The sequence below is a fragment of the Benincasa hispida genome, chromosome 3, assembly GCF_027475165.1.
Source record: "Benincasa hispida cultivar pf3 chromosome 3, pf3_genome.v1.1, whole genome shotgun sequence".
In the NCBI taxonomy this organism is placed as follows: domain Eukaryota; kingdom Viridiplantae; phylum Streptophyta; class Magnoliopsida; order Cucurbitales; family Cucurbitaceae; genus Benincasa; species Benincasa hispida.
The window spans coordinates 23,059,827-23,131,915 of record NC_143480.1 but is presented as its reverse complement, the minus strand read 5'-3'; the positions used below and the strand labels follow the sequence as shown (position 1 = coordinate 23,131,915).

General features: G+C 35.1%; 3 protein-coding genes across 3 annotated transcripts; 1 reads left to right on the top strand and 2 right to left on the bottom strand.

Moving 5' to 3' along the window:
• Positions 1–230: 230 nt before the first annotated feature.
• Positions 231–674, bottom strand: LOC150037139 (uncharacterized). Its single transcript, XM_090311891.1, has one exon. The coding sequence runs from the start codon at positions 672–674 to the stop codon at positions 231–233; it is 444 nt and encodes a 147-aa protein (XP_090168017.1).
• Positions 675–39,866: 39,192 nt separating this feature from the next.
• LOC150037138 (large ribosomal subunit protein uL24z) lies at positions 39,867–40,560 on the bottom strand. The gene has a single exon (XM_090311749.1). The coding sequence runs from the start codon at positions 40,486–40,488 to the stop codon at positions 40,048–40,050; it is 441 nt and encodes a 146-aa protein (XP_090167875.1). The 5' UTR covers positions 40,489–40,560; the 3' UTR covers positions 39,867–40,047.
• Positions 40,561–52,514: 11,954 nt separating this feature from the next.
• On the top strand, positions 52,515–54,494 carry LOC120074454 (transcription factor DIVARICATA-like). The gene is made up of 2 exons (XM_039027580.2): positions 52,515–53,034; positions 53,922–54,494. The coding sequence occupies exons 1-2, from the start codon at positions 52,652–52,654 to the stop codon at positions 54,256–54,258; spliced, it is 720 nt and encodes a 239-aa protein (XP_038883508.1). The 5' UTR covers positions 52,515–52,651; the 3' UTR covers positions 54,259–54,494.
• Positions 54,495–72,089: the final 17,595 nt, after the last annotated feature.

Genomic DNA, 72,089 nt, shown 5'->3' with positions numbered 1-72,089 from the left:
TTGGGAATGTCACTATCCTTTATTCTCAACTAGTGGTATCCTGAACGAAGATCAATCTTAGAGAAAACTGTAGCTCCTTATAATTGATCGAACAAGTAATCAATCCTGAGAAGAGGGTACTTGTTCTTGATGGTTACTTTGTTCAACTCTCTATAGTCAATATATAGGCATAGTGACCCATCCTTGTTCCTCATAAATAACACTGGTATACCCCAAGGTGATACACTTGGTTATATGAAACCCTTATCAAGCAATTCCTGCAACTGAATCTTGAGCTCCTTCAGCTCCACTGGAGCCATTCTATATGGAGCCATTAAGATAGGGGTAGTGTCCGACTCCAACTCGATTGTAAAATCTATCTCCTGATATGGTGGCAACCCTGGGAGATCCTCTGGAAAAACATTTGGATAATCTCTTATCACTGGCTCTGAAGTCAAGGAGACTTCAGCTTCTCTGATGTCAACCACACTGGCCAAGATACTCCAGATACCTTGGTTGGGCAATTTGTTGGCTTTCATAGTTGAAATTATATTGAGGAAGACCATGGTCCCAACCCCATTAAACTTAAAACTAGCTCTCGTAGGAGGTTTAAAAATCACCTCCTTGGAGTAGTCTATACTGACATGGTTAGCAGCCAACCAATCCATGCCCAATATCGCATCAAAATCACGCATGTCCAAGACTATTAAAGTCATATCTAGCATACGATTCTCTAATTCAATCTGACATGTTGTTATCTTTTCTTTCGCTAACATAATTTCTCTAGACGGAGTAGAAACTGATAAAACATAGTGCAAAGGTTCTAACCCTAACATTGCATGCTTTACAAATACTAATGATATGAATGAATGAGATTGTCCAAAATCAAACAACACCAATGCATAGTGTCCTAAGATTGGAAGTGTATCTGTCACTACAATGTCTAACTTCTCTGCCTCCTTCCGAGTAGTAGAATAAACACAACCTTGTTATTGCTGGTGTTTGTTTGAATCCTCATGTCCATGACCTACAGATTGGGAACAACCTATCCAAAATCAAAACAACATCAAGATTTTAATAGTTCTTCAAAGGTACGTCTTGAAACCCATTAAATTCTGTTTGAGCATGCTTTCATTTATGCCAAAATTAATCAATTAGAGTGCTTATCGATCCTTGTCGTTTTCGCTGCTTATCGATCATGGTCATGGACATGCCCTCTCACAAAATCGAGTCCCTCTCGGGCCAGTGAGAGGGCATGGCCACTTGTTCAAAACCTAGAATCATCACTTAAGGGAACAACCTCTCTACTATTCTTAAAAGTGGGTAGGAGTGAATTCAGTCTTGCACCCTATGTCCCCAGCTATCTATCCAGTCTTACCCCTGAAATAAGAGGTTATTGAACCGACGCTGTTGAGCCAATCCTCACCTATGCAAATCTAAGGATAATTCCAAATAAACAGTAGTTTATAGTTAGTTCAGGATTAAGGTCAAGTTACCTAGGTCATCACTTTGAAATAGTCAGTCTTAAATAGTAAACAACTTTATAAAGTAAGATTGACTGATTTCGTGGTTCGATTTATAAAGTAAGATTGACTGATTTCGTGGTCCGATCTTGTACAAACCCTTTTGCACAAGGACACCCCCACTCCTCATGTCCCAACCGAACGAATTAGGATCACTTCGTTTGTAGCACTTTATAACTCTTTGTAACAACTATAGAGCAGGCCGCATCCAATAGTGTTACTAGAATAAGGTACCCAACCTTATTCATATACTATAGATCATTTTAACTATTTACTCGAACCTGGTCCACCTTTATGTCTATACATAAAGTTCAAGTACTCATCTAATAGTCAAGGGGCTTTTAGGTTTATTGAATTTCTAATAAGCAAAATATCTATTCAATAACACTTTATTGGATTTTCAGAACAAGTTCTATTGTTTACAAACCATGAGTTTTAGGATATAAAACCCAACATATTTTACATGATATGTTATGATCTGCACTGTGGGATCATTAATGAAATTTATGTATGGTGATACATGATTAGACCAGCATGGATGATCTACTCTCTTGCCTTGTTGCATGTTTTATTTCAGGGAACCGACAGGTCCAGTTTCATGTTTTGATGGTGCTCTTTTAGGCCACTAGATATGCGTGAGCCAATGGGTTCATTTACTGAAGGATCCCAATGAAGGGTCCTTAAGTGGAAGAGAAGGATCATCCCAATATTCCCAATTTTATAGAATACAAAATTTTATAGAGATGAAAAGGATCTATGCACTTAATTCAGAAATATAGCATGCTTAATAAAAAAAAATACAAAAAAATACAAAAAAAAAAAATTATGGTTTTAGAAACCTTTACTTTTTTAAGAACGTTTCTTCTTCTCTGTGAAAAATTCGTACGAAATCCAAATGAGCCAGATGGACACTACCACTTGGAAACCTTAGTATGCTCAAGCAGAGAACCCAGGAGGAGTGGGCTCTGACTATTTTGGATTTTTATGAGGGAAAGGAAAAAGATTGAGAGAAGAGAGGAGGAGCAGCAGAAGAATTTTTTTCTTCTAAGAACACAGAACCCTTCTATGTTGCAGGAAGAAGATGAAAAAAAACACCCAACCCCACCCCCTCTGTCAACCACCCACGTAATACGTGGGTGGAGAGAAAATTGGGGAAGGAAGTTAATTCCCTCCCAATAAATCAAATATAAAATAACTAATTTTTTTAAAAAATCAATTATTTAATATATATATATATATAATAACTAATTTATTGTACATATATACATAACTACATGTTATATCATATATAATATATAACCTATAGTTTTTATATTGTATCAAATACGATATAGCCTATAGTTTCAATTTGCTCTCACTAATGGCTTTTAATATAATCACATTTACATTAAATTTAATTATATGAATTCAATTCATATAATTACTATTTGAATCATATTCAAATATTTATTTCTTCTCATAAATACTTAATATTATAATGTATACCTTATAGTAATTATATCACATATAATTAAAATTTAATTCATTATATCATATATAATTAATTCTCTCAATTAATTTGAACAATCCAAATTAATCCAAAAACTAATTCTAATTTAATCCCGTTGAGCTATCGAGAGGACCTCATGGACCTGTAGCTTGAACCTCCAACGGTACGTGAATAATTAATTAAATTCTTTAATTAAATTATTCACCATCTGTTAACTGTCAGACACTCCATTAAAGATCGACAACTGCACTCTTCACACGATAGATATATTTATGTGTCTATTGGATATAACTAATCAATAGTACAATGACTCTTCACAAATTGCTCATAGGTACAGCTAGGCCAAAATTACCGTTTTCCCCCTGTAATTACATCTAACTTCTTATGTACAACTGATCCCTCTAAAGAACATTAAATCATAGTTCAATTATGATCAAACCCTCTCTCGGGCCAGGATAGGGTGTGGCGCCACATTGTTCAAGCCCCGAAATCTACTCTTAAGGGAGCAATTTATCTACTTGCCCCGACATTGGGGAAGGAGTGAATTCATTCTTGTGTAATTGTGTTCCCAACTCCCCAATTAGACGAATCCCTAAAATGGTAGGCTTGTAGAGTCGGCGATCTGGCCACTCTCACCCATACAAATCAAAGGACTGCCCTCATAGGCAGGAATTCACAACTCATTCAGGATTCAGGTTATGTTACCTATGGTCATCCTTGTAAGATGTAAGTCTTTATTATGAATGACATTATATAATGAGACTAAATATTTTGTGGTTCGGTCTTATACAAACTCCTTTGTATAGAATATCCCCGCTCTCATGTCTCCACATGAATTATCAGAATCAGATCATTTGTAGCACTTAGGCCATACTCGTAGTGTCACCAGGATAAGATATCTAGCCTTATCCATCTACTACAGACCATTTAGGTTATCACTTAAACATGATCCACTTGTATGTCTCTACATACTCGTTTAAGCTATTAAATAACCCTGGATGTTAGTTTATTGGTTTGTGGTTATTGCAACTAATTTTGAAATAAAACATCATATATTTTATTATATAAATAAATGTTTGTATATTACAATTATAAACTATAAGACCCTACGAGATTTAGGGCATCAAACCCAACAATCTTCACTTGACCTAAAGCTAGTGGGGCATACAATGTAAAAGTTAAACTATAATACAAAGTACACAAAGCAATAAACTAGGGCACAAACTGCCCAGTAAAATCTCCTACTTGCCCTAGTCTAAACGTGGCCTGTCCCATAGACCCATACTCTACAAGTGATCCTCAAACACCTTAGCCGTGAGGGCCTTTGTAAAAGGATCAACAACATTGTGTACCGAAGCTATCTGCATGACAATCATGTCTCCTTGATGACTAATCTCTCAGATGAGATGATACTTCCACTCTATGTGTTTATCGCGCTTGTGAATCCTAGGCTCTTGGGAATTAGCCACAACACGACTATTATCACAATAAAGTGTGATAGGCTTCAACATGTTTGGAACGAGTTCCAGATCTGTTAAGAATTTTCTAAGCCAAACAGCTTCCTTAGCAGCTTTACAAGCCGCCACATGTTCGACCTCCATAGTGGAGTCAACAATACGCCATTGCTTGTACTCCTCTATTAAGAGTGAACACTGATCCTGATGTGAATTTCCTAGAATCCTTATCAGACTGAAAATCAGAGCTCGTGTATCTAGTAAGGATCAGATCCTTAAAACCAAACACAAGCATGTAGTCCCTCGTTCTCTGTAGATACTTTTAACGGCGGTGAAGTGATCAAATCTTGGATTAGACTGGTATCTACTGACTATACCCACTACATAGCAAATGTTAGATCTAGTATATAACATCATATACATCAAGCTGCCAACAGTCGACACATAGGGGATCTGTCTCATCTTCTCGACCTTTTGAGGTTTCCTAGGACACTCTTCCTTAGACAATATCACTCTATGCTTGAAAAGCAGTAAACCTCTCTTGAAGTTCTACATGGAATACTTGACAAGCATTTTGTCAATGTACAGTGCTTGAGACAGAGCTCGCTTTTGTTCTTTCGATCTCGAAAAATCTGAATTCTCAGAACAAACTGAGCATTTCCCAAATATTTCATTTGGAATTGAGTCACTAGCTAATTCTTAACTTCAGTCAGTAAATCTACATCATTCCCAATAAGTAGGATATCATCTACATATAACACTATGAAAGCTACCGAATTGTTGATGATCCTCTTGTATACATAAGGCTCATTAACATTTTCATCAAAGTGATAAGATTTGATCGCAGTATCAAACCTTATGTTCCAAGATTGAGAAGCTTGCTTTAGTCCAAAAATGGACCAATTAAGCCTGCAAACCTTTTGCTCTTGACCTTGGGTTATGAAACCCTCAGGCTGCTCCGGTCTCCTCAAGATGTTCATTCAGAAAGGCAGACTTGACATCCATTTGCCAAATCTCATAGTCATAATATGACGCAATGGATAGGAGGATTATGATAGACTTCAGCATGGCAACAGGTGAGAAGGTTTCATCATAGTCGACTCCCTCAACCTGGGTATAACCCTTTGCCACTAGTCTAGTCGTGAAGGTTTGTACCTTCCCATCAGCACCCCATTTTCTCTTGTAGATCCATTTGAACCCTATAGATTTTACCCCATCAGGTTGATCTACAAGATCTCATACTGAATTGAAGTACATCGACTCCATTTCGAGATCCATAGCTTTGATCCATTCATCTTTGTCAACATCTTTCATTGCCTTATTGTAAGACAATAGATCCTCAACATCTTCGGCAGCTACCATAGCAAGGATTTCAGTTAAACCCATGTAATAGATATGTGGGTTCGCAACCCCCTATTGCATTGAGGTTCCTTCAACATTTGAGGTGGATTTTACCTATTAGATGATCCAACTTCAACAACTCTTATTAGAGTGTTGGGTTCTTCAACGATTCTTGTTGAAGGTTTAGTAGTTTCTTTGGAAAGTTCATTCAACACAATTTTACTGCGGGGCTTGTGCTCTTTTATGTGGTCTTCTTCAAGAAAAGTAGTGTTTGCTGATACAAAAACTTTGTTTTCTTTTGGATCGAATACCCACCTCTCGTTCCTTTGGGGTAGCCTACAAATAGGCACAATTTTGAACGAGATTCTAGTTTCTTAGGATTATCCACAAGCACATATGCTGGGCAACCTTAGATTCTGAAATGACGTAAACTAGCTTTACGACCATTCCATAACTCCAAAGGTGTTCTGGTAACACTCTTAGATGGAACACAGTTTAAAATATATGTTGTAGTCTCTACTGCATAGCCCCAAAACAAGTCAGGTAAGAAAGCATAACTCATCATAAATCGAACCATATCCAACATGGTTTGATTTCTCCGTCCTTTCTGATACACCATTCTGTTGAGGTGTACCAGGTGCTGAGAGTTAGAATATAATTCCATATTTATCAAATAGTTTTGGAATGTTAGATTCATAAACTCTCCACCTCGATGAGATCGAAATGTCTTTATTGTTTTACTTAATGCATTTTCAACTTCAATCTTGAATTCTTTAAAATTTTCAAAAGATTCAAACTTATGTTGTATTAAATAAACATACCCATATCTTGAATAATCATCAGTAAAAGTGATGAAATATTCATAACCTCTCATAGCTTTTACATTCATCGGACCATAGAGGTTTGAATGTACCAGCACGAGAGATTCTTTGGCCCTGTGACCTTTTCCAGTAAAGGGTCTTTTAGTCATTTTGCCTTCAAGACATGACTCACACAAGGTAAAGAATTTTCTTCTAACTCGCTTAGAAGTTCATTCTTCATCAATCTCTCAATCCTATTGAGATTAATGTGTCCTAACCTCATATGCCAAAGTTGGGCATTTTTTTAGGAGAAATTTTAAGCGTTTTATGTTGAGTTACTGCAGTTTTAACCATTTCAGTGTTATGGAGTGCCTTAGTAAGCATATAAAGGTTGTTTTCCAGTTTCGCAGAACAAATATCAACTCCATTTTTGGAAATAAACACTTCATTTACATTAAAGTTGATAATAAGACTGTTCAAGCAATCACTTTACAAAAATTAGGTTCCTTTTTAATCTAGGAGGTGCCAAAGTTGGGCCTTTTGAGGTCTTAAAGAGAATTGGCCTTGTACCTTATCGGTTAGCATTGCCACTATCTCTCTCTGCAGTTCATAATGTTTTTCATTTCTCTATATTAAGAAAGTATGTACCAAATCAATCTCATGTAGTAGATTATGAGCCTTTGCAGTTGAAAGAGAACTTAAGTTATGAGGAGAAGCCTGTTCGAATTCTCGCTAGGGAGGTGAAGACTTTACACGACAGGGGGATAGCACTAGTAAAAATTTTGTGGTAGTATCACCCGTTCGAGGAGGCTACATGGGAAAAAGAGGACGAGATGAGAGCCTAGTACCCAAAGCTTTTTCATGAATAAACTTTCAAGGGCGAAAGTTTCTTAAGGAAGAAAGAATGTAACATCCTGAGTTTTTGGAAAATAATTAAGATAATTATTTCTAATTATTAAGTTTTGGTTTCCCTTTAATTTTAGGAGTTTGAGATTAAATTGAGATAAATGTAAAGCCTCATAAGTATATTTGAATTTAATTGATTAGAGGATTGAATTAATTATCTTGAAAATATTGGAATTTACTTCCTTTGATTTTAGAGATAATTGATTTATTTGGTTTTAATTGATATTTTAATTTGTTAATTAAGAAGGTAGCAGAGAAGAGTTTGGAATTATGAAAAGGTTTTAAATTGAAATTGGAATTTAAAATCCTTAAAGGATTTGGATTCTAGAATTGGATTTTAATAAGGAAAAGGGAAGGGTTTTGTGAGTGCCTAGGGTTTGAGAAAAAGAAAAAAAAAATTATATAAAACATATCTTGGTGAGCGTGTTTTGAAAAAAATAAAAAAAAAAAGGGTAATTTTCATCTTCCTTCCCACCTGAGTGAATCGATCGGTTCCTCTCTCCCCTGTTTGTTTGTTTCCGCTGCCGTCCCATCCTCGCAGCCAGAAGTCGCTATCATCTCTGTTGATTGTGCACCTTCCTCTACAAGCCGCTCACGTCGTCCATTTATTAGACGTCTCTATACATTCCCGTTCACGAGTCGTCAGGTCGACACCTAGTCGTCCGTCGTCATCCCATCTTTATACGCGGTGGGTTCATTGCTCGCATCTTCGTCTGCCCAGCTGCCTGTCGCAACTGCTAGAAGGGTGTTTTGGGTGAGTTTTGTTTGGTTGTGGGTTTTAGTAATAGGTCTTTGTTATTCAGCAGATTTTGTGTTGATTTAGTTTTGCCCAATGTGTTTGACCTTTAAATTCAAGCCTTGAAGGAATTTTAACTATGAAAGCGTGTGTAAACCCCTGAACTTGTTTTACTAGTTAATTAAGTTTAAAATTTCTTAATTATGTGTTAATGATGTGTATTAAATTAATGCAAGAGTAAGCTAAGTATATTTAATGAGTGATGCATTTGTAATGTTTAAGAGAGGGAAAATCTTCTAATATTAGGAATATATGCTCTCGGGTTGTAAGAGCAGTCGACACATAGAGAGTTTGAGAGTTTAAACAATGACAAGCTAGAAAAGAGTAGGAAAATATGTAAAGTGTGGAATGTTGAGCTCTTGGGTGAAGTAGAAAGAAGTAAATGTTGGGGTTGATGCCCTAAAGTCTCGTATACTGTAGTTTGTAAACAGTATGTAAGAACATTGTGTTGTTAATATATGATATTTACTTCAGTTCTTATTTTTTGCTCGGTTAATTGTTTTATTTTTTTTACCATAAACCAATAAACATAAAATCCCTGGTTATCTGTATGTGACTCAAGCATGTCTGTGGTGACATACAAGTGGATCATGTCTTAAGTGATAACCAAAATGGTTTGTAGTAAATGGATAAAGGAGGGAAACCTTATCCTGGTAACGCTACGGACACGGCCCGCTTTGTGGAATAGTCACAAGTGTTGTGACTTGTCACAGATAGTCTGATCCTGATCATTCGTGTTGGGGACATGCGAACGGGAGCGTCCTATACAAAGAGTTTGTATAAGACCTGACCACGAAGTGTTAATGTCTCGTTATATAACACCGTTTATGACAGAGACTTCACTTCACTAAGATGACCATAGGTAACATGACCTCAATCCTGAGTGAGTTGGGAACTCTTGCCATTGAGGGCAGTCGTTTGATTTGTATGGGTGCGAGTGGCCAGGTCGCTGATTTAAACCTACCATTTTGGGATTCGTCTGATTTGGGAGCTGAGAACTCAGCTACATAAGATGAAATTCACTCCTTCCCCGAGGCAGGGATAAGTAGATAGATGGCTCCCTTAAGGGCCGATTCCGGGGCTTGAACGATGTGGCGCCACATACCTTCTCTTGGCTCGAGAGGTGTTCATTCATAGTTGGACTATGTTATATTGTTCATTAGAGGAATCAATGGTACTTAAGGAGTGAGATGTAACTACAGGGGCAAAATGGTAAATTGGCCCAGCTGTACTTACGAGCATCTGTGAAGGGTCATCGTACTCATGATTGGTTATATCCGATGGACACATAAATATATCTGTGGTAAGAAGAATTTAGTTGTTGGTCTTTAGTGGAATCACTGACAGTTAACAAATTGTGAATCTCGTGGCTAAAGAGTTTAGTCAGTTATTCACGTACCGTTGGAGCTTCGAGCCATAGGTCCATTAGGTCACCTAGGTAGCTTGGATAAAGTCGAGAACCAGTGTTTGAGTTAATTTGAAATGTTCAAATTGACAAGAGGAAGTTCAATTATATATGATATAATTAGACTGGTTAATTATATATGATATAATTGGCTAAATGTATAAGATACATTAATTTGGAGGAAATTAGATATAAATATGATTTATATCTAGTAGAGGAGAAAATACCATAATAGATATGTGATATCAAACTATAGGATATAAATATAATATGAGTATATTTATTATTTAATTAATTGATTAATTATATGATAATTAACCAATTATTCCACATTCATACATGGGTAGTGGGTTGCGTTGGTTATAGTAACCGGCGGGTTAAAAATGAAAATCGTTTTCATTTTTCAAATCGTGCATTCATTATTTTCGTTCGCCCAAAAGAATTCGTGAAAACGATCGCGATAGCCTATACGATAGAAGCTCTTCCGTTTAAACGATCGTCTATCTCACGATTTCTCAAAACGATCGTATATGTTTTTCCTAAACGATCGTTCAACTTTTCATACACGATCGTGTAGCTCTTCTATACGATAAGCACTTCCGCTATACGATAGCACAGTTTTATCTCCCACTTGCTTATTGTCTACACGACGCGTTATCCTCCGTCCTCTACCAAACTCACCAAAGCCCACTCTTTGGGTTTTCACTACGAGGATACACGGGTTTCATTAGTGGTGGTGTCATCCCCGTTGCAGTATTCGTGTTCATACTGATCGTGCTGTTGTAGTCGACATACCCGTCGGGTATTGGTAGATTTGTTGGAGGTTTCCGCTGCATTGGGTTCAGAAATTCGAAGAGAGTCTTCATCTGGTATGAACCCTTTTCTTGTTATTTTTTGTGTTCTGAGCATGCTGATAATTAGAATAATGTGCATAACTATATGTGTTGAATGTATATCTTTTGTATTTCGGTCACTGTAAAATCGGGCGATATGAACACGCTAATGGAACTCTCGGTATGAGATCATTCAATTGGTATCAGAGCCAGGTTTCTGATACTCCGATTTCATCTGTTGCAACGAAATAACATATACATTCATGGTGGGTACATTTTTACGTTGTTTTAATTGTTAAATCTGCTGTGGATGTGCCCGATTAATGGATGTTTTCGGGATAAATCGCCTCGGTTTGTTTAATTCCTTTTACATTTGTGGTTGTTTGTAAAGGTCCCTGCATTTTTGGGCATAAATAACCGTTATCGAGTCTGTATTTAAAGTTTCTTTGAAGTTTTAAGTCGTTCGTCGAAGTTTTGGACAAGCGTTGCAGTTCTTCGAGGAAGGAGGCGATCTACGGTTGATCGCATCGTGCAGAAGAAGTTCTACACGATCGTTGTCCATCGCATCGTAAAGATGAAGGAGTATGCGATCATGGTTGAACACATCGGTTAAATGATCGGGTATGCGATCAAGAGTTGATCGTATCGGGTTGACGATCTGGCACGCGATCATTGAGTATCGTTTAATGCGCATGCGTGTTAGACGATCGTTTAGGTCAGCAAGCTTCATCGCTTAGTAACTAACTAAACGATCGCTTAGTAACTGACTAAACAATCGATTAGCATCGCAAGGTAAATTGTTTACCAAGTTGCACGCATCGGTTAGACGATGAGACGCTCGCGTATTGTTTAAAGCGTGCTAGATGATCGTTTAGGTTAGCAAGCTTCATCGCTTAGTAACTGACTAAATGATCGCTTAGTAACTCAAGGTAAATCGTTTACCTGTCGTCGCGCTACATGATCGCATGGACGATTAGGCTTCGCAGTCTCGTCATCGTCTACGCGATCGTTATCTTATGTTCCTATCGTTTAGTGTGTGCTGAACGATTGTCTATCTGCTGGAGTTTGCTACACGATGAAGACCTTTTGGCAGTTCAAGACCCAGTTCGCTTGTGAACCGGTTTGCTTGATGAAAAATGTAATAGATAGGGTTTTTCATTCTGGTTTTTTTTTTTTTTTTTTGTGTAAAGGCTCATCCCGGTCCATTAATCCTTTGTTTATATTACATGCGATGTATGTTTTATATGTCATATGTATGTACATATAGTAAATCCTACCTTAGGTTATGCAATGATCATGCATCATCTCTTTATTGTAATTGTTAAAATTTAGAGAAGCATGGATTTAATTATGTAAGAACATGCTCATGCATCATATAATATAAGAGATATTTGTGCATGCATAAAAAGCATTGACATGCATCATCTTTATATTATAAATGTTATAGTATAAGGGTGAATGATAGCATGTTTGCTTGGTTATTACGCATTATATAAAAGTTATATATAGTAATGACCGGACATTGCCTGAAGCATGACACATAGGTTACTTTATAAATATTATAAACGCCTCGTTGTGCGCAATGTTTTTTTAGTTGTTTCTTTTTAAGAGTTAAAGAGAAATTAGAATTAAAAGAAATAAGAAAGACATGCATGCTCACTTAGCTTTAATTCATGGTTTTAAAATGTTTAAAACTTGGATCACATAGACCTAAGATCACGGTTCTAATATGATTAGCAACCCTAAGGCTTTAATCTTTTAATTAGTTTAATATGATTAAATTGGTTAATAAAAGGTTAATGTGTAACAAATCTATCTATAAGGGACCTTTTGTCTAAGGCGGGTTCTGTCTAGGCTGGGGTATTTAAGTTGACGGAAATGTAACACCCCTACCTGGGAACTTACCTGGAAAGGTGAATTAGATAGATTTGATGCATGCATGCAAGTTAAGGACAGTCCAGTAAAGTATTTAAATGTGACTACTTGAACTTGTTTATATTTCATAAAGAAACGTTGTTTATGAGCAGAGTTTAAAAAGACCACTTAGACTAAAATTAGTAGCCGGATTGTCTAGGTTAATGAATCCCTAGGTAGAACATTCAGTGGAAGGTACTTGGGGTATAAGATGCTTCACTTAAACCAAATACTTTTCTCCTAACTAGTCCACACCGTGAGATCTATCCTCGGCCTCGCGGCACCTTTGACGTGTCCCCCCAACGGATGGTGTTTGGGTACGTCAATATCAAGGTGGATGGAGAGAATGTTCATAGTTAGTGGGAGAGGGAAGTGCGACAGCATATCCCTCGGTCTCCCTTGTTAGGTTGAATAAAGTTACTGCGCATCGCCTCGAGGCACCGTGGGAGTGTCCCCCTAAAGGAAGGCAGTTTTACGCGTTTCTTAATTTGATCTCTTGTAAGAGGATAAGGTAACTTAGTCTCTTGTCCTAATCTATCTTTTCCCTACAGTAAGTATATTAGGGCAGGACTCTGGCACTGAAAACGAGGGGTTACGCTTACGCGGAATAGTTAAAGGTTAACGATTCTGGACCGAAAAATGGTGGCTGTTAGGTTCAGTTCCAAGAGTTAGTTCTGCCTAATGGTTGAGAATGTCTCATCCCAGTGAAGGGGCAACTGATCACCTCATCGGTGGCGTTTGTCCTGACTCACTGGGCATCATTGCAAATAGAAGTCTATAACTTAGGGTAGTTGAAACTGTTTTGCAAAACTAATTGGTTTAAAAGTGGTTTAGCAAAATCTAATAAAGTTTTGTTCGTATTTTCAGCAACCTTTTCAAATGGCAACAGCCACCTTATCGTTGTTAAGCACCAAAAACTAACTGGTGACAAGTTTTCAACATGGAAACATATCATCACGACGATCCTAATCATCGAGGATCTCATGTTCGCTCTCATGGAAGCTTGTCCTCATATTCCAGCTCCAAATGTCGCTAGAAATGTTCGGAGGCATACAAGCGATGGACAAGGGTGAATGAGAAGGCCTGAGCCTACATCTTGGCAAGTCTTTCTGACGTCTAGGCCAAGAAGCATGAGCCTATGATCTCAGCCCGTGAGATCATGGAGTCCCTGTGGGGATGTTTGGACAACCATCTGAACAGCTTATGCATGAGGCTCTTAAATACATATTCAATTCCAAAATGCAAGAAGACACCTTTGTTCGTGAAAATGTGCTAAACATGATGGTCCACTTCAATGTAGTGGAGTTGAATGAGTCTACCATCGATGAGGGCAGCCAGGTTAGCATAATCCTGCATTCTTTGCCGGAGAGCTTCCAGCACTTTGTTAGCAATGTGATTCTTAACAAAGTGAAGTATAACCTTACAACTCTCATCAACGAGTTGCAAACATACTAATCTTTATTGAAAAGTAAGGAGAGGCAGAAGGGTGAGGCAAATGTTGCTTCATCCTTCAGGACGTTCCATAGAGGTTTGACCTCAGGAACGAAGTCTGCACCTTCTACTTCTAACTCTGCAAAGGGGAAGAAGAAGAAGGGTGGTAAGGGAAAAGGGAAGGCACCTGCTAACCCACTGCCTGTCGCCCCGAAAGCCCCGAAGAGGCGTCCACAAGTTGCTAAAGGAAAGTATTTCCATTGCAACCAAGATGGACATTGAAAGAGGAACTGTCCTCGATATCTGAAGGAGAAGAAATCAACCAAGACTAAGGCCAAGACCAATAAAGGTAAATATGATTTACTTGTGTTTGAAACTTGTTTAGTGGAGAATGATGATTCTGTCTGGATAATTGATTCAGACTCCACTAACCATATTTTTTCTTCTTTTTAGGGGATTAGATCTTGGCGACAGCTGGAGGCTGGTGAGATGATGCTGCGAGTAGGCACCGGGCACATCATCTCAACTGTGGTCGTGGGAGGACTCCAATTAGCTTTACAAAATAGGTTTCTTATTTTAAATGATGTATATATATTGTTCCTGAACTAATAAGGAACCTTATTTCTCTAAAGTGTTTATTGCAATGTAAATACACAGTTTCTTTTGATTTGAATAAAGTGTTTATTCATAAAGATGGTGTTTTTATTTGCACAACAAATCAGGAATCGAATTTATATGTACTAAGGTCGTTAGCCATTAATTCTCTCCATAATATTGAAATGTTCAGAACTGCCATAACTCAATCAAAACGTCGATGAATTTCTCCAAAAGAAAATACCCAATTTTGGCATCTACGTTTAGGGCACATCAATCTCAATAGGATCGAGAGATTGGTGAATAATGAACTTCTAAGTGAGTTAGAAGAAAATTCTTTACCTGTGTGCGAATCTTGCCTTGAGGGTAAGATGACTAAACGAAGTTTTACTGGAAAAGGTTCTAGAGCCAAGGAGCCTCTTGAGTTAGTACATTCTAACCTTTGTGGTCCTATGAATGTGCGAGCCCGAGGTGGCTTTGAGTATTTTATCAGTTTTTCTGATGATTACTCCAGGTACGGGTATGTTTATCATATGCAACGGAAGTCTAAATCCTTTGAAAAGTTCAAAGAGTTCAAGGCTGAAGTTGAAAAAACATTAGATAGACGGATTAAAACACTTCGATTGTATCGGGGTGGAGAGTTTTTGGACTCCGGATTCTAGGACTATTTGATAGAACATGGAATCGTTTCCCAACTTTCAATGTCGGGTACACCTCAGCAAAATGGTGTAGTGGAGAGGAGAAATAGGACCTTGTTAGACATGGTTCGCTCGATGATGAGTTACGCTTCCTTACTGGACTCATTTATGGGTTTCGCAGTGGAGACTGCGATGTACATACTCAACTGTGTTCCCTTCAAGAGTGTTGCAAGAACACCTCTAGAGTTGTGGAACGGACGTAAAGCTAGTTTACGTCACTTCTGCATTTGGGGTTGCCTTGCACATGTGCTTGAGGCTAATCCCAAGAAGTTGGAATCACAGTCGAGGTTATGTCTCTTTGTAGGCTACCCCAAAGGTACACGAGGCGGTTATTTTTATGATCTGACAGAAAATACGGTGTTTGTTTCAACAAACACTACTTTCCTAGAGGAGGATCATATAAGGGAGCACAGTCCACGAAGCAAAGTCGTGTTGCATGAGCTTTCCAATGAAACTACTGAAACTTCAACAAGAGTTGTTGAAGAGCCTGCTACATCAACAAAAGTTGTTGATGGGAGTTCATCCAGTGGGTCGGTTCCACCTCAAGAGTTGAGGGAACCTCGACGTAGTGGGAGGGTTGCGAACCCATCCGTTTGCTATCTGGGTTTTATGGAAATCCTTGTTATGGTAGCAGATGGTGACGTTGAGGATCTGTTGTCTTATAAGAAGGCAATGGAGGATGTTGACTGGGATGAATGGGTCAAGGCCATGGATCTCGAGATGGAGTCGATGTACTTCAACTCAGTATGGGATCTTGTAGATCCACTTGATGGGGTTCACCCTATAGGTTGTAAATGGATCTACAAGCGCAAATGGGGTGCGGAAAGGTACAGACTTTCAAGGTCTCGACTAGAAAAGGGTTATACCCAGGTAGAGGGAGTCGACTATAAGGAGACTTTCTCGCCTGTTGCCATGTTAAAGTCAATCCGCATCTTTCTGTCCATTGCAGCTTATTATAATTATGAGATCTGGCAAATGAACGTCAAAACGGCCTTTCTGAAAGGCAATCTTGAGGAGACCATTTATATGGTGCAGCCTGAGGGATTTATAGCCCAAGGTCAAGAGAAAAAGGTTTGCAAAATGAATCGGTCCATTTATGGACTGAAACAGGCGTCTTGATCTTGGAACATACGGTTTGATGTTGCGATCAAGTCATATGGCTTTGACCAAAATGTTGATGAACCTTGTGTATACAAAAAGATCATCAACGCTTCAGTGGCTTCTTAGTGTTGTATGTAGACGATATCCTATTCATTTGGAATGATGTAGATCTGCTGACTGCAGGTTAGAATGAAGGATCTCATACCGAAAGTTCTATGAGTGGGCTTAGATCGCTCCAATTTCACAGTGACTGAAACACAAATGACATACATTCCATACACACAGTTATGCCTATTAAACTCATTATCGGCATGCTCTGAATACAATAAAACAAAAAGAAAGGGTTCATATCAGATGAAGACTGTATTCGTATGTCTGAACCCTCAGTAGTGGAAAACCTCCAACCGATCTACCAGCACTCGGTGAGTCTATCGACTGCAACAGCATGATCAGAGTGTACACGAACAATGCCGCAGGGACAACACCACCACAAGAGAAACCCAGGTATCCTCGACGTCAAAAACCCAAAGAGTGGGCTCTGGTGAGTTTGGTAGAGGACGGAGGAGAAGGCATCGTGTAGACGATAAGCAAGTGGGAGATGAACTCTTCTGTCGTATAGCGGAAATTCTTACGTATAGTAGAGCTACACGATCGTTTAGGAAAAATTGAACGATCGTTTAGAAAAGATGTATACGATTGTTTAGAGAACGCGTGAAGTAGACGATCGTTTAGACGAACGAGCTTCTATCGTATAGGCTCTCGCGATCGTTTTCACGGATTCTTTTTGGGCGTAGGCTCCGAAAGCACGAATAAATAATAAAATGAAAACTATTTTCATTGCTTAAACCCACCGGTTACCATAACCTTCGCAGCCTCACTTCCAACGTTCGAACATGGATCAATCGGTTAATTATCAAATAATTAATGAATTAATTTAATTAATAAATATAATCATATTATATTTATATCCTATAGTTTGATATCATATATCCACTATAGTATTTTCTCCTCTACTTGATATAAATCATATTTATATCTAATTTTCTTCAAAATAATGTATCTCATACGTTTAGCCAATTATATCATATATAATTAACCAGTCCAATTATATCATATATAATTGAACTTCCTCTTGTCAATTTGAACATTTTAAATTAACCCAAACACGGTTCTCGACTTTATCCAAGCTACCCAGGTGACCTAATGGACTTGTGACTCGAAGCTCCAACGGTACGTGAATAGCTGACTAAACTCTTTAGCCACGAGATTCACATTCCATTAACTGTCAGTGATTCCACTAAAGACCAACAGCTGAAATATTCTTACCACATATATATTTTTGTGTCCATCGGATATAACCAATCATGAGTACAATGACCCTTCACAGATGCTCGTAAGTACAGCTGGGCCAATTTATCGTTTTGCCCCTGTAGTTACATCTCTCTCCTTAAGTACCATTGATTTCTCTAATGAACGATACAACATAGTCCAACTATGTGTGAACACCTCTCGGGCCAAGAGAAGGTGTGTGGCACCATACATTCAAGCCCTGGAATCAGTCCATAAGGAAGACATCTATCTACTTACCCCTACCTCGGGGAAGGAGTGAATTTCATCTTTTGTAGCTGAGTTTCCAGCTCCCAAATCAGATGAATCCCCAAAATAGTAGGTAATCGGCGACTTGGCCATTCGCACCCATACAAATCAAAGGACCGCTCTCAATGGCAAGAGTTTCCAACTTACTCAGGATTGAGGTCATGTTACCTATGGTCATCCTAGTGGAGTGAAGTCTCTGTCATGAACGGTGTTATATAACGAGACATTAACACTTCATGATTAGGTCTTATACAAACACTTTGTATAGGACGCCTTCGCTCGCATGTCCCCAACACGAATGATCAGGATCAGATCATTTGTGACCATTCCACAAAGTGGGTCGCGTTCGTAGCGTTACCAGGTCCCTCCTATATTCATATACTACAAACCATTTTGGTTATCACTCAAGACATAATCCACTAGTATGTCAGCATATACATGCTTGAGTCACATACAAATAACCAGGGATTTTAAGTTTATTGGTTTGTGGTAAAGTAAATAAAACAACTAACCGAGCAAAACAACAAGATGTGAAGTAAATATCATATATTAACAATCACAGGTGTTTGTATCTACTGTTTAAAACTACTGTTTACAACCCCAACAAAGAACTGGCTAGCAACCCAATTCCAAATGAAAGATTTAGGGGAGGCTCAGTTTGTTCTAGGTATCCAGATCTTTCGAGATTGTAAGAACAAAGTGCTAGCTATGTCTCAGACATCATACATTGACAAGATGTTGCTCAAGTACTCAATGCAGGACTCCAAGAGAGGCCTACTGCCGTTTTGGCATGGAGTCACTTTTTCTAAGGAAATGTTCCTAAGACGCCTCAAGAGGTTTAGGAGATGAGACGGGTCCCATATGCATCTTCCGTTGGTAGTTTGATGCACGAGATGCTCTGTACTCGTCCAGATATCTGCTACACTGTGGGCATAGTCAATAGGTATCAGTCTAACCCAGGCCAGGGTCGCTGGACCGCAGTGAATAACATCCTCAAGTATCTTCGGAGAACGAAGGACTACATGCTCGTGTATGGTTTGAGAGATTAGGTCCTTACAGGATACACGGATTCTGACTTTCAGACTGATAAGGACTCTCGCAAATCCACATCAGGGTCAGTCTTTACTCTTAACGGAGGAGTTGTAGTATGGGAAGCACTAAGCAGAGGTGCATCGCCGACTCCTCTATGGAGACGGAGTACATAGCGGATTGCGAAGCTGCTAAAGAGGCTGTCTGGCTTAAGAAGTTCTTGACAGACCTGGAAGTTGTTCCAGATATGTCTAGGCCCATTACTCTTTATTGTGATAATAGTGGGGTAGTGGCGAACTTCAAGGAGCCAAGGAGTCACCGACATGGTAAACACATAAAGCGAAAGTATCATCTGATTTGCAGGATAGTGCATCGAGGGGACGTGATCGTCACGCAGATCGCTTCGGAGCATATTATTGACTCGTTTACAAAGGCTCTCATGGCTACAATGTTTGAGGGTCACCTATAGAGCATGGGTTTACAGGATCACCCACGGTTAGACTAGGGCAAGTGGGAGATTTTCTTGTACTGGGCTTTTATGCCCTAGTTTATTGTTTGTACTAAGTTTTTATACTCCCCACTTAGCTTTAGGACAAGTGGGAGATTGTTGGGTTGATGCCCTAAAGTCTCGTGTCCTATAGTTTTTAAACAGTATGTACGAACACTTGTGTTGTTAATATATGATATTTACTTCACATCTTGTTTTTTGCTCGGTTAATTATTTTATTTGCTTTACCACAAACCAATAAGCATAAAATCCTTGGTTATCTATATGTGACACAAGCATGTATGTGGTGACATACAAGTGGGTCATGTCTTGAGTAATAACCAAAATGGTCTGTAGTAAATGGATAAAGGAAGGAAACCTTATCCTGGTAACACTACGAACACGACACACTTTGTAGAATGGTCACAAGTGTTGTGACTTGTCACGGATGATCTGATCCTGATTATTCGTGTTAGGGACATGCAAGTGGGGGCGTCCTATACAAAGAGTTTGTATAAGACTTGGCCACGAAATGTTAATGTCTCGTTATATAACATCGTTCATGACAGAGTCTTCATTTCACTAGGATGACCATCAGTAACATGACCTCAATCCTGAGTGAGTTGGGAACACTTGCCGTTGAGGGCGGTCCTTTGATTTGTATGGGTGCAAATGGCCAGGTCACCGATTCAAACCTACCATTTTAGGGATTTGTCTGATTTGGGAGCTAGGAACTCAGCAACACAAGATGGAATTCACTCCTTCCCCGAGGCAGGGGTAAGTATATAGATGGTTCCCTTAAGGGCTGATTCCGAGGCTTGAACGATGTGGCGCCACACACCTTCTCTTGGCCCGAGAGGTGTTCATACATAGTTGGACTATGTTGTATTGTTCATTAGAGGAATCAGTGGTACTTAAGGAGTGAGATGTAACTACAGGAGAAAAACTGTAAATTGGCCCAATTGTACTTACGAGCACCTGTGAAGGGTCATCGTACTCATGATTAGTTATATCCGATGGACATAGAAATATATCTGTGGTAAGAAGAGTTCAGTTGTTGGTCTTTAGTGGAATCACTGATAGTTAACAGATGGTGAATCTCGTGGCTAAAGAGTTTAGTCAGCTATTCATGTACCGTTGGAGCTTCGAGCTACAGGTCCATTAGGTCACCTAAGTAACTTGGATAAAGTCAAGAACCAATGTTTGGGTTAATTTGAAATGTTCAAATTGCCAAGAGGAAGTTCAATTATATATGATATAATTGGCTAAATATATAAGATACATTAATTTGGATTAAATTAGATATAAATATGATTTATATCTAGTAGAGGAGAAAATACTATAGTAGATATGTGATATCAAACTATAGGATATAAATATAATATGAGTATATTTATTATTTAATTAATTGATTAATTATATGATAATTAACCAATTATTCCACGTTCGTACATGGGTAGTGGGTTGCGTTGGTTATGGTAACCGGCGGGTTAAAAATGAAAATCGTTTTCATTTTTCAAATCGTGCATTCATTATTTTCGTTCGCCCAAAAGAATTCGTGAAAACGATCGCGATAGCCTATACGATAGAAGCTCTTCCGTTTAAACGATCGTCTATCTCACGATTTCTCAAAACGATCGTATACGTTTTTCCTAAACGATCGTTTAGCTTTTCATACACGATCGTGTAGCTCTTCTATACGATAAGCACTTCCGCTATTCGATAACACAGTTTTATCTCCCACTTGCTTATTGTCTACACGACGCGTTGTCCTCCGTCCTCTACCAAACTCACCAAAACCCACACTTTGGATTTTCACTCCGAGGATACCCGGGTTTCATTAGTGGTGGTTTCGTCCCTGCTGCAGTGTTCGTGTTTGTACTGATCGTGCTATTGCAGTTGACATACCCGCCGGGTATTGGTAGATCTGTTGGAGGGTTTCTGCTGCATTGGGTTCAAAAGTTCGAAGAGAGTCTTCATCTGATATGAACCCTTTCCTTGTTATTTTTGTGTTCTGAGCATGCCGATAATTAGAATAATGTGCATAACTGTATGTGTTGAATGTATATCTTTTGTATTTTGGTCACTGTGAAATCGGGGTGATCTGAACACGCTTATGGAACTCTCGGTATGAGATCCTTCAGTTAACACTTAGAGAAAGTAGAGGATTCCATGCATTAGAGCTATGATGTGCTATGCTACAAATTTTGTTGGACTATGTGGCCAGAAGTCCAAAAAAGGGGACATTGTGGCTAAGTACAGTTAAGTAGGTATGGGGGACAAGTGAAGAAAATATATGAATAGATTCACCAACATTTAGAGAAATCTACTACTAATTACAAATCTAAAGTTGATGAGCATAGAAGACGTGCTTACTTCAAAATAGGAAAATTTGTCATGGTACATTTAAAGAAAAGTAGACTGCCTAAAGGATAACATTCCAAACTCACCAACAAGAAAATGGGCCTCTTTCCTAAAGTAGAGAAATTGGGTCCCAACGCATACTGCATAGATCTTCCACCAACAATGAAAATCAACTCAACTTTTAATGTTTCAGACATATATCATTACCATCCTCTAGATGAATTTGTACTCGGGCGGGTAGAACTAATGTAGGAATTGTTGAATAGTTTTATTTGAATTTTAGTTGATGTAAATATTAAATCAGTTATAATTTAGAGGCAGTAACCATCTATAAAAAACCAACTGTAAAAAAAATGTGTTATTGCCTTCTTTATGATGAAGTAAACTAACATGTAACAAAGAAAATCAGAATCAATAAACACTCTAATTACATTTAATTTGAGTTTAAAACATGGTTTAGAAAAACTATTTCACAAAAGGGTTTACAAAACACAATATCTTTGGTGAACCTTCTTCAAAATCAGTTGAGCTCCACGTAAAAATGCTTCAATCTTCAAATAGACCACCATGCAGATCTTATCTACTATTCTCTTGCAAAGATTGTGTGGTGGAAACATAAAATTGAGCTGGTTTTGATAGAACTAAAGAAGGTTTGTTGAGGGTTTTGAATTCTGCAGAATTTGTGTAGAAATTCTAAATGTTTCAGCCTAACACTCCAATATATAAAGCTTTCAACATGCAATCTCAAAGCTTGCATAAATGTCATCTCCTTTTTTATGAATTGAGTGGAATTGGATGAATAAGGTGCTTGCACCTTTAGTAGAGATTTCCAACTTTTGGAAAATTTCCTTTTGTTTTTCAAATTATATTTTTCAAAATTGATTTCTAAAATTAATTTAATAAATAAACTAATTTATTTGTTTATTGGTTTCATAAAAAATAATTCAATTAATTAATTTTAGATAAAACTAATTAATTAAACTTTTTAATTAATTTGTTAATTTAATATATAATATTAAATTAATAAAACATAAATTTCACTATAATGAATTTAATTTCATATAACTAAAATTTAAATCATAATTTAAATATTAATCGATTCTCCAATTTTGTTTAATTTTGATAAAATTAAACATTTTAATTGTATCTAAAACAATTAATAGAAACTCTAATTAAATTTGAACATTTCAAATTCTAAACCCCAATTTCAAATCTTATCAAGATTACTTAATTTACTAATCCAAATTACGAGCTAGTAAAGGGACCTTATGGACCCACAGATCATGAGCTCCAACGATTTGCAATTAATTGGTTAAACTCTTTAAATTGAATTACTCGCTATTTGTTAACTACCAAGACATTCCACTATAGCTCAATAGTTGCACTCTCCTCACTGTAGATATATTTATGTTCATTTTAACCACAATCGATAAGTCAATCCTTCACAGGTCGTTTGTATTTACACTTGGGTCAAAGATTACCGTTTTACCCCTGTAAATACATCTTGCTCCTTAAGCTCCCACTGATCTTCTATTGAACAATTGATTTATAGTCCAACTTATAAACCATAACCCTCTCTTTCATGAGAAGGCGGAGCTCCGTTGTCCAAGATAAAACATCAGTGCTTAAGAGAACAACCTATCTGCTAACTCTAAATCGGGTAGGAGCGAATTCCATATTGCAAAGCTACGTCTCCAGCTATTTATCCGGTCTTTTTCCGAAAATGGGAGGCTTATTGAGCAGTGTTGTTAGACTACTCTCACCAATGCAGATCAAAGGATAATCCCAAATAAACAGAAGTTCATAGTTAGCTTAGGATTAAGATCGAGTTACCCTAGGTCATTGAGTTTGAAATAGTCAGTTTTAACAGTAAACGGTTGTTATAAAGAAAAGTGACTATTTCAAGGTCCGGTCTTATGCAAACTCATTGCACAAGATGCCCTCACTCACATGTCTCCACATGAATGATTTTTGGATCACATCATTTGTATCAATATACAAAATGGGCCGCATCCGATAGTGTCACCAGGGTGAGGTATCCAATTTCATCCATATACTTATAGACCATGTTTGTGTTGAGAATGGTGTCCTAAATCTCCTGGTAGTCTCATAGTTTGTGAACTCTGTATACATATTGTTAATTAATAAAATAAGTGTTATTTTATAAGCATCTACTCAATCCAATAAACTAAGATCTGTAGTTGTTTTATGTAACTTAAGCATGTATGTGGAGACATACAAGTGGATCATTCTTTGTAGATGTTACAAGTGTTGTAAAATCCTAAAAATAATATGATCCTAATCATTCATGTGGAGACATGCGAGCGGAGGTATCCTATACAAAGAGTTTGTATAAGACCAGACCACGAAATGATTAGTCTCTTTATATAATGTCGTTGATAATAGAGACTTACATTTCACTAGGATGACCATGGTTGACATGACCTGAATCCTGAGTAAGTTGGAAACTTCTGCCTATGAGGGCGGTACTTTGATTTATATGGGTTAGAGTGGTCAGATTGCCAACTCAACAAGACTACCATTTTGGGGATTCGTCTGATTGGGGAGCTGGGAACTCAGCTACATAAGACGATATTCACTTCTTCCCTGAAGTAGAGGTAAGTAGATAAATTGCTCCCTTAAGGGCTGATTTCAGGTCTTGAACATAGTGGCCACACCCTCTCTTGGGAAGAGAGGATTCAGTCATAGTGGGACTATGACTTATTGTTCATTAGAGGAATCAGTAGTTCTTAAAGAGTTAGATGTAACTACAGGGGCAAAATGGTAAATTGGCCCAACTGTACTTACGAGCGATTTGTGAAAGGTCATCACACTATTGATTGGTTATATGGACACAGAAATATATATGTAATGCAAAGAGTGCAATTTTCGGTCTTTAGTGGAGTGTCTGACAGTTAACGGATGGTAGATATCGTGATTAAAGAGTTTAGTCAGTTATTCACATACCGTTGGAGCTTCAAGCTACAGATTCATAAGGTCCTCTTGGTGGCTCAATGGGTTCAAGTTGAAAATCAGATTTTGGGTTAGTTTAAAGTGTTCAAATTAACAAGAGGAAATTTGATTATATATGATATAATTAAATTGATTCAATTATATGTGATATAATTGATATAATATATTTGATACATTATTTAATTGGAGGAATTAATATAAATATGATTTATATTAAATACCATAAAATAGAAAAAGAACTATGGTTTATATGTTGCATATGATGTAATATTAAAACTATAGGTTATAAATATAATATGATAAGTTAGTTATTATATTTACTTATAATATATTAATTATGTGATAATTAATAATTCTTTTCCTTAATAACCGACTGGAGTGGGAGGTTATTTGCGGTTTTATGGTAACTGTGAGATAAAGGAAATTTTTTTTTTCAAAATGATTGAATGCTCATTTAGTTGTATCGTTTCACAAAGAAACACTATCGAGTAAAAATGTTTTACTAAACGATAGTATTAGAGAGCATAACCAATCAACTTTCGAGTTTACTATACAATAGTTACTCGTTGCTCCCGATCGAGTAGCAAGTCTATACGATAAGCTCTTTCTTCTACAAGATCGAGTATCAAGTCTATACGATAGACTTCCTTCTTCTGTCGCATACTTGATCGTCTACTCGATTGTTTACCTCCTCCATTCTTCTATTCAAAGTCATACAAAGCCTAACACTCCTAGATTTTCACAATGAGAATACCAAGGTACCCTTGTGGTGGTGTCGAGTTGTGTTTGAGGGTCGAGGATCGAGTTGCTCTCGATTGTGATCGAGGTGTTTCCAGTTCGTGTTATTTGCCGTGTTGATCATTGCGTTCGAGTTCATGTTTGGATGCGTCAAAGTTTGATCGATGGAAATACGTGAAGAAGGAGTTCTTCAAAGGTATTATACTCGATCCCTTGTGTTTCATTAAGAAACATGCTGTAATTTACTCATTATGCATAATCTCTTCTGTTAGACTGTAAATGTATGAATTCTTTCTCAATGGGATTTGGAACGATCCGCTTCTGCTCACTGGTTCTCTATTTTAGAGTTCCTTCAGTTTGGCTACATACTAAAACTTGATCCTCTTTTATGTCGTCACATAAAAATAAAGTATTCATGTTATAGCCATGAATTTTTTTATTGGATTTTTATAAAAGAATGCAATACCAATAATAACTTATTGAATAAAATACTCAACAATATTTGTATTGATAAATAGAAGGTGTTAACAATATTTACGAACTGCAAATTTAGAACATTCCCAACAATCTCCCACTTGGACTAATACTCGAGTGAGACAAACATATAATGTTTACAATGTCGTGAAATAAAGAGAGAACTTGCCCTAAATTATGATGCCCATAGTCCTAGTCCAACCAGGTGGCCCTCGAACACGGTAGCCGAGAGGGCCTTCGTAAAAGGATCAACAAGCTTGTCTTTTGAGGCTATCTACATGACTATCACGTTTCCTCAGTGTACGATCTCTCTGATGAGATGGTACTTTCTTTCGATGTGTTTTCCACGTTTGTGACTCCTTGGTTCCTTGGAATTAGCAACTGCACCGCTGTTGTCACAATACCGAGTAATGGGCAGGTTGATATTTGGTACCACTTCCAAATATGTCAAGAACTTGCGCAGCCACACTACTTCTTTAGCAACTTTGCATGCAGCTATGTATTTTGCTTCCATCGTAGAGTCAGCTATACAACTTTGTTTAATGCTTCTTCATGCTATAGCTCTTCCGTTAAGAGTGAAAACTGATCCTGAAGTAGATTTCCTAGAATCTACACTAGTTTGAAAATCAGTATCAGTGTATCCTATAAGGATCAAATTCTTAGGTCCATACACAAGCGTATCGTTCCTCGTTCTCCTAAGATACTTGAGGTTGTTTTGACAACTGTCCAATAACTGTGTCCTGGTTAGATTGGAACCTGCTGACGATTCAAACTGCAAAGCATATGTCAGGATGTGTATACAACTTAGCATACATCAGACTCTCTGCCGATGCGTATGGAATTCTTTTCATCTCCTCAATTTTTAGAAGTGTCTTAGGACACTGTTCCTTTGACATATGAATGCCATGTCTAAAAGGTAAAATACCCTTTTTGGAATTTTTCATATTATATCTTGACAACATTTTGTCAATATAAGATGCATGAGATAGTGTTAGGGTTCTATTATTTCGGTTTCGAAAAATTTGAATCCCAAGAATATACTGAGCATTTTCCAAATCTTTCATTTGGAACTGTGATACTAACCTTCTCTTTATGTCAGTAAGGAAACTTGTCTCATTCCCAATGAGCAAGATATCATCAACATAAAGTACCAAGAATGCTACAGTTTTGTTGACTATTTTCTTATATACACAAGGTTCGTCAACATTTTGTTCAAAGCTATAAGATTTGATCGCAGTGTCAAATCTTATATTCCAAGATTTAGAAGCTTGCTTCAATCCATAAATGAATTTCTTAAGCTTACAAACATTTTTTTTACCCTGTTTAATGAACCCTTCTGGTTGAGACATAAAAAATACTTTCAACAAGATGGCCATTCAAGAAAGTTCTCTTGACATCCATTTGCCATATTTCATAGTCATAATATGAGGCAACGGATAAGAGTATTCTTATTGATTTTATCATGGCAACAGACGAGAAGGTTTCTTCATAGTCAACCCCCTCTGTTTGGGTAAAACCTTTTGCCACGGGTCTGGCTTTATAAGTCTGCACCTTGCCAATTTGGTCTCTTTTCCTCTTGTAGATCCATTTACAATCTATAGGTTTAACCTAATGTGGTTGATCTACAAGTTTCTAGACAGAATTGAAATACATTGACTTCATTTCTACGTCCATGGCTTTTATCCATTGTTCCCTATCAAAATCTTTCATTGCCTGTTTAAAGGTCAATGGATCTTCTAGACCATCATCAAGTATGATGTCTTGATTTTCTATTGAACCCATATAGCGTTCAGGTTGATTAACAACCCTCCCACTACGTCGAGGTATTCTCAACTCTTGAGAAGAATGTGATGGGGCAACAACTGTTGTTGATGGACCAGCTTGATCAACAACTTTTGTTGTTTTGTCTGTAGTATCTTTGGTCATTTCTTTCAATATTAGTTTACTGCGAAGTTGATGATTTTTAATATGATCTTCTTCCAAGAATGTAGCATTTATCGAAACCGATATTTTATCTTCTTGAGGATCATAGAATAACCCACCTTTTGTTTCTTTAGGATATCCAACAAATAAGCATAACTTTGAACGTCGTTCCAGTTTCTTAGGGTTTTGTACCAACACGTGTGCTGGACATCCCCAAACTCGGAAGTAATGTAAACTATCTTTACGTCATTTCCACAACTCGTATAGTGGTTTAGAAACACCTTTTAAAGGAACCATGTTCAGAATGTATACCGCAATCTGTACTGCATAACCCCCAAAAGGATTGAGGTAACTGAGCAAAACTCATCATTGATCGAACCATGTCTAACAAGGTTTGGTTTCTTCTTTTTGCAACACCGTTTTGTTGTGGTGTTCTAGGTGTTATGAGTTGGGATTGAATTCCATGATCTACTAAATAATTCTAGAATTGTAAATAAATATATTCACCACCTCGATCTGATCGAAGTGTTTTAATTCTTTTACCTAATAAGTTTTCTGTTTCGATCTTGAATTTCCTGAACTTTTCGAGGGTTTCAGACTTGTGACTTATTAAGTAAATATAGACATATCTAGAATAGTTATCAATAAAACTCACAAAATATTCATATCCACCTCATGCTCTTACATTCACCGGATCATAAAGGTCTGAATGTATAATTTTAAGGGGTCCTTTGGCACGAAGACCTTTTCCAAAAAAAGATCTTTTAGTCATTTTTTCCTCAAGACATGACTTATAAAGAGGTAAAGAATTGTCTTCTAACTGGCTTAGATGACCATTTTAAACTAATTGCTCAATTCTGTTGAGATTTATGTGACCAACTATGAGATGCCAAAGATAGGCATTAGGAGAAATTTTTCGTTTTTTATTTTGAGTTTCTGTCGTTTTAAACATCTCTATATTTAAAATGGCTTTTGCTTCAGTTGGTTTTGATACATACACGCTATTTTCAAGTCTAGCAGAACAAATATTAATACCTCTTAAAAAATGAACACTTCATTAACTTCAAATGATATTTTATACGTATTTTCTAGTAGGCATGATATAGAGATCAAGTTTCTTTTCATCTTTGCCACATAATATACATTTTTTTAACAAGATAAAAGATTCTCCAAAAAACAACTTGACATCTCCCACTGCTTCAGCTGAAATGACTTCTCCTATTCTACCTTGAAAGTCATTTCGTACTTTGAGAGTTGATTCCAAGAACTAGTTTCTTGTAGAAAAGTGCAAACATGGTTAGCGGCTCCTGAATCTAATATCCAGGTCAAGTGAGAATTTTCCACTAAACATGTTTCATTTACAAGTAAATCTGATTTACCTTGATTTTCCTTTTCTGCTTTTTTCTCAGCCAAATACTTCGGGCAGTTTCGTTTCCAGTGGCCGTCTTCTCCACAATGGAAACATTTTCCTTTGGAAGCTTTGTTTTTCTTTGCAGTAGGTTTGTATGTTCTCTTTTCCCTTTTTCTTCATTTGTACACTTTTGTCTTTAAATGATGAAGGGACAGACTTCTTTTTGTCAAAGGGTTTCGCTTCCGATGATGAACCCTTCAGAAATTTCTTTTGTCGTGACACAACATTTGCTTCACTATCTTTCAATTTCATCATTGATTGGTAAGTCTATAGTTCGTTTAGTAAAGTGGTAAAATTGTAATTAATTTTATTCACTATGATATTAGTACAGAAGGTTAGGTAGTTCTTCGAAAGAGACTCTAATATCATACTAGCTTGACTAGTTTCGTCTATGGTAGCCCTGTGAGCTTCTGCAAAATTCAAATGAACCATCATATCTAGGACATGTTCCCTGACATTGGTTCCATATTTCATATGTGAGTTATAAACATAATTTATAGCCTCGTGTCACATAGAAGATGATGGTTGTCCGAACATTTCCTGTAACGACGCCATAATTTCATGGGTTGTGGGCATGGCTTCATGTTTCTTAGTGAGCACATTGGATATGCTCGCTAAGATATAGGCCCTTGCCTTTTCATTTTGCCCTTACCCATATTTCTTTATTTATTTGCAACGATACTATAGTGATTTAGAATAAGTGCTACCCGAAGCAGTCAAATACTCTTTCACTAAAGCAAGACATTCTTGACTAAATACTAGCTCCAGAATAACTCATATTCCGGTAGTCATTTAGCTACCGTTTTTGTTCAAGAACTTACTAACACTTAGTAATTCTGTAAGTGACCCGCCATTTTCAGATCTTATAAAACGATATGAACGTGCCCTCGAATTGGAAGACAATGTGCAAGACGAAATTATAATACCCTATTCATTTCTTAAGCTTGGGTTTTTCTTAATTATATATTATAACCTTCCGAAGGGATCACCACTGTTAACAACTAGCAAGTGCCACATAAAAATGATATCAGGCGCAACATAAGAATCTCACGATTCAAGGAAACCATAGGATATGTTGACACATTTCCTTCACCCACTTACTATGAACTACTTCCCTCATTCACCTTGTTATTGACCCATGTAAATACTTTCCAAATGGAGCAATCGAGGTAAAATCGACACAAAGCCGAGCATGAATCTCATGGTGTGACCTATTGAGGACGTGAGAGCTAAAAACGATACATTGTATGTATTATTAATCTCCCGCTGAAGTGTTCTAAATGTTTGGGTATTCTTTAAATTAGGTTTATTATGACTAATTTTAAACAACCTAAGTCTATGTGATTGTTATCCAAGTATAACGTTTATATTTGGATTTTAACCTACGATGTCTAGGTGTTAAAACTAGTTTTAAACCTCACACCGCTCATACAAGCTCATAAATACCTATTAACAATGCTCATCATTTCGGTCATAATCCCCAAGTCGGAGGTATTATGTAAACCGTCAACTTAAATACCCCCAGCCTTAGATAAGATTATGAACCAATTGAGTTTGTAACCAAATTTTATAAGATAGCAATCTATTTTAACTATTAAAACAAGTTGTTAACCTAAGTGAGCATGTTGTTTATCTTTGTTATGGATTTTAATGTCTAATTCAATTTTATAATAACTTACAAAAATTAGACATGCTGAACATCCATAACTTACATAAAAGATATTCAACATTTACATAACCTTTATATTAAAACATTTTGAAACCCTATACATGCATACTATATATTATAACACTTTATAACATACTTTCAATGTATGTAACATGCTTCCTATGGTGGGATTTTAATTCTACATGATATACTTTATGCACATACAAGATTTATTTAATTATAACATATATCACATGCATAAATAATTAAACACAAACTGATATGGTTTTAGTTTTGGCATTTTCAAGCAACTAAAGGCCTAACTATTACAAAATTTCAGCAAAAATCAGCTTAAAAGACCTTCTGAAGCGTTCGAACTTTCTTGAATCGAACTTCCAATGTTAAAAAAGGGTTGAACCGGGTAAAACCCATCGAGTACCATCAAGCAATGAATACCATTGAGCATACCATCAAGCATTGAGTATGCTAATGTGCATCGAGTATGACATCAAGCATCAACAAACATCGAGTATTTAACAAAATATCATCGAATGAACGCCATCGACCATCGAGTAAGGCATCATGCAGCGAGTATTTCATGAAATCCCATCGAGTATGAGCATCAGCATCGAGTATTTCATAAAATATCATCGAGTAAACGCATCGAGTACCATCAAGTATGGCATCGTGCATCAAGTATTTCATGAAATACCATCAAGTATGCCATCGAGTATTCCATCAAGCACCGAGTATGTGGCAATGGTTTGAATTTCCAGTTCCTGCTGCTCGACCTTCTTCACTTCTTTCTCCAATTACAACCTAATTGCAACTCTAATGACTCCAAACGAATTGTAAACACTTAAATACATATTAAGGCCCATCAAACAAGAGCCAATTACAAGAGTTACAACATAATTGAAAAGAATTAAATGCCCAAACTCAGAAAAACCATATCATTTCACCATTTTCATACAGTTTATGAAAAACACCCATCAAACTCAAATTAACGATAATTGGGTGTGTAAATCATGCTCTGATACCAATTGATAGAGTCAACTAACATGCAGCGGAGAAAATCAGAATCAATAAGCACTCTAATTACACTTAATTTGTGTTCAAAACATGCTTTAGAAAAACTATTTCACAAGAGGGTTTGCTGAACACAATACTTTTGGTGAACCTTCTTCAAAACCAGCTGAACTCCATGAAAAGATACTTCAATCTTTAAGTAGACCACCACAAAGATCTTATCTACTATTCTCTTGCAAGGATTGTATGGTGGAAACACTAAATTAAGTTGGTTTTTATAGAACTAAAGAGGATTTGCTGAGGGTTTCGAATTCTAAAAAATTTTTGTAGAAATTTTGAATGCTTGGCTCATCATTCAGCCTAACACCCCAATTTATAAAGCTTTCAACATGCAATCTCAAAGCTTGCATGAAGCCCTGCTCTTTCTTCATGAATTGAGTGGAATTGGATGAATAAGGTGCTTGCATCTTTAGTGTAGATTTCCAACTTTTGAAAATTTCCCTTTTGTTTTTCAAATTGTATTTTTCAAAATTTATTTCTAAAATAAATTTAATAAATAAACTAATTTATTTGTTATTAGTTTTATAAAAAATAATTCAATTAATTAATTTTAGATGAAACTAATTAATTAAACTTTTAATTAATTTGTTAATTTAATATCTAACATTAAATTAATAAAACACCAATTTCACTATAATGAATTTAATTTCATATAAATAATATTTAAATAATAATTTAAGTATTAATCGATTCTCCAATTTTGTTTAATTTGGGTAAAATTAAACATTTCAATTGTATCGAATACAATTAATAGAGACCCTAATTGAATTTCAACATGATAGACATCCTAATCAAAGAAGGAAGAGTAGAAGGCTTGAAGGAGCGTCAGCGGTTGAGTCTGTTGTGGAGGTTAAGGACCACAACTGAGATAACTTTCAATTTTGTTCGGAAGTTGATCATTTAAAGGAATGAAGAAACAGAAAGGGAGGCACGGAAGTTTTACGTATCTAGAGTTGGGAAGGTGAGCTCTCGAGAGTAGGAGTTTGGGTGTACCATCATATAGTCTCCATCGTCGTGTGTCGATTATCGTTTACTTCTTCTAAGCGATCGAGTAGCAGAGCCCAGCGATCGTGTAGTAATTGGTAAGCGATCGTGTTGTCATCTGTAAGGGATCGTGTAATAGTTTGTAAGCGATCGTGTAGGAGTTTGTAAGCGATCGCGGAGTATTTTGTAAGCGATCATCTAGTATTACTTAGTGATCGTGTAGAACTTGTAAACGATCGTTTAGCATTGGGTAAGCGATCGAGTAGTAATTGTAAGCAATCGTTTAGTCCTGTTTGACTCTTATCGTTTAATGAAGAACTCATTCATCGTTTAACTATTGTGTCGACGAGTTATGTTAATCGAAGTCCTTTAAAGGATTAGTTTCCTAACAGAACATTTCATATTCTAAACCCTAATTTCAAATCTTATCAAGATTACTCGATTTACTAATCCAAATTACGAGCTAGTAGAGGGACCTTGTGAACTTACAGATTATGAGCTCCAACGATTTTCAATTAATTGGTTAAACTCTTTAAAACAAATTAATCACTTTTCGTTAACTACCAAGAGATTCCACTATAGCTCGATAGTTGCACCTTCCTTACTGTAGATATATTTTTGTCCATTTTAACCATAATCGGTAAGTCAATCCTTCACAGGTCGTTCGTATTTACAACTAGGTCAAAGATTATCGTTTTACCCCTGTAAATACATCTTGCTCCTTGAGCTCCCACCAATCCTCCATTGAACAATTAATTTATAGTCCAACTTATAAACCATAACCCTCTCTTTCATGAAAGAGGGAGGGAGGGTCCCATTGTTCAAGACAAGGCATCGACGCTTAAGAAAACAACCTATCTGCTAACCCTAAGTCAGGTAGGAGTGAATTCCATATTGCAAAGCTATGTCTCCAGCTATTTATCTGGTCTTATCCCCAAAATGAAAAGCCTATTGAGCAGTGTTGTTGGACTACCCTCACCTATTCAAATCAAAGGATAATCTTGTATAAACAAGTGTTCATAGTTAGCTCAGGATTAAGATCAAATTACCCTAGGTCATTGAATTTGAAATAGTCAGCTTTAATGTAAACAGATGTTATAAAGAAAAGTGATTATTTCGAGGTCCGGTCTTATGCAAACTCATTGCACAGGATGCCTTACTCACATATCTCCACATGAATGATTTTTGGATCACATCTTTTATATCGTTATACAAAATGGATCACATCCAATAGTGTCACCAGGATGAGGTACCCAATCTCATCCATATACTTATAGAACATTTTTGGCTACAAACTAAAACTTGATCCTCTTTTATGTTGCCACATAAAGTTAAAGTATCCATGTTATAGTCATAGATTTATTTATTGGATTTTTATAAAAGAATGCAATATCAATAATAATTTATTGAATAAAATACTCAACAATATTTTCATTGATAAATAGAAGGTATTAACAATATTTACGAACTGCGAGTTTAGGACATTCCCAGCACTTTATCCGGTTACTTCTCTTAGGATGAACAACTACCTAGGTGATCAGTCACCTTGTGTATATAAATAGGCTTTTATGCCTACATTCTTATTCATTAAATAAAAGTACTCTTGAATTCTTGAAGCAATATACTAACCTCAAAATCTTTTACACTAACACTTCCTTTGGTTTTAAATACCCTCGAGCATTCCTTATGATTCCTTAAATTGCTCTACATAGAGTGATGAGGTCTACTTCCACTTGTCTAAAATCTACTAAACTCAACATCACAAAAATATGTAAGGAATAATATTTAACCTTGTGTCAAAGAAAAATTCTTAATTATGACCGCTACCTTAAAGTTCATTTCAAATGTCTTAGCCTCCATTCATCCCAACTTTTATTGTCCTTATATAAAAATCACAAACCAACACCTAGAAAATCCAAAATATTGTGTCTTGTCCATATTTTTCACTAATAAAAACCAACTTATTTTGAGCCCTAATGACCAAAATCTTTGACACAAGTAGTTTCTAGGGTTTCAAACACCATCAAGCTTACCTTATTATTCCTTTGATTGCACTATTGAGACTTACGAGGTTTCTCCCCACTTGTCCAAAATCTAGTAAAACTCAAGATCATAACCAAATGTATGGATTTTGAATCAATCTTGTGTGAGAGAAAAATCCTTAAATTTGACCGCCACCTTCAATTTCTTTTCAAACGTTTTAGCCCTCGGTAATCAAAAGTTTTATTGTCCTTAAATAAAAAGGCATAAATCAAAACTCAAAATATCCTAAATATTGTCTCTTATCCATAATCCCGATCTATAAAATCCAACTTGTTTTCACCAATGACCTGAAATCTTTTACACTAACACTTCCTTTGATTTCAAATAACCTCGAGCATTCCTTATTAATCCTTAAATTGTTCTATTGAGAGTTATGAGGTTTACTTCCACTTGTTCAACATCTACCAAACTCAACATCACAAAAAAAATGTAAGGAATTATATTTAATCTTGTGTCAAAGAAAAATCTTAACTAGGAGCACCAAAGACCCAAAAACATTTACACTAGCACTTCCTGCGATTTCAAATACCCCCAAGCTTCCTTTATCATTCCTTTAATTGCTCTATTGAAACTGATGAGGTTTACCTCCACTTGTAAATCTAACAAAACTCAAGATCACTAACAAATATATGGAATTTGAGCTAATCTTTTGCCAAAGAATAATGTTTAACTATTGCCGCCACATTCAACTTTGTCCCAAATGTCTTAACCTTTGTTCATCCCAACTTTTATTGTCCTTATATAAAACTACAAACCAACACTCAAAAAGTCTTGAACGTTGTCTCTTATCCAAACTCTTGACTAATAAAATCTAACTTGTTTTGAGCACCAATGATACAAAATCTTTTATACTAGCACTTTCTACGATTTCAAACACCCTCAAGCTCCCCTTATTATTCCTTTAATTGATCAATATCTAGAATTAAGGGGTCGTTTGGTCGGAAGAAAAAGAGGGTGAGAATGGGAATAGGTTTACAAATCCCATGTTTGGTTGGTGGGATTTGTTTATTATCTTGGAAAAGGCAATTCCTAGGTATCTTTTACCCACACAAATGAAGGAATTACATACCCATTGAGAAGTGTGGGTTTTCATTTCTTCTTCCACTTCCTACCACGATTTTTCTTCCTTCCAGCCGTGAAATCGTATAGTATTTTGTTACTCAGCGATCGTGTAGCATTTGGTAAGCGATCGTGTAGCATTTGATAGGCGATCGTATAGCATTTTGCTACTCAGCGATCGTGTAGCATTTGGTAAGTGATCGTGTAGCATTTAGTAGGGCAAGCGATCGTATAGCATTGGGTAGGCGATCGTATAACATTGGGTAGACGATCGTATAACATTTTGTTACTCAGCGATCGTATAGCATTTGGTAAGCGATCGTGTAGCATTTGGTAAACAATCGTATAGCATTGGGTAGGCGATCGTATAACATTTTGTTACTCAGTGATCATCTAGCAGAGCTAAGCGATCGTGTAGCAGAGCTCAGTGATTGTGTAGCATTTGGTAAGAGATCGTATAGCATTTGGTAGGCGATCGTATAGCATTTTGTTACTCAGTGATCATGTAGCATTTGGTAAGCAATCGTATAGCATTTGGTAGAGGATCGTATAGCATTGAGTAAGCAATCGTATAGCGTTTTGTTACTCAGCGATCGTGTAACGGAGCTCAGTGATCGTGTAGATAATTTAAGCGATCGTATAGTATTTTGTAAACGATCGTGTAGCAAAACTCAGCGATCGTATAGTATTTTGTAAACGATTGTGTAGCAAAGCTCAGCAATCATGTAGATAATTTAAGTGGTCTATAGTATTTTGTAAACGATCGTGTAGCGGAGCTCAGCGATCGTGTAGATAATTTAAGTGATCATATTGTTACGAAATCGACAATTAAAGAACACAAAAAAAAGGGAACGTGGAGATAGAGAAGATCGACACACAGATATACGTGGTTCACTAACAGTCTAAACCCTAGGGTCATAATCGTAAATAACTACAAATAAATAAATATGCTGAATACGAATTCTGAATAGGTTTCGAGGGCGTTACCCACGAACCCCTACCAGGGGGTGCAGCCCCTGGACCTTGGCTTGCTAACCGGGCAGCGAGACCCCCGTACTTGGTTGTTCGAAGTGCCAACAAACATATTCAAGGTATTTCAACAAATGCTTGATAGGGACAAGACCCTCAAACTATCTCCACAATGGTATGATATTGTCTGCATAAACACTCATGGTTTTGTTTTTTGTTTCACCCCAAAAGATCTCATACCAATGGAGATAGTCATTCTCACTTATATACTCATGATCCTCCTCTTATCTTTCCTCTTATCTAACCAATGTGGAACTTTCATGTATAATATTTTGTAAACGATCGTTTGGACTTGTTTTCACAATCTCAATTTAATTCCCACATACTATTCTCACGCATATTATTCCCAGACATTGTTCCCCATGCACAATTAAACATAGTCATCCTTGATTCCCAGCAATTTTATTGCCAAACATCTAATTCCTAGACAAAACCTCAATCCAAACGGCCCCTAAAGAGTTTACCTCCACTAGTCTAAAATCTAGCATAACTCAAGATCACAACCAATTGTTTGGATTTTGAACCAATCTCGTGTCAAACTCAAACTGAAGATCGCAATCAATTGTATGGAATTTGAGCCAATCTTGTGCCAAGTTCATCTTATTCGCCTCTGCTTTCTTTCCTCTCCTTATTCTTCCACTCCAATGGAGGTGCAGCCCAAAGAGACAACGAGCACACCCCTAGTGGCGGTAGAGGTGAAGACTGAATGTTAAAATTTAAAAAAAAAAAAAAAAAAAAAAAAAAAAAAAAAAAAGGTTTACAAATTAACAATGCCACTTTCGCTTTTTACACTCTGTATTGGTCTTAAAAATATTGTGGCATAGATACAAGTGATTTTCTAGTAACCACATACATGTCAACGCTTTCTTGTGATAATTAAAATAGACCTTAAATATTCATTTTGAGGTTTCAGATCGACTCTATAACTTCAAGTTTTAATTAGATTTGAAATTTATTTTTCTTGAACTTGATTTTGAGATTTGGTTGTTTCAATTTTTAAAATTTAAAATTTTAATGTTTTGATTTTATTTCTCAATCTGTCTTGATTGTCATTTGATTTCTTTTGTTTGTTGAATGATTTAGGATTTGAGTTTGTTTTGATTTGAATTTCAAAGATTTTGATGTGATTCTATAGATTTTAGGTCATTAATTTTGTTAACTGTTGTTTTAGTTATTTACTAAATATAAATTAATATTAATATTTAAGTATATAATTTAGCCACCCAAAACTAAATACAGTGGAGTTATGAACATAAATAAGATTACTTACGGTGTGGATTACTAATTAAAAAGTCGTTTTAGATGACATGATTACTAAATTTTGTTAGGGGTTTATTTTAGTAAATTACTAAATCTACACTCTGTATACGTGAGTGCTAAAAGAGTAAAATATTGAATAACAATAGGTATAGAAATATTAAACACTTGCAAGCATAGTAGTCAAGCTTTAGTAATTCGGGCCAAGTCCCACGAAATGCTATAGAAGATCAAAACAAGGTGGTAATCTCAAGTGCCATTTATCAAAAATATGATGCGTCGGACAGTCAGGACAATGGTTTCTCTTGAACAACATGAAGAGATTTGATCTTATTTTCTATAAATACTATTCTTCTAACCATAGTAGCTCCAAGGGACCAATGTAGTTGATAATTTTTACCCTTAAAAATTTATGAAGGGAAGTAGCTCAAATTTAATTTACATCCAATTATAATTAACAAGAGACATGAGCTATTTAATCTACATCTAACAGACTTGTGTTTGTATTAAGTGAGATTAGATCTCATCAGCCACTCGGGTTTATAAGAAATTACTCCCTTGCCTTGCTGATTTTGGTGTAGTCTTAATACCTGACTAGGAAATTACATTATCTATAATTCAAAATCTAGTTTGCCCATCTTTACATTATGCTATGTTGGGGTTCGAATAAACGATCCCTAAAACATCCAACCCGAAATTAAAATTCTCTTAAACAGAACATTTCCAATATTTTTCAGAAATCTCCTTGCAATTCAATCTCGCTAACTATGATAACACGTATTCCTAAAATCCAAAGTTGATTAAGCCATTTTGCTAAAGAAAAATCATCAAATGACTTCCAAGAACACTCGATCAAGTGTTAGCAGCAAGAATGGGAGGGAATCCTTCCAAGATTCCTAGTGCATTAATATTTGAATTTTGAGAAGTTTCTTGAATTCGTCGGAAGACCAATGCAAACTAATCTATCTAAAAGACCAATTCAACTAAAACATTATTCCAGTTCTGTAACAATACCAACGACACCACGAAAAGAACAGGTACCCATACACTAAAACCTCCAACACAAGACGCAACGGGAATCAAAAGGGAGATGGCCAAAGACAGCATTATATTTCTCATAGGAATGCAATATTACATTTTAAAATCAAGAAAAATAAATTAGGACCACGTTCATGAACGATTAGACAAAGCAACTATTAACAATTATGTGACACAAAATATATATATATCTTCACGAACTAATAGAAGATTAACTCAATGGATTAAATCATAAGAAAATGCATTCAATTCCTAAAATATACTTCGTGCTCCAAACAAATCAGAAAACCAAAGAAAATTGAATGCCGATATTTGAGCCATCTAAAGCCCATGTCAACTAAAATAGATGTCATCCAATATCTATAGCCCATTTCAAAGATCATGTACTACAAATAAGCAACTGCACTTCCATCAAACAAAGCGTAGAGAGGTAGCAACAGTATGAATCAAACAGGAAGAGTAGCTCATCGGAAAAACAAAATGTGATTTCAAAATACCATAAATGAGGGCCTCCAAAGTCGTCGACAATTATAGCAACATGTCCGAGGAATTTTTTCCTAGTATCTTAAGAACACAAAACACGCTAGATAACTATGAAAGAAATAACAGCTCCATCGAATTAAACATCACCATTTTCAAAATTAATCGACGCTCTGCATGATATCCTCTGCGGTGAATTTGGTACCTTTGTCCTTGTCAGCGGCGGCACGGCCCTTGCCTTTACGATCCAGAAGTGATTTGCGGTCCTTGTCCAGCCTGAGCTTCGTAATCACGACCTTAGAGGGTTTGATGCCGACGTTCACAGTGGAACCGTTAACCTTTTCCCGAGTGATGCGCTCGATGTGGATAACCCACTTCCTACGATACACCTGCACTACCTTACCCTCCCGGCCCTTGTAAGTTCCACGGACGACTTGGACCTCGTCATCTTTCCGGATCGGCATAGATCGAACGTTGTACTTTGACCGGAGGTCAGACGAGAGAGGAGCACTCATAATAACCCGACGAACGCTCGACGGGGCCGTAAAATGAGCCTTGCGGCTCTTGCGGCGGGAACTGGAAACCCTAGGATTGTACTTCATGGCGGCCGGAGAGAGTGGGAAGGGGGAAGGGGGAAGGGGGAAGGGGGAAGGGGATAGGGGACTGGTGAGTGAAAGGCGAAGTTAGGGTTTCTCTTCCTTTTATACATACAATTGCCAAATTACTTTGGGCCTAGCTTAGCTTCGATGGGCCTTAATTTGGACTTACAAACTTGTGGACCGAATTTGGTCTTCCAAAAAGTATGGTAAAGCAAATAAAGGGTATTCATATATTAGTGGTTAATTACGTGTTTAGTTCCTTCAAATTTGGATTTCGTGTCTATTTTATTATTAAATTTGTAAAAATATTAAAAACATTCTTGAACTTTCAATTTATATCTAATAACTCTTAAATAAATTTGATTTTCTTAAAAGTTAGTTAAACTATGATATATATGTTGGGTTTTATGTCCTGTAAATAAACTATTTATTGATTATTAATAAAATAAATTGTTGTCTTATTTTGTATTTAATTTTGCATAACTTAATCTAATAAAACAAATTTTCAAGTTATTTTATGAAACCTTGAACCATGTGTAGTTGAGATACTAGTGGATCATGTAATAACATGGTGTATGGATAAGGTTGAGTGTCTTATCCTGGTGACACAATGGGACTCACTTTGTAATTGTGATAATCGATTTGATATAAATTGTTCATGTGGAGATATGTGAGCGGGTATGTCCTATACAAAAAGTTTGTATAAGATTAGATCGCGAAATAATTAATCTCTTTTTAAATCCATTAATTGAGGAGGTTAATATTTTATAGGATAATCATATGTAACTCGATCTTAATTTTGAATGAGTTATGAATTTCTGTCTATAAAGGCTCATCCTTTGAATTGCATGGGTGAGAATGGTTCGAGCCGCCAACTCAATAAGCCTACACTACAAGAAAAGCTATATTTTTTTTACATTTGCAATTTTAAATTTTGACCTTTTTATGAAAAAATGTCAAGTAATAGGTAATTTTAAAGAGAAACGTCAAGAATTTCTTAGAAAATGCGAAGGTTGTGCAATTTTTTGGACTTTTTTCATGCTGACACACTACTTGATGTTTAAAAAATGTCAAGAGTTCTTTAGGTTATTTTAGGAACTATTAAACTTCTTCAATTCTTTTTTGCCAAAAATTTCACGAGTGAGGTCTACCACTTGTTGTCTTCCCTCTCAAATGAATCCAGCTCCCTCTCGCACAAAATTTTCACGTTGTCACTTTCTTGCCACTGCAGCTTCCTTCCCACTGTTGCTTCCTTGTCATCGCTGCTTCCTTGCCACCACTTCCATGCACGAAGATTTCAGCCTAAGCCCAAGTCTTCATCTCGGCGAATCCAATTTCTTGCTTTCGTTTTTTGCATTTTAGAGGTTTGTATTTTAGGGTTAAGAGGTTCGTTTTTTGTATTTAAAGTTTAAGGTTCATATTTCAGAAACTTACTTTTCGTTTAGTGTATTGCAAAAGTTCATATTTTAGGTTCAGAGTTTCTCCATCTTCTTGCTGACTGCCCAGCCTCATTTCTTGGCTTCGACACCCCCATGTTGGGGCTAATGCCCTAAAGTCTCGTGTCCTGTAGTTTGTAAACAGTTTGTACGAACGTTTGTGATGTATAATATATGATATTTACTTCACTTCTTGATTTTACACATTTAGATGTTTTATTTGCTTTACCACAAACCAATAAACTAAAATCTTTGGTTGTCTTTATGTAACTTAAGTATGTATGTGGTGACATACAAGTGGATTATGTCTTAATAGATAACCAAAATGGTCTGTAGTATATGGATATATGAGGGAAACCTTATCCTGGTAATGTTACGGATGTGGCCCGCTTTGTGGAATAGTTACAAGTGTTGTGACTTGTCACAGATGGTCTGATCCTGATCATTTGTGGAGGGAACATGCGAGCGGGAGCATCCTATATAAAGAGTTCGTATAAGACTTGACCACGAAGTGTTAACGTCTCGTCATATAACCTCGTTCATGATAGAGACTTCACTTCACTAGGATGACCATAGGTAACATGACCTCAATCCTGAGTGAGTTGGGAACTTCTGCCATTGAGGACGGTTCTTTGATTTGCTTTGGGTGCGAGTGGCTAGAGCGCCAACTCAAACCTACCACTTTAGCGATTCGTTTGATTTGCGTCTGGAGTTCCCAAACTCTCGACGGTTTATTTGATGCGTCGGGAGTTACAAGAACTCCCGACGCAGTAATATATACGTAAGGAGTTCCTTCATTAGTTGAAAATTGTCTTTTAAATATTTTTAATTTAAAGTTTGTAATTTTTAAAAATTTGATCTGAATAATCTGTAAAACATAATTAACCAAATAAAAATTCACATAATAAATAAAACAACGAAAACGAAGTCCATACTATAATAAATAAATAAATAATTACAATATCCTAAAATAAATAATAAAAAAAAAATCGATACTAGAACTTCATAAACATTCATATCACAGATACATAAAAGAAATAAAATGAAAACAACGTCTAAAACACGTCTGGAACACAGCATCTTCAACAATCGTCCAAGCTCATCTTCGAACAGCATTCTACAATAAAACAAAAACATTCAAATGTCATAATCGGTAAACATCCGCAACACGTTCAAACTTCATAAACAAAACATCCACAACACATTAGAACTTTGTAAATATTCATAAACACACAAGAACTCCAAGTTCAACGATAAAACGGGTGTAATGAAACTCTACCCACCCCCCACGACAAACATAGAACCTCCCGAACATCAAAAAACACACAAATATCATAAATAAGGACTAACACACATAAAACTCAAACTTTGTCCCCAAAATGATTTAAATCAATCTCGACCTACCCCCACAACACATTAGAACTTCATAAACATTCATAAACACACAAGAACTCTAAGTTTAACGACAAGACGAGTGTAATGAAACTCTACTCCCCCCATAACAAACATGGAACCTCCCGAAAATTTAAACACACAAATATCATAAACAAGGACCAACACACATAAAACTCAAACTTTGTCTCCAAACTGATTTAAACCAATCTCAACCCAACCCCCACAACATATTATAACTTCATAAACATTCATAAACACACAAGAACTCTAAGTTCAACGACAAGACGAGTGTAATGAAACTCTACCGACCCCCCACGACAAACATGGAACCTCTCGAACATCAAAAAACACACAAATATCATAAACAGGGACCAACACACATAAAACTCAAACTTTGTCCTCAAAATGGTTTAAACCAATCTCAACCCACCCCCAAAACACATTAGAACTTCATAAAGAACTCCAAGTTCAACGACAAGACGAGTGTAATGAAACTCTACCCATCCTCACCCCTCACGACAAACATGGAACCTCCCAAACATAAAAAAACATACAAATTTCATAACTGCAGGCTACCATAACTATAGTATAGCCAACAATTCTTTATCATAAAACTACTTAAGACATAACTACTTTGCTACCATAACTATAGGATAGCAACATATAAGACAACTAAATAATGTAGTAATCATACCTAATTCGATGGGTCTCCTCTCTGTGATCGTATCATGTCTTCAATCATTTTTCTCATTTTTTTCATTTGTCTTGCATGATCCTCTTTCATTTGTTTCTAAACGTCTTCAAGTTTCTTAATCCTCGACTGAGACTATTTGAAATTGACTCTCAATTCCTCCATTCCCCTCTCTGTTCCTTGAGTGGATGACGAGCTTGATGAGATGCTACCCTTCTTGACTTAGGCTTAAGGCCCCAACCTAGGCCTTTTGAATATCCGGGTCGTCTACCCAAAACTGTCTCATAGATTTCATCTCCTGTTAGTGGTTGAGAACCTTCTAGAGTGGGGTTGGATTGTAATTCCAACATTTGATTCTAGACATATTAATTAAATGTGTAAGAACGAGCGACTAAAGTTAGAAATGAAAAACAACACGATAGTAAAGCAAAAAATGTTACATGTGCATTTTCAACTGCCTCGTTCACGAACTTGCCACCTTTAGAGTGTGTTTCCCTAAATAGGTCAACACGTCCTATTTTTCGACCTTCTTTTACCTGCAAATCTATCTGAATTTGCAGGAATAACTTCGATCCGCCTATGTGGTCGAACAATAATTTCTCTCTATTTTTCCTGTTCGTCATAGACATTTCCTACATTTCAACAAAAAAATAAATGTCAAAAGTGTGATGTATTAGTAAATGCAGCAAATGATACATGCTTTAAATATTCTACCTCAAACGTTTCACTTTCGAAGCGGTCACACAAAAAATACCAATCTTCTGGTCTATTTTTAAGCCAGTTAGGCAATTTGGCACGTGCTTGTTGAAGATCTCCACATTTCCTATAATGTCTGTGCAAATCTGCTCTAAATTCTTTGAAGGAGTTTTGCATTTGATGTTCTATAAAACGGTTAAGTCGTTGACTGGACAGATCAAGTTTGAAATGAGGCTACAAAAGAATGAAGGAAGAATTAGCATAAATGATGTTCATGACTCTTAATCTACAATTGACTCTAAAAGAATAAACTTATAATTACTTACCAACAATTGACTCTTAGCCAATTCTATAAACTCGTTTGGAACCTCAGCAAAAGTACGACATCATATTGGAAATACAAATCTTATAGCGACACCAATCGCATTACTAAATTGTACCAAATGTTGAGATATCGATTTTGTCTCCCCCGCATGATCACGATTGTAACTTTGCCATGTTTTTTGACATATTTTTCTAACTCGATGTTCTGCGAATGTTCGCGTTTATGATGTATTTCAGTTAACAAAATATATTTCAAAATATACTAACCTGAAGTATCACCCACAGAAGATCCCGTATTGCCTAGATATATCTCATGGAATTCTTCATCGGCCTCCTATTGCCTATTAGGAGTTGACATCGTATCTATACAAACACAAAAAAGACAAAACAATATTAAATTAATATGAAATACGTGTAAACAAAGCAAAAGAGAATTGAGTAGATACATCATTACTCATCATCATAATCTAATTCAAATTATTCATAAGCACTTGAACTGTTATTGGAAGATAATTAAAATGTTATCAGCATATGTTTTTTTCAATATGTATTACATCCAATTTATGTCGTAACAATAGTCTAGACCAATATGGAAGTTGGAAAAAAATACTTTTCTTAGTCCAGTTTAGAATTCGTTTTCTTTTTTTATCTTGCTTCGATGGATGTTTACTAGGCACAGAAAAGTTTAGCATATTTATTTATTGTAAGATCTCTTCTCCATTCATTACGACTGGAGGAGGTCTACGTTCAACTTTTCCATCATGTTGTCTACTTCAACGCCAACTATGATTCTCTGGAAGATAACGTCGATGTCCCGTAAATGATATTTTTTCTCTTATCTCGAAGGACGAATTATCTTCTTTGCATATTGGACATGCTCGATAACCTTTTGTACTCCACCCAAATAGGTCACTGTATGCAGGAAAATCATTAATCGCCCATAATAAGGTAGCATGTAGTTGAAAAAACTCACCAGTAACAGAATCATAAGTTCGCACACCAATTATCCATAACTCTTTCAACTCTTTAATCAACGGCTGCAAGTAAACATCAATTTCCTTTCTAGGAGATTTTGGACCAGGTATGAGCAAAGACATGAAGAAGTTTGTTTCCTTCATGCATTTCCAAGGGGGCAAATTATAAGGAATTATCACCACATGCTACATACTATAAGAAGTATTCATATTTCCAAACGGATTGAACCCATCTGAAGCTAATCCCAAATGAACATTTCGGGGATCTAAAGCGAAATGAGGAAATTCACGATCAAAATGTTTCCACCCCTCTATATCAGCTGGATGTCGCAATACATCATCCATTTCAACTCGCTTATCTTTATGTCATTTCATGTCAGAAGCGCCTTCTTTTAATGCAAACAATCGTTTTAATCTCGGTATCAATGGAAAATGACGCAATACCTTACGTGGTATTTTTTTTTACCCTTTCCATCATTAACTTTGTACCGAGACTCACCACAAACGGAGCATTGTCGCAAATCTGCAAATTTTTTCCAATACAATACACAATCATATTTGCACACATGAATAGACTCATAACCTAGGCCTAAATCACGCAATTTTCGCTTGGCTTCATAAAAGGAAGTAGGTATAGAGGTGGAAACGCTGCTTTTAACAATTCCAGCAACATGTCAAATGATTTGTTACTCCAGTCGTTGAGAACTTTGATATGCATCAATTTCACTAAAAAGTTCAAGAACAAAAAATGCGAACAACCAGGGTATAATTCATTACGTGCTTCGGTCATTAAATCCTCGAATAAATTCGTGGTATCTCTTTCTTGACCATTAGAGGACATTTCATTCTCAATCATTTTTTTATTTGCATTTCCGTTTTCAATTGGAACTTGTAAATCGTTTATAAGATTCAACATCTCATTTTCTTCGACAACATTACTCTTTATAATATCTATTTCAATATTCTGTATTGAATGACTTGTTTGACTTTCAAAACTTCTAGATAAGTTTACTGGCTCTCCATGATATACCCATTCACAGCATGAGGGAGATATTTCATATGTTAATAGATATCATTACACAATATCTATTTTTTTCCCAAATTTAATTCATACAATTCTTGCATAGACATCTTATTCGTCTGGAATTATTAACATGAAACTTTGTCATATCTAAAAACTGAGATACTCCTCTATACTCCACTGATAACTTATTCCTTAGTTTAGTCCATTCTTTATTCATCCTTAAAAACAAATCTTTTTAAATCTTTTCTGACCAACTTGTAATCCAAAACAATAACCTGGATTAAAGGACAAAGTACAAATAGTTTATTAAGCATGAATTTTGATTAACTTATTACAAAATTTCAAGTTTGTTCGGAGTATTTAAAATTTTAAATAATTTATAATACGTGATTTGACTTTTTTTTGCCCCTAATGTTATTGATTTTTCCCCTCTAAACTAAGTCCAAAATTAAGTAAATTATAACATCCATAATCCAAAAAATTGCATAAATTGAAACATCCGCAATTTGTGGCTTAAATAAAAAATAATGCTAATTAAAAACAATCCACAATAACATCCATACTCCAAAAAAATTGCATAAATTGAAACATCAACAATCCATAATAACAACTCAATCCACAATAACATGCTATAAATTTCCACAATTCACAAAAAATTACATAAATTGAAACATTCACAATCCACAATAACAACTCAATCCATAAAAAAATTGCATAAATTAAAAAATAATGATTTAAATTAATATACAAAATAAGAGAAAATAAAATGGGAGGATTACCGACGGGCGGCGGCTGGCGGTTGAAGGAGGAGGCTGTTGAAGTAGGGGAGGCGGCAGCGACGGGCTGCTTGAAGGACCTAAACGCAAAGGGAAGGGAGAGGGATCAGCGGGCGAGGGAGCGGAGCGGGGGGAGGAGATCGACGGGGAAGAAGGATGGGGAAAATGACAGAGATCGACAAAGGGAAAGGGAAGAATCGTAGCGGCGACGGCGGGTTTGGGGTTCGGCGGCGATGGGTTAGGGTTGAAAATGGGGAGAATGGGGAAATGAGGAATAAGAGATCTGGTTTTTACCAGATCCCATCTCCCGACGCCGCCCGACGGGTGTCGGGAGATCCGTCGGGTGGAACTCTCAACGGTTAGAGTATGGCATTGGGAGTGTCCCGCGAACTCCTGATGCCTATTTTGTTCGTTGGGAGTTCCCAGGAACTCCCAAAGCCTATTTTGTTCGTCGGGAGTTCCTGGGGAACTCCTAACGGTTCTTTACGGCGTCGGGAGACACCCTTTCTCCCAACAATCAAACTCTCGATGATCGATTTAGGCGTGGGAAACTCATTTTTCTTGTAGTGGAAATAATAAGTACTGTAAAAAAGAATAAAAAAATAATAAATACAAATAGTAAAAACGATTATTGTAAATACTATAGCAAATATGGGTTTTGAAATAATATTGATTGTAGCTAATTGAGAAATACAAAATAATATTCAATAGGTGATTATAATAGTTTTAGAATAATCATTGTTCTAAACACACCCTAAGCAATTACTATGTTTGTTTTTAATCATTTTTTTTTTCAAAATTTGAAATTTATTATGAAATAAGATATAATCCATTTTTTCGCTTCCTTTTATTTTCCTTTTTAGTATTGTTTATAATATATTATAACGAGTTTAGATTTGAAATACAATCAATAATTTTTTACAAATTCAGTTTATTGTATTAATTTGGTATACAAATTTTGTTTTTTCTTTTATGTATTATTTTGTACTATGAAAACAGATATTTCAATGTGGGCAAAGAATCGATATCAAATATGTATCTATACTGATACATCCAAATACGTGGCAGCTACATGTCAAATACCTATAATGAAATATTTGATTTTTTTCTAAAAAAATTTTTGGACACGTGTGTCCCCTTCCAGATTAATGAAAGGGACACGACAAAAAAAAAAAAAGAAAAAGAAAAAAAAAAAAAAGTGTACACTTGAGCTAAATTTTAAGCCCACAACCCACTTATTTTATAGGGATTTCTATCTAAAAGACTTAAAGGTTAGACACTTATTTTGTTAATGTTTTGAACATTTCATTTTTTTACAAAAAAGACCTATTGGCTTCTTATTTTCATTAATATTAGTGGTTATTTACAATTTAGCTCTCACCTACGTTATTTATATATATATATATTTATTTATTTCTCTCTCCCCCATGCATATTCTCTCTCCTCCGTAATTCACACCAATTTCTTCATCTTTCCTCCATTTTCTCCTTCCTCCCTCTCTTTTCTCCTTCCGGCAGTGTGAATTGCAGACGGTAGACAATGGCGTGGGACAAATTGATAGCTCGACACAAGATGATATGAACGACTTTGGACGAATCGATATTGCAAATGGTATGAGGAGAATCAACGGTGATGGATTGAGCAGATTCGATCGACAGTATGGCGAGAAGAACAAATTCGATCGACGATATGGTGAGACGAACAAATTCGATCGACGATATGGTGAGACGAACAAATTCGGTCGACGACAATGAGAAGAGAGATTTGTGGCAGTCATGACTTAAGAAGAAGAGATAAATATTGAGGGTTATATATTATAAACTACCATATGAAGATGAACTTTATTTTTTCCTATTTTTTATATACATTGTGATACATATGTATTTTTTTTTAGTTTTTGCAGAAAATATGATATATACTATAGTATATGTATTCATTTATTTGATATAAACAAGTATTTTTTTTATTTAGACTTATTGTATTATGATATATATATTGTAGTGTAAATGAAATTTATAAAGATTTATATATTGTGGTATATTTCATATATTAGTTTATATTGTGATTTATGTCTGAGTCAGTATTTAATTTATAAACGGCAGTGTATTTCATATATTGGTTAGAATATTTTCAAATACCTAACAAAATGTTCTAAAGTATATTTAAAATAATTTTGGTATATTTAAAATAGTCATTAATCCGTAAAAAAACTAATAAATTGATACATGAAAACCAATGCAAATAGAAAATAAAATTTTATTAAATACATTTTTTAAATTAAAAAATAAAAATAAAATAAAATAAATACATTTTCTCTCTCTAAATGATAAACGAGAAAAATTATATTAAATGCATTTTCTCTAAATATATTTTCTCTCACCATGATTAAAATAGCTTCAAAATAAGAAAAAAAATATATAAAGATAAATTTGTTATGTAAAAGTCCCTATTATTTTATAAAAATATTACAATCTTCAACGACCCAAAAAGGAAAATAAGTAAAAGAAAAATCAGAAAAACAAAACAAACCCTAAAATAAAATTTCCTTCTCCTCCGATTCAGATTCAGCCCCTCCATTCTCTTCGTCTTCAATGCACGAGTCACGCCGCCCCCATCTTCTTCCCATTTATTCGATTCAGCAAAGCCAAACCTGCACTGGTCGCCGCCGCACCTTGCTGCAGACCATGCCTCAGAAGAAAAATACGAAGGGTAGAAACTAGGACGGGAAGAAGAACACCAAGAAAAAGACGATGAGTCAGTACTCGAGAGGAGGAGAAAAATAAAATGAAGAAGAAGAAGAACAAAAATAAAGAGGAAAAGGGGTCTATGCTATGTAAGAAGGAAGTCGATTGAGGGGCTTTTCATATTTCTAGAAGGAATAAATGACTACATGCAAACTACTGCACATCAACACTGGCTGCCAAATGGCAAGATTTTTCCTACAATTTTATATTTTATAGGATTGTTTAATACTTGGTTGCTAATTTTTTAACACATTTAAAAAATTCTCTACTTTTCCCCCTAAATTATTTAAGCTAATTGTTGTTTTAAATATTAAACAATCTCGTTACTATCATTAAGTTTTTAAAATTCATTTTTTTAATCCATATTGGCTAATTTTAATTATTTTATTATATATATAAAGAAAATATATTAAAAAATAGATATAAAAAATTGATTTATCCTCGAACGTATTCGTATCTTAATTTTTTAGAAATTGGTGAATATTTGTGCTTCATAGATTTGGTATGTCTTTCCTTTAATGTATTTTTGAAGATTTAATGAATAAAATCAAAGGATTTTGTTTTCACTATTGAGTTCAAAATGGGAGAGATTTAGTGGAACGAATGTTGGTTTTTTTTTTTTCAATGGGAACAATATTATGTATTTAAATTTTTTTTTTTGTTGATATTAAAATTTTTTATTTGTAGCACTGAATCTAGATATGCATATCTAAACAAATTTTGCTTGTTTATTTTATGGATAACTTGAAATGCAGACAACTAAGTTAAAAAACTTAAGTAGGCGTTAGTAGATACAAATATTAATGAATGCTCAATTTTCTATCAACTAAAACAAGATTCTATATCCAAACCATTTTTTATTTTTTCTTTTTAATTTTAGGAGTATATAGTTATTTACCATCCCTTATGAATAACATATAATATCATTTTAAGAAAGTAAGACTAGATTTGCATAAAATAAAATAACAATAAAAAGTTTTTTTTTTTTTTTTTTTTTTGAAAACCAATCAAATTTTGTTTAATTTTTTACTATTAGTAATAAGGAAGCTAAAAACGTATCTATCTAATATAAAGTTAAATAATTTAAAAGGTTAATGCCTATTTAAGCTACGTTTTTTTCTAAAAAAAAATTCTTTAATTCAACATTTCACCACTATTTTTTTTTCTCCAAAGATCAATCAATTCAAAAGAACTACATAAAAAAACAAACAGACAATGTAGATAATATTTATTATACTAATTTTTAAATTTTAGTTTATAACTTTTATTTCAATTAAATCATATGTATTCTAATTTTATTTATCATTTTTTTTCTATCTATTTCCCTCCAAAGACGCCTAAGGCAAGCCTAAAAGAAGATTTTCCTCTTCATTAAAGGTCAAATATATAAATAATTTAACTAAATGAAAAATATATTTATTCATCACAAAAACTAATATTCCAAAGAATTTAAACTATGTCTAATTTACTTTATTTTTATGGTAAATTAACCTTAAGTAAATACATAGAATTTTAGTGACTAAATTTATGTCAAATATTTATTATTCAAACTAAATAAAATATATATTCAAATTTCACCGTAGAATTTTAAATTGTAACGTATTTTAACTAGTATTTAAAAAAGATGTCAACAATAGGATCTCTCACATTTGAACATTAAGGACTATATATATATATATTTTTTTTTTTTAAAAAAGCATTATCGTACCTAATTTAAAATAATTTTTTTTGGAAAAAAAAAAAAAGAAAAGAAAGGAAAAAAAGAGTCGGTGCATTGTCTCATGATAATTAAAATAGCAGTCTAAAAAAGAATCGAATCACGCACACCCAACCCAAAAAAGAGCATTATAGGTGTTAAAAAGGCAAGAAAATGGTAAAAAGCAGAAACGTGTAAGAATTCACCTTTTTACTGAGATGAATCCGCTGGCTCCCCCATTTTTAGCCCCGCAAATATTTGCATTTCTCACACGTGCACCACCTTTCCCTCGCTTTTAAGTTTAACACCTCCTCCTTCCAATTTCCATTCCTTCCAAAAACTCCTCTCCCGCAATTTTTCTGCTGCCCCCATTCTTTCTTTTTTCTTTCAGTCCGGCGACGGGAAGGCCAATGGAAGCCGCTTCTTCTTCCTTCGGCCTTCTCAACGATAATTGGAGTCCTACGACTTCATTTGCTTCTCCGATTCCATGGACTCGCCACCAGGATAAGCTTTTTGAGCACGCTCTCGTCATGGTGCCCGAGGATTCTCCGAACCGTTGGATAAAAATCGCCGGTCTCGTTCCCGGTAAATCGGCGGCTGACGTTAGATACCATTATGATGTCTTGGTTTCTGACGTACTGAATATTGACTCTGGACGAGTTGAGTTGCCCAATTATGCCGATGACTTAGCGGCGTTGAGATCGCCGGAGAGGGAGGATTCGCCGCGTCCGTTATCGGAGAAAGCGCCGTCTGAGAGGAAAAAGGGGAAACCCTGGACCAAAACGGAACACCAGTACGTTACGTTACTTCAACTTAATTTAGCTTCTCTCAACATAATTATTAATTAGTTAAAATACCTTTCTATAAAAAAAATTTAAAATACCATTTTTAGTCACATTATTTCGAGAGTTGTTTCATTTTAATTTTGATTTATGTATTTTTAAATGTTCATTTTTAATTCATATGTTTCAAGATTTTTTTTTTTTTTAATTTAATCACTAACTTATTATTGAGACTAAATTTAAGTTTTATTGGAAATATAGATTATTATTATTATTATTATTATTATTATTATTATTATTTAAGAATGACCCAATTCGTCTACTGACAATTCTATTAAGGTAAGGATTAAAATGGGCCATAATAAAATGGAGGAAAACTTTGAAACTTAGGAACCAATTTAAATCAAACCTTAAATTTCAGAAATTAAATGCATAATTTCATTCTATTACTTTTTAGTATTTTTACTATAAATTTTTTTAAATCATTCATATATTATATTTTCTTGTATAATTATTATAATCATTTAATTAATTTTGACTAAAATCAATATTGAGATAAGAAAATTATTTTAAATAATTGAACGGTTGAAAATATTTAGTAAAATATCATATTGTATCTATAGCGATTTTTTCTATTCCTTCGGTTACATTTAAAAATAACCATTTGAGATACTAAATTTAACATATATAGAAAATATATGAATTAAAATGGAATAATCTCTCTAAGTATAACGACAAAAAAAAGTATTTTAATCAATTAATTTTCTGAACAATCGTCAATTGATAAAATTAGATGACTTATTATTATTAAGTAGGTAAAATTTGAAAGTTTAAAAAAAATGGATAGATTTGATATCTAGAAGAAAAGAAATTGAAATGAAATTTCCAAATGAGGCAGGCTATTTTTATTGGGGCTGAAGAAATTTGGAAAGGGTGATTGGAGAAGCATTTCTAGAAACACAGTGATTACAAGAACTCCAACTCAAGTAGCCAGCCATGCCCAAAAATATTTTCTCCGCCAAGAGTCTGGCAGGAAAGATCGGAAAAGATCAAGCATACACGACATCACCACCGTAGAAGGCAGTTTGGTAACGGCGGCGGCTGCCACTAGTCACAGTCAACCAAGTATCTTTTCAGTGGCTCAACCGTCGTCGCCGTCGTTTCCGTTGCCGCTGCAACACCAGTTTGCATCCGGAAGCTATTTTCCTTACCAAAGAAGCTTGCTGGATTACTGAAAGTTTGGGGTTATTTATCATACGCAATCGTAGGTATACCGTATATTTATATATATAATATTTGTATACTAAACAAAATGGCAAAAGTCTGCTTTATTAAGATTTTGTCGTTTTTGAGTTCTATTATCCATCGCCTCCTTAATCAAGGTTTTGTAGCGACGGATCATACCAGACAAATATAAACATATAAAATACTTTTATCTTATGTTTATAAATTTGCTGGGTTGGGTTTTTTATTTGTTAAAGTTTCATTATGTCAGTGGGCTTTTATTTATTAAGCCCAAATGTCAAATATATGTACTTCAAGTCTCTAATCCAGCAGCTTAAAAACCTGAGCATTGCAAGTCGGTTTTTTCAGAAGTCATGCCCAGTGTGGATGCATTTTCGCAAGGTTAAAGTTATGCCCATTCTGCAATCTGTTTTTAACTGAATTTTTTAGCCTCTGTTTTCATAGAACACAGTGGGTAATTTCTGAGTTTTTTATGAGAGATTTGTTGAAGTATTGTCGATCTCTTCTTCTATATTTTGGGCTGTTTTTTCTTCTTGAACATTGAAGCTAATACAAGAGTATTCATTTTGCACAGTATGTTCTTCTCTTTACTCTCTTCTATTTTGATTTAATTTGTAGAATGATTTAGATTTGTATGAAACTGATTGTTGTTTAACTGTTAAAGAGTGGGTTTTGTGAGGTTTTTCGCGCTGATGTTTTTGTTTTTGTTTTTTTTCTTCTTGTTTTCTAAGAAAGATAAAACAAAGTGGTGGGTAACAATAAAGAGAACTGGACGGAACAGCAGAATTTAAAGTTTGATTTGAGAAAATGGCAAAATTAAAAATCTTTTAAATTATGGCAAACTAGGGTGTTGAAGGTATTTCGAAAATGTCTTCTAAATAAGATCTTTAACTCACCAGACCAAACACAATGTAACTGAATTATTATTTTTTCTTTTTAAAATTAAATCTTTAACAATAATACTCTAGTGGTCAAATTGTTCCAAATTGATTAGGTTGGATATTTATAGTAAAAGGAAATTAAGCTTTTGTGAATATTTGAAACATTAAAATGGATTTAATTATGTTTATTAAGTTTAATGTTAGAAACTATTAAATTGGATCGAAACTTTAAATTAAGATGATGTTTCATATAAAAATGTAAAATGTATGAAAGTTAAATGTGTAGTTTTTCAATTTGAATTAGTTATGTTTTATTTTTTTTTTTCAAATAACAACTTAATTGAATTAAATTTGACAAGTGTTTTAATTTTGTATTTATTTAATTTTATTATGTTTGGACAGTTACTAGTTAGCCTATAAATAACAATTTATTTATTCATTTGTTGTATCTCATTCCAAATAAAATTAGTTCTCTCATTTATTTCTTTCGCTTGATCTTGAGTTGAGTTGAGTTGAGAACAAATATCCAAGAGTTATGTTACGAGTAATTTGAGGTTACAGTTCTATCAAAGTTAGTCATTGTATTCTGCTGAGACGAGATTGCTATAATTTGCTTGCAGTACGTGCAGAGAATAATTGTCTTTAGGACATCGCTTATCAGAAGCGTGTCTCGACTACCTATTAAGTCTCCAATATATCATGAGACTCTTAGTCTTCTTATATCATTTGACTTACTTTTGGGTTTAACATTATTATTGTATACAGTGCGTGTACAATATCTAGTTGAGGTGTAATCAGTTTGCTAGTGTGATGTCCTAAATCTCGTGGGTTTCGTAGTTTGTAAATTATTTGTACACAAACTATTTACTTAATAAAGTAAAATGTTATTTTATTCGACATTTAGTTTGCAAATAACTCAATCCAATAAACTAAGATCCGAGGTTATTTTATTTAACTTAAACATATATGTAGTTGACATATATATGTAGATCATATTTAAGTAATAACCTAAATGATATGTGGTACATGGATAAGGTTGGGTGTCTTGTCCTAGTGACACTATGGATACGGTCCACTTCGTGATTGTTACAATAGTTGTAAAGTGTTACAAATGATTTGATCTTACTCGTTCTTGTGGAGGCATGTGAGTGGGGGTATCATATACAAAGAGTTTATATAAAGCCAAACTGTGAAATGATTAGTCTCTTTTTATAACACCATTACTTGAAAAGACTTACATTTCACTAGAATGACCATATGTAACTTGGCCTTAATCTTGAGTGAGTTATGAACTCCTGTCTGTGAGGGCAATCCTTTGATCTGTATGGGCAAGAGTGACTATATTCGTCGACTAAATAAGCTTACCATTTTGGGGATTTGTTTGAGTGAGGAGCTGGGAACACAACTATACATGATGACATTCACTCATTCCCATCTTGAGGGTAAGTAGATGAATTGTTCCCTTAAGGGTTGATTCCGGGTCTTGAATAATAAGGCATCTCTCGCTGGCCAGAGAGGGGCAGTGAGAGATGCCTAGTTTATAGTTGAACTATAACTAATTTTTCATTAGAAGGATCAGTAATACTTAAGAAGTCAGATGTAACTACGTGGATAAAACGATAATTTTGATCCAGATGTAGTTATGAGCAATTTGTAAAAGATCAACTCACTGTTGATTGGTTATATCTGTGGACACATAAATATATCTACAATGTGAAAATGTAGCTGGCAATCTTTAATGAAGTGACCAGCAGTTAATGAATGTTGATTAATTTAATTACAGAGTTTAATTAATTAATCTCGTAACATTGAAGCTTCTAATTTGTAAGTTCATAAGGTCCCCTTGCCAACTTACTAAGGATAAAACAAAGGAGAATTGTTTTTAGAATAATTTGAATTGTTCAAATTATTTAGGGAATGAAAAGGTATCAATTACATTAATATCATTAATATGAAGTATAATGTATATTGATACATTATAGTACATAGTTTATTATAAATATGATTTATAATGAAAACTATATAATATGTGAGAGATAAATATTTGAATAAGATTCAAATATTTATATGAATTAAATTCATATAAATACTATAAGTTAAAATTATTGTGAATATGGTTTATATTAAATTATTGATTATAAGAGAGATGTGCATTTTAATGTGATTAAAAAGCATACTATATAATTGATTAATTAAGTTAGTTAATTAATCATTTATACTGTAAGGTTTGTTATATTATATTATGATATAATATAAAATTAATAACTCCCCACTACAAGGGAGTTATTCTTGATCACGGAGTTGGGAGTTAGAGTAACTCTCGTTCCTTCCCTCTTGCTATTAGTCTAGATTGAGAATACAAATAGAATGAGTTGATCATAACATGAAAAGAAGAAGAACTCTCTCTCCCTCTCTCAATCTCTCCACCTTTACACTTCTCCCAAATAAATCTAAAGAGCCCTCACATATTTATCTATTGTCCTGAGAATAACAGATGATCCAAGTGGTGGTGTCTTGTTCGTTGGAAAAGTTGTTGTGTTTGGACAGTGCTGTGTTTGTGACCTTTGGAGAGGAAATACAAAAAGGGATTTTTCTTCAAGGTTAAGTCCTTCTTCCTTTCCTCTCAATAGAATAGTATGCTTATAGGCTTGACTTATAATGTTTATCATATCATTTGCATTTTCAATGTATGTTCTTCTTTGTATTTTACGTTTTTCAAATTGAAAATTAATTGCACGACATTCACGTGCTTCCGCAAAGGAATTCCATTCCTTAGATGGTGCATTAAGTTTATATATCATTTCTCCTAACAAATTTCACGCTCATATTACTTATTAAATTGGAAAAAGAAATGTGCCAGATATAACACTATGATATTATGAATGTAGATATTTAGTGCCTGTTTGATAACGTTTCAGTCTCCCATTTCCTGTTTCATGTTTCTAATTCTTTGTTCTTGTTTCCTATTTTTTAAGAATTAGAAGCATGAATATGTTTAGCAACAATTTTTGTTTTTTGTTTCTTGAAAAAATAAAGAAAAAAATAGAATAAAAAACTTGTTTTGATAATTATTTTTTGTTTCTCATTTTTTTGTATTATTTCCTCTTACATTTTCTCATATTTTATACTTTAAATATAATTTAATTATGTAAAACAAAAAAAATATATAGCATATATTAAAATATAAAAAATAATTAGAAAGTATAATTTACATTATCAAATACACAAGTCTTGATGAAAAATTAATAACGATAATACAATTGTTTCTATCATTCATATGTTGCTAAAAAATTAATTTGAAATATTATTTCTCACTCAAGTCATTTGTCATAAATGTTGTTTATTCAAATCTAACCTAATTATATTATTATGTAAATGTTGTTGTTGAATGAGAAATTTTGGACTAATCACAAGTTGTCACGTCATTTACTAAATTAATGACGAAATTCCAAATCATTAAATTTGGGCTCAATTAGGAGTTGACATATGTCCTGAATTGAAGTTGAAGACAAATTTCGATGACACCACGCGGTTTTATCATGACCGTTGAATCAGATAAGATTAATTTGGCCTAATTCGATATTATTATTTGGGTCAAAGTCCAACTAAGCCCAAAAATAGGTTGAATTTGACCCAAACATCAAATCAAGCCTAAATCTGATTAACTAGGCCCAAAGGCCAGACCCATGGACAACTAAGCCCAAGTCCAACTAATTTGGCCTAAATGCCAGACCCATAGATTAACCAAGCCCAAGCCCACCTGTGAACTCTATAAATAGAGAAGCTCTCCTCATTTGGAGAGGTCAACAATTCTACACTCCAGAGAGCTTAGAGAAAATTCTCTACAATCAGAAGACTCCTTGACTCCTGAAGTTGACCACACTTGAAGACTGAAGTCCTTTGGAGATACAAGCATTTCGAAGACCGAAGTCCTTTGAAGATACAAGCATGCTGACCATGTTTGAAGACTGGAGTCCTTTGAAGATATAAGCATTCTGAAGACTGAAGTTCTTTGAAGATACAAGCAATTCTACATTCAGAGAGCCTAGAAAGAATTCATCAACAAGCAGAAGACTTCGAAGACTCCTAAAGCTGCACTCCTAGAAGACAGAAGACCCTTGAAGACATAAACACTCTTCCAAGACTTATACTTCAAGAACGTTCGGTGCTTTTATTCTTCAAGTCAAGCACATCCACCCAACCGAGAGAGAATCAAAGGATCAAATACTAGAGATCAAACCACATCGCATCAAATTAACATCAACATCAACACCAACTTAAGTTCAACTCCACGAAACAAGTTTCTCCGGAAGCCTCGTGTGAACACTAATCCTCCAAGAAGATCAACAAGCCCAGAGGCCGATCATCTAAGAAGATCAAAATCAAGCCCAAAATCTGATCTTCCAAGAAGATCATCAAGCCCAAAGGCTGATCATCCAAGAAGATTAACAAGCCTAAATATCGATTATCCAAGAAGATCAACAAGTCCGAAAGCCGATCTCCAAGAAGATCAACAAGTCCAAAGACCGATTGTCCAAGAAGATCAACAAGCCCAAAGACCGGCCATCTAAGAAGATCATCAAGCCCAAAAGTTGATCATCCAAGAAGATCAACAAGCCCAAAGGCCGATCATCCAAAAAGATCAACTAGCTTAAATATTATAATTTATTTTGAAAACATCAAAATACTATGTATTAGAGATTGTATTCACTTTCCACAAAATTAATACAAATACAAAGTTCAAGTTCCACGAAATAAATTTCTATCGAAATCTCGTGCGAACAGTTGTGGTTGTAAAATATTAAAGTGAACTAAATGAATGTCTTAGTAAACAAAATTCTAAGTTTTAGGGTTGCAGTTGGTAGCATTTTTAGGAATAATAATCAAGTGTATAACATCATTTAAAAAAATTGCAAATATAGCAAAGTCTATCAACGATAAACTTCTATCTTTGATAAACTCTTACCAGTAAATAGTCTATCACGGATAGACTCTTACCAATAACATGGTCTATCACTGATAGACTATTTAAATTTGACCATATTTGTAATTTTTTTTTTATTGTTATATCTACTAATACTTTGGATCTAATGTTTATATTTGTAATGGTCCCTAAACAATTTTCGTCTAATATGCTATTTGAACTAAAATTTTGCAAAATTGGACCAGATACTAAAGTTTTCCAACAAAAGCATACTTTTCGAAGCACATAGACTTTGATTATGCTAAAGGTACAATAACTACAACAAAAGTTTTAAAAACAAATGTTAATAGTAAGAAGCGAAAATATGATTTAAATTTAATTAATAACAATAGTTAATTGTCATACCATCCAAATTAAATTACATATGAACTATTTCTATAAATTTCATATTCATTCAATATTACACTTCAAATGAAAGAGGTGAGATTACACCATAAATTACCACCTTAACTATAGCTTGCCTCACTTTTTTTGTTCAGAAGAATTTCAAGATATATATTTCCCACTTAAAACTTGATAGAAAAGTAGGCATGCGCAGCGGAATTGAGGATCAATTTTACTATAATTGCATAAATTAAACATACAACCCTAAATTAGTTAATTAGGGTTTTTTTAGAAACATTACCTTTGATGCTCCTGAAACTCGTCTATCTCCGCTCGAACACGAACCGGACAACCACTAGAGTTGACCTACTATCCTCTGGACTCATAATCGGGTTGTGGGACCTGATGGATGAAGAACCCGAGAGAGAAAAAGAGATGGAAATAGTAGAGTGAAATTTGGGTTGTGTTTGGATTTTTTCAGCCCAATTTTTAAAAATTAATTTTGCAAAATGTCCAAAAGTTTTTCATCTAAAATGACAAGTCCATATTTATAGAAAATGACCATACAAAATTGCATGAAATAACTTCATAAAAGCCCAACACCTAGAATCCACTATCTAAGTGGGCTTAATGTCTCCACTATAAGCCAACACCTACCCCACTATTTTGTTAATGGAATTATCCAACAAAAGTTTGGATTTTCTCACTAACTTTAGTCAAAGGGCAAAATAGTCATTTGGTCAAAGTCAAACTTTGACCGGAAAGTCAACATTTTGACTTTTTATGATTTTTTTGTGTTGACTAATTTTGACCTCCCGAGCATGAATCCGCATTCATTTTCTCGAAATTCAAATCACCTTTGAATATAAGGTCGGTCAAAGTTTGACTTTTTAAAATCAAAAGTCAACTCTTTGACCTTTTACATTTTTGACCATTTCCATTATTTTCGAGCTTCCGAATATGAACGTATTCATATTCTTGATATTTAAATCACATTTAAATATTAAAGTTGTATCTCTAAACTAAAAAACCGACCACTATATCACATACTTGTCAGTTTCTCTCTCTTCACCTAATGCGAATTGCCTAATTCGAACAATTCGAATTATTCTATCATACTGTTCTAAGTTTATTCCATATAAGCTAGTAGGGGAACCTAATGGACCTATAGATCATGGGCTTCAACGATCCGAGATTAGCTAGCTAAACTCTTTAGATGGAGCTAATAAACATTCGTTAACTCACACGTCATTCCACTATAATTCCGTAGTTGCACTCCCCTCACTATAGATATATTTGTGTCTATATGATATAACCATGATTAGTAAGCTAATCCTCCACAGGTTGTTCGTAATCTCGGTTGGATCATAAAAATCGTTTTATCCCCGAGACTACATCTTATTTCTTAAGTTCTACTGATCCTCTAATGAACAATTGATTTAAGGTCCAACCTATAAACCGAACCCCTCTCAAGCCAATGAGAGGGTGGGGCCCTTTGTTCAAGACTTGGATTCAGTACTAAAGGGAACAACCTATTTACTATCCCTATAATGGGTAGGAGTGAATTCCATCTTGTACCCTATGTTCCCAGCTATCCACCTGATCTTACCCCTGAAATAGGAGGCTTCTTGGGCCAGCGATAACGAGTTGCCCTCACCTATGCAGATCTCAAGATAATTCCGAGTGAACAGGAGTTCATAGTTGGCTTAGGATTAATATTAAGTTACCTAGGTCATCAATTAACAAAATAGTCAGTTTTATACATTAAACGACATTTAGAACGTAAAAAGTGACTATTTCATGGTTCAGTCTTATGTAAACTCTTTACATAGGATGCTCCCATTTTCATGTCTTCACACGAACAGTTTAGGATCACATTGTTTGTACTAACTACAAAAACGGGTCGCATCCATAATGTCCCCAGAATAAGGCGTCCAACCTTATTCATATACTATAGACCATTTTGACTATATATATTTGAACTTGATCCACATTTATATCGGTACATAAAGTTCAAACTTAAACTTAATAGCCTCGGAACCTTAGTTTATTGGATTCATGAATATAGAATTTAAATTTATTAAATATTTTCAATAACAACTTTATTGAACAAGAATATGATATTACAAACTACGAGTTTTAGGACATAAAATCCAACAAACTCCTACTTGGACTAAAACTTCTAGTAGGATCAAACGATGCTGAATTTAACTGTGAGAAATTAATATTACATATGAGTACAATAAACATATGAATTCAATAAACTAGGGCATTCACACCCAACATAATCTACCACTTGTCCTAGTTTAGAAACACCGTAGACCTAAACTCTGTAGGTGACCCTTAAAAACTTTAGCCGTGAGGGTTTTTGTAAAATGATCAACAATGTTTTGCTCAGAAGGTATCTGGGTCACTATAACGTCATCACGGTGTACAATTTCTCGGATAAGGTGGTACTGGCGTTCGATGTGCTTTCCCCGTTTATGGCTTCGAGGTTCTTTTGAATTTGCAACTGCACTGCTGTTGTCACAATACAAGGTGATGGGTAGATGCATATTTGGAACAACTTCCAAATCTGTCAAGAATTTCCTCAGCCATACTGCTTCTTTTGCTGCTTCGCAAGCAGCTACATATTCAACTTCCATTGTGGAGTTAGTTATACATATCTGTTTTACGCTTCTCCACACTACTGCTCCTCCATTAAGAGTGAACACTGATCCAGATGTAGACTTCCTAGCATCTTTATCAGTTTGGAAATCAGAGTCAGTATATCCAGTAAGGAGCAGATCCTTAGCACTATACACGAGCATGTAGTTCCTAGTTCTCCTGAGATACTTTAAGATATTCTTAACGGCAGTCCAATGATCACGTCCAGAATTAGACTGATATCTACTGACGATCCTTAATGAGTAGCATATGTCAGGTCTAGTACATAACATTGCATACATCAGGCTTCCAACTGCGGAGACATAAGGAATATTTCTCATATCCTCAACTTCTTAAGGTGTCTTAGGACATTGTTCTTTTTACATATGAATTCCATATCTGAAAGGCAACATACCCTTTTTGGAATTCTGCATTTTATATCTAGACAACATTTTGTCTATATAAGATGCTTGAGACATGGCTAGTGTCCTGTTCTTGCGATTCTGAACCATTTGGATCCCAAGAATATACTGCACATTTCCTAAATCTTTCATTTGGAATTGAGTATCTAGCCATTTCTTAACGTCAGTAAGATATCCTACATAACCCAATGAGTAGAATATCATCGACATATAAAACTAAGAACGCTATAGTAGAATTGACGATCTTCTTGTAAACACAAGGCACGTTAACATTTTGTTCAAAGCCATAAGATTTGATCGCAGTATCAAACCTTATATTCCAGGATCTAGAATCTTGTTTCAACCCATAAATGGATTTTGGAAGCTTACAAACCTTTTGTTCTTGACCTTGTGCAATAAACCCCTTTGGTTGAGGCATATAGATACTCTCTTCAAGATCGCCATTTAGAAATGCTGTCTTGACATCCATCTGCCAAATTTCATAGTTATAAAAGGTGGCAATGGATAAGAGTATTCTTATCGACTTTATCATGGCAATGGGAGAGAAAGTTTCTTCATAGTCCACTCCATCTCTCTGGGTATAACCCTTTGCCACAAGTCGAGCCTTAAAAGTCTATACTTTACCGGTTTGGTCTCGTTTTCTCTTGTAGATCCACTTACAACTAATTGGTTTTACATCATTTGGTTGATCTACAAGTTTCCAGACAGAATTGAAGTATATAGACTCCATTTTTAGGTCCATGGCTTTGATCCACTAATCACGATCCACATTTTTCATCGTCTGTTTATAGCTCAATGGATCCTCTATGCCATCATCAGGTATGATGACTTGTGTTTCTGTTAAACCCAAGTAACGGTCAGGCTGATGAACAACCCTCCCTCTACGTCGAGGCATTCTCAACTCTTGAGAAGGATGTGACTGACCTGATGTACTAATTTTATCTACTACTTTAGTAGATGAACTAGTTTTATCTGTAGCGTCTTTGGAAATTTCATTCAATACTAGTTTTCTGCGAGGTTGATGACTTCTTATGTGGTCTTCCTCTAAGAATGTGGCATTTGTTGATACAAATACCTTATTCTCTTGAGGATGATAAAACAGACCACCCCTTGTTTCCTTTGGATAACCTACAAATAGGCATAATTTTGAACGATGTTCCAATTTCTTGGGATTTTGTACCAACACATGTGCTGGAAAACCCCAAATTCTAAAGTGTCGTAAACTACTTTTACGCCCTTTCCATAGCTCATAAGGTGTTTCTGAAACACTTTTAGAGGGAATGTTGTTCAAAATATGTACAGCAGATTCAAGTGCATATCCCCAAAAAGAATCAGGCAATTGAGTATAGCTCATCATAGAGCGAACCATATCTAATAAGGTTCGATTTCTTCTTTCTGATACACTGTTCTACTGAGGCGTACTAGGTGTAGAGAGTTGTGACTAGATCCCATTTTCTATCAAATAGTCTTGGAATCGTATGTCCATATACTCTCCACCTCGATCTGATCGAAGTGTCTTTATTGTTTTACCTAATTCATTCTCAACTTCAGCCTTATATTCTTTGAACTTTTCAAGAGAATCAGACTTGTGATGAAGCAGGTAAACATGACCATACCTTGAATAATCATCAATAAAACTGATGAAATATTTATATGCACCTCGTGTCTTGACATTCATTGGTCCACAAAGGTCCGAATGTACGAGCTCTAAGGGTACTTCGGCTCTGAGACCTTTTTCAGTAAAAGATCTCTTGGTCATCTTTCCTTCAAGACAGGATTCACATGGAGGTAAAGAGTTATCTTCTAACTGATTTAAAAGTTCACTCTTGACCAATCTCCCAATCCTATTGAGATTTATGTGATCAAGTCTTAGGTGCCATAGATAGGTGTTGGAAGAAACCTTTTGTTTTTTTATTATGAGTTTCTAATGTTCTAAACATTTCAGTATTTAAAACAAAATTTGCTCTAGTTGGTCTTAACTTATATAAGTTGTCTTCAAATGTAGCAGAACAAATTTGAATACCTTTACAAAAAATGAACGCTTCATTTATATTAAAAGATATTGTATATAATTGTTCTACAACACAAGCGATAGATATCAAATTCCTCTTCATAAGAGGTACATACAAAACATTTTTAAGTACTAGATATCTATCTTCAAAAAACAACTTCAGATCTCCCACTGCTTCAGCTGAGACAACCTCTCATGTTCCAAATCTGAGGGTTATCTCACTTTCTTCAAGCTTTTTCCAAGAACTAGTTTCCTGAAACGAGAAACAAATATGATTAGTGGCTCCTAAATCTAGTATCCAGGTCGAAGTATCATATTCCACTAAACATGTTTCAACGACCAGTAAATCATATTTACCTTGTGTCGTTTTCTCAGCTTTCTTCTCTGCAAGATACTTCGGGAAATTTCTCTTCCAATGCCTGTTTTGGTTATAGTGGAACCATTTTCCTTTATTTGTATCATTCTTTCCCTTTTTAATCTTAGGAGCCTGCCTTTTTCCCTTCTTTTTCATTTGAGCTTTAGAGGGTCCAACTTTATTTTTAGAGGACGGTCCTCTTATAAATTTTTTCTTAGTAGTAGCAACATTTGCTTCCACTTCCTTCCCCTTACCTAAAGTAAGGTTGTGGAATCGCTGGAGCTCGTTAAGAAGGGTAATGAGGTTAAATTCTATCTTATTTAAAGACGCATTTGTCTCAAAAGGTATAAAACTCTTCGGAAGAGATTGTAAGATAAAGCTAACTTGGTTAGCCTCATCAATGGGTCCGTTATTTACTTCAGCGATATTGAAGTATATCATCATGTCCAGGACATGTTCTCTAACAGAGGTCCCCTCCTTCATCCGCTTCGTGTAAATGTGCTTAATTGCCTCCTGTCTAAGTGACCATGATGGTTGCCCAAACATTTCTCTTAATGAATCTATTATCTCTTTAGTCGTAGCTAAGGATTCATGTTTTTTTGCCAAAACATCAGACATGCTGGCAAGAATGTAAACACGGGCCTTTTCATTGGCTTTGACCTATCGATTGTATGCTTCCTAAACAGTTCGGTTAGCATTTGTGGCTGGGGTTTCAGGACATTCCTCAGTCAAGACAAATCTTAGATCGTCAACTACCAATAGTGTGTTTAGATTTGATTTCCATGCCAAATAATTATCGCCGTTTAGTTTCTCGGAAGTTAAGAATTAAATTATTGAGCTATTCATGCTGAAAAAAATAAACATATTCTTTTAGAAAAACTATAATCACAAAGAAACCAATTTAATTTAGCAAAAACTAATAATGTACCCTTCATTATTATATTTTGCAACGATATTTCAAAAGTTTAGAGTACCTCCACCGAATGGCAGTCGATTATTCCTCTTTTGAACCAAGACAATCTTGACTAGATGCTAACCCCAGAATAACTCTTTATTCCTATAGCACTTTAGTTATCGCTACTTTGGTCGAGAATATACTAACATCTTAGTAATTCTTGTAAGTGTAACATTCCATTTTTGGATTTCAGAAACCAAAATCAACATGCTCCCGAAAGTGGAAAGTCAATATGAAAACTGATCTAAGAAAGCCTATCCAGATTTGGAGTTCACGATGTTCTGAATCCTATAATACAACCCTCCGAAGGGAAAGGTCGCTCCAGGGTAGACATGCAGGCGCATTATACGAATCTCATAGTGCGACCTAATGGAAGAGACCGTGGATATGTTGTTACATACCCCCCACTCACTTACTATGAACTACTTCTACTACAAGAAAAAGGAGTTCTTCCGACACCTAAATAGAGCATCGAGAGTTAGGTCGTCGGGAGAGACGGTCTCTCCCGATGAAGTAAAGGACCGTTGGGAGTTCCCCGCCGTAAAGGTTCGTCGGGAGTTTCCAGGGAACTCCCGACGCATCAAACTGGCGGGAGTTCTCCGGGAACTCCTGACGCCGGGCTCCAATCAAACCCCTTCTTCTTCCCCACTCTCAAAATTTTCCCTCTTTCTCCCATTTTTCTCATTTTTCTTTACCATTCTTCCTCCCTCTCCCCATTTTCCCATCATTTTACATTTTAACTCCTATTTTCTCCATTTTTCCCATCCAACTTTTCTTCCATTTTTTCCATCAATTTTTTCTTCCATTTCTCCCTTTTCTTCCATCAATTTTTGTTGCTGCCGCCGCCGCCGTCGTCTCCTCGCTGATAATTTTCTCATTTTATTTTATCTTGTATATTTATTTAAATCATATGTGAAATTCCCATTAAAATGTGTTAAATATTGTATTCGCTTTTGTTAATTTTCTGAAATTGTTGTACAAATCATGCCCATCAATATTATGCCCATTAAAATCTTATCTGAAATTTTTAACATTTCGAAGATGTTGAATAAATAAAAGGCCTATATTAATCTAAAAAATATAAAATAAATCTTTAAACCTCCAATTTGGTACTTAACGCATTTAATATTTTAAAAAAGTTTAAAGAATCTTCTAGACATAAAACTAAATTTTGTGTCCAATAGGCTTGTAAATTTTAGAAGATGTTGAATAGATGAAAGGCCTATATTAGACACAAAATTGAAAGTTTGGAGACGTACTAAATAAAACATTTGAAAGTTTTTAAGACAATTTAAGCGGTCTAGGGACCTATGTGTTTATTTTGCCTTAAGAAATGAAAATTATGAAACTTAATGCTTAATAATACTTTGTACTTTGTCCTCTAATCCAGATTATTGTTTTGGATTACAAGTTGGTCAGAAAATATTTATTTTTAAGGATGAATAAAGAATGGATTTACTAAGGAATAAGTTATCAGTGGAGTATAGAGAAGGAGTGTCACAATTCTTAGATATGGCAAGGTTTCATGTTAATGATTCCGGACGAATAAGATGTCCATGCAAGAATTGTATGAATTCAATTTGGGAAAAGATAGATATTGTGGAACGACATCTATTAACATATGGAATATCTCCCTCATATTGTAAATGGGTATATCATGGAGAGCCAGTAAACTTATCTAGAAGTCATACAAGTCATTAAATACAGGATGTTGAAGCAGATAGTACAGAGAGTAATGCTATCGAAGAAAATGAGATATTGAATCTTATAAACGATTTACAAGTTCCAATTGAAAAAAAAAATGCAAATGAAAGAAGGATTGAGAATAATGAAATGTCCTTTAATGGTTAAGAAAGAGATACCAGAGGATTTAATGACCGAAGCACGTAATGAATTATACCCTGAGTGTTTGCAATTTTCATCCTTAAACTTTTTAGTGAAGTTGATGCATATCAAAGTTCTGAACGGCTGGAGTAACAAATCGTTTGACATGTTGCTAGAATTGTTAAAAACAGCATTTCCAGCTGGCACCTCTATACATACTTCCTTTTATGAGATGGCATAAAGATAAGCGAGTTGAAACGGAGGATGTATTACGACATCCAGCTGATGTAGAGGGGTGGAAACATTTTGATCGTGAATTCCCTCATTTCTCTTTAGATCCTCGAAATGTTCGTTTGGGATTAGCTTCAGATGGCTTTGATCCGTTTGAAAATATGAGCACTTCTTATAGTATGTGGCCTGTGGTGATAATTCCTTATAATTTTCCCCCTTGGAAATGCATGAAGGAAACAAACTTCTTTATGTCTTTGCTCATACCTAGTCCAAAATCTTCTGGAAAGGAAATTGATGTTTACTTGCAACCGTTGATTGAAGAGTTGAAAGAGTTGTGGACAATTGGTGTGCGAACTTATGATTCTGTTGCTGATGAGTTTTTTCAACTGTATGCTACCTTATTATGGACGATTAATGACTTTCCTGCGTACGGTGACTTATCTGGGTAAAGTACAAAAGGTTATCAAGCATTTCTAATATGTAAAGAAGATAACTCGTTCTTCGGGATAAGAGGGAAAATATCATTTATGGGACATCGACGTTATCTTCCAAAGAATCATAGTTGGCGTCGAGGTAGACAACATGATGGAAAAGTTGAAGTAGACCTCCACCAGTCATAATGAATGGAGAAGAGATATTACAACAAATAAATACGCTAAACTTTTCTGTGCTTAGCAAACATCCATCAAAGAAAGATAAAAAAAAGAAAGCGAATTCTAAACTGGACTAAAAAAAGTATTTTTTTTTTCCAATTTCCATATTGGTCCAGACTATTGTTACGACATAAATTGGATGTGATGCATATTAAAAAAAAAACATATGCGACAATTTGGTGGGCACATTGTTAAATATTGAAGGAAAGACAAAGGATACAACGAACGCTCGATTAGACTTACAAGATTTGAAGATAAGAAAGGACCTACACTTGATATAGGTCGATAACAGATTTGTAAAACCACACGGCATACACATTAACAAATGGTGAACGGATTTCATTTTGTAAGTATTTGAAATAAGTGAAATTCCCTAATGGATTCATATCTAACATATCACGATGTGTCAATGACAAAGATGGAAAAAAATCGAGGATGAAAACACACGACTGTCATGTGTTGCTTCATAGACTACTCCTTATTGGTATTCGAGCATACCTACCGAAGAACGTATCTACTGCTATTGTTGAGTTGTGTACATTCTTTCGCGACTTATGTGCAAAAACAATATGTGTAAGTGATTTGAACAGACTACAAGCAGACATCATAGTCATACTTTGTAAATTGGAAAGAATATTCCCACCTGCCTTTTTCGATGTAATGGTACACCTTGCAGTTCATCTACCATATGAAACTAAAGTGGTAGGTCTAGTTAGTTACAGTTGGATGTATCCTATTGAAAGAAGTTTACAAACATTAAAACAATTTGTACGGAACAAATCACGTCCCGAGGGGTCTATAGCGGAAGCATATGCAATGAATGAATCATAGAAATTCTACTCGTGATATATAAGTGGGATTGAAATCAGATTCAATAGAGATGAACGAAATGATGATAACATTCCCGATCACGAGATATTTGGTGAATTTGAATTATTTAGGCAGAGGGTACGACCATTAGGGATGTCAACTTTATGGATGCTATCAGCGGAGGAAAAACGTATTGCACATTGGTACATTCTCAACAATTGTAAAGAAATAACAGACTATCACAAATACGTTTCAAATTTTTTCCTTTTCTAAATTCTAGGGTATCTCCTTTGATATAACATTTTAATGATCAATTTTGTAGGCAACATTTGAGGTTAATTCTTCGTGAAGCTCAAAGCGTCTCTGACTTATATATAAAACATCAACGCAAATTTCTCGATTGATTCAAATCTCAGGTATACATAGTCATTTTGTAGGCAACAGTTGAGGGATGATTCATTTTTCGTATTCATTTTTAATGTATAAGTAATTATCAGGTTCTACAACGGCGCGAGAGAGAAGATATCTCCGATGATTTCTTTTCACTTGTAATGGGACCTTTGTCTAAGGTGCACTTTTATAATGGATGCATTGTTAATGGGGTATAGTTTCACACTGTAGAGCGTGATAATCGTCGAGCTACACAAAATAGTGGAGTCCTAGTGGCCGGGGAGGTTAGTGAAAACACAAGTGTGGATAACAATTTCTACGGTGTTGTAGACGAAGTATTAGATTTCCAATATGTGAATAGAAGACGCGTTTTCTTGTTGAAGTGTAGATGGTTTGACATAGATAACAACAAAAGTAATAGGACACATGTGGATTTAGGATACAAATCGATTAATACATCACACTACGAGCCTTTCATCTTTGCTATCCAAGCACAACAAGTCTTTTACATTAATGACATCAAACATGGTAGTAATTGGAAAGTTGTTCAAGTAGTCCAAAATAAACGAATATGGGATGTCCCGGAAGTGGATGATGTTGAAAACGCACAACTAGATTTACTAGAAATTGTTGATGGCGTCCGAGTGGATGAAACCATTGAAGAGGTTACTTTATGCAGAGTTGACGTTGATCCTACAGTTGTGGAAAGACCAATTATTGTACATGGCAATCATGACTTCATAAATGATGATGATGAAGAACAATTATCTCCCAATAACAGTTCAAGTGCTGATAAATAATTTGAATTAGATTACGATGATGAGTAATGATGTATCTACTCAATTCTCTTTTTCTCTATCTTACATGTATTTATTGTTAATTTAATATTGTTTTCTCTTTTTTGTATTTGTATAGATACGATATCAACCCCTAATAGGCAACGGGAGACTAATGAAGAATTCCAGGAGTTATATCTAAGTAACATAATATCTTATGTGGGTGATACTTCAGGTTAGTATATTTTGAAATATATTATGTTAACTGAAATACATCATAAACTATTTTAAATTTTTTATTCTTCATATAGTAGCTCAGCATCCCATCGGAAGAAACGAGAGCATTCACGGAACATCGAGTTGGAAAGATACGTCCAATAACATGGGAGAATTATAATTGTGATAAATGAGGGGGAGATGAAATCGATATCTCAACATTCGGTACGATTTAGTAATGCGATCGGCGTCGCCGTGAGATTTGCATTTCCAGTACGTTGTCGTACTTTTGCTGAGGTTCCAAACGAGTTCATAAAATTGGCTAAAAGTCAATTATTGGTAA

Bases quoted from the DNA above. Each gene is read 5' to 3' on its own strand.
- LOC150037139 (XM_090311891.1), bottom strand. From the start codon at position 674: ATGCGTGATTTTGATGCGATATTGGGCATGGATTGGTTGGCTGCTAAC.
- LOC150037138 (XM_090311749.1), bottom strand. From the start codon at position 40,488: ATGAAGTACAATCCTAGGGTTTCCAGTTCCCGCCGCAAGAGCCGCAAG.
- LOC120074454 (XM_039027580.2), top strand. From the start codon at position 52,652: ATGGAAGCCGCTTCTTCTTCCTTCGGCCTTCTCAACGATAATTGGAGT. The intron at 53,035-53,921 runs GTACGTTACGTT...CAAATGAGGCAG, and splicing joins TGGACCAAAACGGAACACCA to GCTATTTTTATTGGGGCTGA.